The sequence below is a fragment of the Oncorhynchus kisutch genome, linkage group LG20 (genome assembly GCF_002021735.2).
Source record: "Oncorhynchus kisutch isolate 150728-3 linkage group LG20, Okis_V2, whole genome shotgun sequence".
Classification (NCBI taxonomy): domain Eukaryota; kingdom Metazoa; phylum Chordata; class Actinopteri; order Salmoniformes; family Salmonidae; genus Oncorhynchus; species Oncorhynchus kisutch.
This window is the reverse complement of record NC_034193.2, coordinates 38,267,222-38,339,084: the sequence shown is the minus strand read 5'-3', so window position 1 is coordinate 38,339,084 and position 71,863 is coordinate 38,267,222. Positions and strand designations below refer to the sequence as shown.

Genomic DNA, 71,863 nt, shown 5'->3' with positions numbered 1-71,863 from the left:
TCCTCTAGGCGCACCGCTTCCCCTTGGCACGCACACCATTCCACTCAGTCAGCTGCAGGCCCTCCAGGGCCCCTTGGCCCAGACCAGCATCACCACCGCAGGGCACACCCAGCAGGGCCAGCAGACCACCCTGCTCCGCCTACCTGCAACTGTCTCGCTCACAGGTCAGGGGCTTCTTCACCCCGCCACGTTTTGTTTCCTTGCCACGATACTTCCGAGCATCAACTCTCCCTGAATTGCAAATCAACCCCTAGCTCCTAGACTTTTGGCAAGCAATATGGCAACAATTCTGACTTAATGGGGGAAAAAATGGTCTGCACAACAAATAATCTTCAATGATTTAATTTATTCTCTGTATGACCGCAGCTGCCTTTAGTGTACAGCTTAACCAATTTTGTTATATTGCCTTACCTATCAGAGGGCATGATGGAGCTACCACTATTTTGTTACATACATCCAATCTTCTCCGATCAACCATGGGGTTGATTTGGGATTTCTCCCTCTGTCTGCATGCATCTCTCACTCATCTCTCACTGTCTCCAAATTGAGCCCAGTTTGTTTGCATCTAGGATCCCAGTCATTTCTCTGTAGCTACCTCTTGTCGCTGTTCAAAACTGTATCTCCCAATATCTCTATGCCTGTCTGTTAGTGTCCTTTTCGAGGTTTGTCTTTACCTCACTGTCTCTCTATTAGAGGTCAACCGATTAATCGGAATGGCCGATTCCAAGTTTTCATAACAATCTGCATTTTTGGACACCGATAATGGCCGATTACATTGCACTCCACGGGGAGACTGTGTGGTAGCGTGTGCAGCAAGGAGCCAAGGTAAGTTGCTAGCTAGCATTAAACGTATCTTATAAAAAACAATCAATCAATCAATCTTGGGGCCTCCCGGGTGGTGCAGTGGTCTAAGGCAGTGCTAGCTGTGCCACCAGAGATTCTGGGTTCGAGTCCAGGCTCTGTAGCAGCCGGCCGCGACCGGGAGATCCATGGGGCGGTGCAAAATTGGCCCAGCGTCGTCTGGTTTAGGGAGGGTTTGGCCGGCAGGGATATCCTTGTCTCATCGCGCTCTAGCGATTCCTGTGGTGGACCGGGCGCAGGGCACGCTGACCAGGTCGCCAGGTGTACGGTGTTTCCTCCAACACATTTGTGCGGCTGGCTTCCGGGTTGGATGGGCATCGTGTCAAAAAGCAGTGTGGCTTGGTTGGGTTGTGTTTCGAGGACTGGCTCTCGACCTTCGCCTCTCCCGAGTCCGTACGGGAGTTGCAGCTATGAGACAAGACTGTAACAACTGGATACCACGAAATTGGGGAGAAAAAAGGACGTAAAAAAAATAAACAATCAATCTTAACATAACTAGTGATTAACTACACATGATTGATATTACTAGTTTATCTAGCTTGTCCTGCGTTGCATATAATCATATAATATTTAGACTTGGGGATGCCACCCGTTAGATAAAATACGGAACGGTTCCGTATTTCACTGAAAGAATAAACATTTTGTTTTTGAAATGATAGTTTCCGGATTTGACCATATTAATGACCTATTTCTGTGTTTTATTATAGTTATGTCTATTATTTGATAGAGCAGTCTGACTGGGCAGTGGTAGGCAGCAGCAAGCTCATAAGCATTCATTCAAACAGCACTTTCCTGCATTTGCCAGCAGCTCTTCTTGAAGCACAGTGCTGTTTATGACTTCAAGCCTATCAACTCCCGAAATTAGGCTGGCAATACTATAGTGCCTATAAGAACATCCCAATAGTCAAAGGTATATGAAATACAAATGGTATAGAGAGAAATAGTCCTATAATTACTACAACCTAAAACTTCTTACCTGGGAATATTGAAGACTATTAAAAGGAACCACCAGCTTTCATATGTTCTGAGCAAGGAACTTAAACATTAGCTTTTTTACATGGCACATATTGCACTTTTACTTTCTTCTCCAACACTTTGTTTTTGCATTATTTAAACCAAATTGAACATGTTTCATTATTTGAGACTAAATTAATTTTATTGATGTATTATATTAAGTTAAAGTAAGTGTTCATTCAGTATTGTTGTAATTGTCATTATTACAAATGTATATATAAAAATTGGCCGTTTAAAAAAAAAAAAAAATGCCGGTATCGGCATTGAAAAATCATAAAGCCTGGGCTTTAGTCTCGCTTTACATTGCGATAAAGGCAAGAATACTAACATTTACAATGCAGTGAGAAGCATGTTTTTTTATCTCCTTATGATATTTAAATATGGTGCTCTGCTTGCAAGCAGTCACAGCAGAGGGCTCATTTGTTGATGGGACAAAGAGAGGCAATGAGGATGGATAATAAGGACTCATGGAAGGGTAAACCGGAGCTATATTTTAGGGACAAGGAGCGGGAGGAGTATGGTAGCTAAGTCAGTGTGTAGATGGGGACAGGAATATAGGGAAGTGGATATTTTAGTCTGTTCACTGGTCAGTGTTTGTTACTGAATTGGGGGGGGGGGTCGCATTACAGCTGTTACTGATGGTGTGTAGCCCAGCTCTAACCTCTTATCACAAGAAAAAGGCAAGTTGAAGCCCGAAGTTATTTTTGAGCAGTAACCCCTACCCAGAGACAGAAAAAAGAGTGAGTTGAAAGTCCCACACTTGTGTCCAATGTACCCTCACTTTTTTTTTCTGCACTTGAATGTTGTGAAAATTCTGTGCAACTTCCAGCACGCGTTTACTGTGAACACTGAGGCTGTAGCCACTAAGTTAGTTTTTACAGTGGCCAATTAGGCGACTGGCTACTTGATCATAATGTAGGCCTACCAGAGTGACCTAACATCAAAAACAATGGAGATAATGCATCCCATAAAATTAACACTGAAATAGCTGTTCAATCATTCAGCCAACAGTAGCTGCCAATGTACAATGTAGGCCTACATTCCATTAGATTTTTGAGGGAAAAACATGCAGGGTTTGACATTAACCTGCTTATCCACTTGTCCTTCAGATAAGGAGGTGACTGAAAATGTTGTGGTGTGTGATCCAATAAACCACTTTACAAAATTAAAATGCATTATCAATCCCATACCATTATTACAGAGATTCAGGCAAATTACACACATGGCTACATGCAGCTCTCTCTTTGATCTCAAAACAAGCACATCTACTCACGCTGTAAACTCAGTCCAATTCAAAGTAAATGCACAGATCCATATACTGTAAGGCAATGGTCTATTTGCATATAGGCCTACTGCAGCTTTGATAGGTTATGACGCACTGGTCTGTGTAGAGTATGGGTTGAGTCATGCGTGTCAATGGGATAGAATCCTATGATGATGCGTTCTGCCTACAACAAAATCTCTTGCATAGTTTGTTTTGTTTCTGTATATTGCATGAAAAGTGGCTAATATTGCTTTGATTCGATCACAAACGCCACAGTAAAAGGAAACCATTGATAGTGATAACTAACAGGGAAAACTCTAGAAAGTTGAGTGTAGTTTAATCTTGTGCTTCTCTGTGGGCTAATATTTCTTCTGCGCAGCAGTCCCGGGGCTACTGCGCAGACACGCGCAGCTTAGAGGGAACATTGCTTGTGTCAGTTTTCTCACTTGGTCATCATCTTCATGAACTGTAGTGAATGTAGGCTAACAATGGGGAAATTCTTTAAAATTGTCAGTAGTAATAGCCCAAGTACTTCATTTATAAAATCACAACTGCTGTTAAATAGTATATCTGACAGCTGTATAGATGGGGATTCTGTGTTACTTTTCTGTAGGTCTGTTAACCCTTGCTCAGCCACTTAACTGGTACACACCACTTCACTAACCCATTCATATTTACCACCAAAATGTAGTTATGTACCTATCAAAGGTAACATGCAAACTTGGCTTCCTCTAATGAGTGTGCGAAAGTAGTTGAATGGCAAATGTAATATTCTCACTCTACATGTGTGTGCGTCTTTCTCAGGCGGAGGGATGGGCCAGCAGCTGCAGGCCATTCAGGTTCACCCCAGCAGCCAGCAGAGCTCTGTGAGCCACAGTGACCTCTCCCACATCACAAGCAACTCCACAGGTAAACAACAACCACCATACACTCATAGCAGCCTGTCTGCTTATGAGCCCATTTGACTATAATGCCAATATGATTTGAGGGGGGTAAACAGCAATGCGATGATATTATTAGTATTGAGGGCGGGGGGGGTTAATGTTAAGTGTTAAATTGCTATATGATGACTAGTAGGCTTTTTACCCCACTCTCAAACGCGACAAGCAGCAGTCTGTTTACAAGTTGACATAATAATGAAATGGGCTCCTTGATGGACCCAATCCCAAGGATGAGGGTCTGGAATGACTGGTGTAGCAGAGCAGTAGCCCCATCTAGAGGGCAAATGGAGAGACTGACTTGAGTGCTACTTCTCAGTGGCAAGTGAAATTGACCTCTAGGCTCTAGCTCTTCCTCACTAGGCATTCCTATAGATCTGAAAGCACTGGACAGGTATTGACAATATGGTAATTGCTTTTCCTTGCCTTCTCATAGGCTGAGATACTGTATACACTCGCATTATCTGATAACCATGTGTATGTGACCAATAAAATAATATTTGATTTGAGCTGGTCTTGTCTCCGCCCTAACAATGGGAGTCATCCCAATGGCGGGAAGGCAGGCGGTCTGCTTATCCTTGACTGATTTTGATGGAGTAAACCCTCTCGCTATTGGGCCCAGTTTTTCAAAACTTTTCTGATTTCGGCAATGGGATTGGATTAAATGTTCGATACATAATTTTAGAAAAGAGAAAAGCGCTCAGTATAGTGATGCAGGTCTTTAGCTGTTGTACAAATGAAATTGTCATTCCAAACTTTATCCGCAATGTTATATTCCCTTGTGTGTTTCTCAAACATGTGAAATCACAAAGGTGTCTGGATCCCCTTCAATAATAGTCATTTGGTTGTGAAACAGTTTTTCCAAACTCAAAGGTAGTGATTATGATAGTTTTGATGCCATAAATGTGGCTGTTGATCCCACTGGAAGGGTGGATATAGAATGTTGAAAGGCACTACAACTGAGAAATGTCAATGTCACTAAGGTGGGGAGATCAAACAACTGTATTCCATCCGAAAACCAAAGGTAACTAATTTTATGAAATGCTTGATTGCAGTATTGGTATGTGGTCATTTGTTAAATTGAGAAGTGTTAAATTGAGAAGTGTCACATATCATGTACTTGCAGTACAAGTAATATGCAGGCTGTTTTTAATCTTACTTGTCTTTATTAACATCGGTCTTTGTTTCACTATGACTGTCACCATTGTATGAATGAACCATGTAGAATATTGATATGCATCCTTCATTGCCCTTGTTGTCCTGTCTCCCTAATTCAGTGAGCCTCCCCACCACCATCGTCACGTCCTCAGTGCCCTCATCGATGGGTGGTCACATGATGTACCCCGGCGCCCACACTGTTATGTACGCCACACCTACAACCTCGTTGGGCGACGGCAGTCTGACCGTGCTCAACACCTTCCCACAGACAGCCCATACACAGTCCCATGACCCCGGTGAGCCAATCAGAGTCCAGACACCACAACTGGCCTAACAGGGCACTGATATACAGTGAGCTCAAAGTATTGGTACAGTGACAACTTTTTTGTTGTTGTTTTGGCTATGTACTCCAGCATTTGGATTTGAAGGTTAAAATGCAGACTGTCAATAATTTGAGAGTATTTTCATCCATATCGGTTGAACTGTTTAGAAATTACATTACAATGTCATATCATCATGATGTCACTATCGACGGTGGCTGTCAATCATCCTCAATAGACGATACGATCGTAATATCGGCCAACCCTACTGGCTCGTTTATGTGTGCGATTTCATTTATTGGATTCGTTTTTCCCATCCCAACTAGGCGCTGTATCGCAGGTGTTCCTCACAGGACATCCTGGGACAGTTCAGATCCCTGTGTCAGCAGTGCAGCTCCACCCGGTAATGACACCCATGTTCCCTCTGTCACCACAACTCCGTTACCTCAACACTACCCTCACTGCTCAACAATACTGTCACCTAATCCCCTCTCCTTTTGACCTGTAGATGATGATTGGTCAGCAGTCAAGCAGCAACCTCACAGAGCTTCAAGTGGTCAACCTGGATGCCCAGCATCACTCAAAGGATGATTGACCCACCCACATATCAATAGACTGCTTTACCCAGACACACATTTAAATGCACACACACCAGGGGATCACCGACGCCTTGCCAACAGACTGCCACCCCCTATTTATTACTGCCTTTTCACAGCAATTATATATTTTTCTTCTTCTTAAAAAAAAAAAAAAAGACCTTGTAAGAATATGCACACACACTTACAAAGGATTGAGGTGTGGTACTGCCATTTTACTTTGTATATTTGTCTTATTTTCTTTCTCTGCAAGAGTAGCTTGGCTTGACATATCCACACATTGCTGGGGCTACAGCTTCACATTTCAATCAGACAATACCGGTTATACGTATGTGAACTGAAGAGGTTTTAATATTTTGTTCTTCTTACGAATGTATTCTCTTTTAAGCCCCCTGGGTATCCAAATGTTGATTACTTATTTTTCTTATGTTGGCATATGAATGATGGCTCTACACTACCAGTTGCTGTCATTAGGGTAATCCTGTTTTTATTTCATTTCTGGGGGGGAAATGTACCATTGATGCCAGTATCTATTTGCTGATAATGAGAGAGATATATATCATTAACAAAGCATTCCCCTCAAAATCAAGCAAATGTCAAATTGACATATTTGTACCTTATGACTCTGCCATGTAGCTTGACTGCTATGCTTCTATGCTGTGCTAGAGTGGGCTGATACACTGACTTGCCCTTGTACTCGGGCAGGGTACCACCACTGGTTTAGGTCGTGCCCTATCATTCTGTAGGTTAAGGAATTACTTTAGAACATCGCAAGGTTAATCTGGAAGACAGGCGCAGGCATTTTTTTTCTCTTCTCTGTGTGAATCTACAGCACTTACTGTGTTGCTGCATAGATAGTACTGTATTTCCCATCAACTACTGAACTATTACCCCAATTGTAATGGGGTGTTTTCAGGATGCTGGTTATGATTTCAATATTGAAGGACATTGTCTTAGTACCTAATACCCATGTTTTTATATATTTTTTTTTTACACATACAAGTATGCCAGTCTAGACCTATTACAGGATTTTGAAGATTTAACTATCTGGGTTGTGTTCATCTGGGCTCCCAAGTGGTGCATGGGTCGAAGACACTGCATCTCAGTGGAAGAGGTGTCACTACAGTCCCTGGTTCGAATCCAGGTTGTATCACAACCGGCCGTGATTGGGAGTCCCATCGGGCGGTGCACAATTGCCCATCATTGTCGGGTTCTGGCCGGAGTAGGCCGCCATTGTAAATAACAATTTGTTCTTAACTGACTTGCTTGGTTAAATGTAAAAAAAATATATATTAATTTAGGCACCAAATGGAAGAAAACTACCATATCAAAGCCTGTTTAGCCCATATTTTAGAAATCTGCTCTGCAATGTTGGGTGTTAGTATAACTGCACAAGTGTGGTTTTTAAAGAGAAAATCATCAAGCCAGTATTTATCGGTATGGTTCTCTTGAGCTCATCCGTTGCCATCATGAGGGAAAAACAACATCAAAATGTTTAATGGGTAGTAATGTTAATTTACTTTTGTGGGAATCCTTCAAGGGCAAGCACCACTTTCTATCATTTAACTTGCCTGAAAAAAGACACACACATACAGCTTCATGCCAACATTCTCTACAACGTGAACATCTTTTGAGATGGTTTTTGACAGTTAACCATTGTCACCTATGTCAAATATCTATTCTTCAATTTAAATGTATGAATAAAAGTGTTTGTAGACAGTCACCAATATTTCCCCACTTCCTGTATGAAACAAACTGAAAAAGAATGGCTGTAATTGGGCTCCCAAGTGGCACAGCGATCTAAGGAACGGCATCTCAGTGCTAGAGGTGTCACTACAAACCCTGGTTAGATTCCAGGCTGTATCACAACCGGCCGTGATTGGGAGTCCCATAGGGCACGCAAATGGAACGCAGATCATCTGCGTTCCATTTTGCTCAATAATACTGTTGGTGTGATCGAAGCGTTATTGTAATTCTGGTGTACCAAAATGAAAAAACACTAGGTGTGATCGAGGCATAAAGCAGGAAAGTGAAATCCTACAGCCTGTTTCCAAGCCACTAGACAAGTTCTGGGTCTGGTACAGGGTCAGAAGGTACAAAGTACAACTGAGTAAGATCCATGGACCTCCAGTACAGATCTATAACTAAACTCAGCAAAAAAAAGAAATGTCCTTGTCTTTCAAAGATCATTTGTAAAAATCTAAATAACTAAACAGATCTTCATTGTAAAAGGTTTAAACACGGTTTCCCATGCTTGTTCAATGAACCATAAACAATTAATGAACATGCACCTGTGAAACGGTCGCTAAGACACTAGCAGCTTATAGATGGTAGGCAATTTAGTGTCTACGTTTTCATTACTGTGACCTTAAGAGGCCTGACTGAAAAACACCAAAGGAAGATGCCTAGGGTCCCTGCTCATCTGCGTGAACGTGCCTTAGGCATGCTGCAAGGAGGCATGAGTACTGCAGATGTGGCCAAGGCAATAAATTGCCATGTCTGTACTGTGAGATCCCTAAGCCAGCGCTACAGGGAGCTACAGGGCGGCTTGTAGGCCTGTTGTAAAGGCAGGTCCTCACCAGACATCACCGGCAACAACATCGCCTATGGGCACAAACCAACCGTCGCTGGACCAGACAGGACTGGCAAAAAGTGCTCTTCACTGACGAGTTGCGGTTTTGTCTCGCCAGGGGTGATGGTCAGATTTGTGTTTATCGTTGAAGGAATGAGCATTACACCGAGGCCTGTACTCTGGATCGATTTGGAGGTGGAGGGTCCGTCATGGTCTGGGGCGGTGTGTCACAGCATCATCGGACTAAGCTTGTTGTCATTGCAGGCAATCTCAACGCTGTGCATTACAGGGAAGACATCCTCCTCCCTCATGTGGTACCCTTCCTGCAGGCTCATCCTGACATGACCATCCTGCATGACAATGCCACCAGCCATACTGCTCGTTCTGTGTGTGATTTCCTGCAAGACAGGAATGTCAGTGTTCTGCCACGGCCAGCAAAGAGCCCGGATCTCAATCCCATTGAGCACGTCAGGGACCTGTTGGATCGGAGGGTGAGGACTAGGGCCATTACCCCCAGAAATGTCTGGGAACATCTCACAGCAAGAACTGTCAAATCAGGTGCAGTCCATTAGGAGAAGATGCACTGCAGTACTCAATGCAGCTGGTGGCCACACCAGATACTGACTGTTACTTTTGATTTTGAACCCCCCCCCCCCCCCTTTTTCAGGGACACATTATTCAATTTCTGTTAGTCACATGTCTGTGGAACTTGTTTGGTTTATGTCTCAGTTGTTGAATCTTATGTTTATACAAATATTTACACATGTTAAGTTTGCTGAAAATAAACGCAATTGACTGTGAGAGGATGTTTATTTTTTTGCTGAGTTCATCTTGCTGAGTCCCTACAGTGGGAAAATCAGTTATCAAGGTCAGACCCCGCGCTGCTACATCTATCACGGTCTGGGGCCTGTTGCACAAAAGTAGAATTAAGACATCAGCTGACATCAGCTGAGCTCAATGAAGCCAAAACATGTGCGTCCAGGCTTAATTGGTTGCACAAAGACCAAGCCAGGATGAGCAGACACGGATTCATTAAGCCAGGTGAAACCAATCCTGGATAGGTGCGCGCTCACGGCTCACTCAAATAGACCCCGCCACAGATCACAGATTAACTGATTTACCATGGCAACTAGAGCCGCGTACTTTTCCCCGTCGGAAGCACAAATCCTCATGGAGGCATACGAGGAGGTAAAATATATAATTAAGAAGAAAGGCAACACCGCCACAGTGATAAAGCAAAGAGAAAAAGCGTGGCAAAGTATTGCAGACCGCCTGAATGCGTAAGTAGTGCACAATTACACACTCACCGCTCCGCTGAAACATCACAATTACAATTCAAATATTTAATTCACATCTCCAAAAATGCAGTTGTACTGTAATTATGAAACGGTTAAATTTTTTATTGAAATGCACTGCAGATATGAGTGAAATTGTGTAAAGTAACTCCATCACACTGTATAAAGCTATGATACATTTTTTGATATTTTTACTGAAAACAAGACAAAAATACCAAGTAATGTTTTGCAGTGTGACTCCATTAAATGTGTGTGTGTGTGTGTGTGTGTGTGTGTGTAGATTAAACATGAACGGGCCAAAACGGACATGGCAGCAGGTCAAAATCAAATACAAGAACATTCTGCAGAATGGTATGGTCCCTGACTAATATTTAACAAAGCACAAGCATATATTGTACCCAGAAGGTGCCTGCTCACACATTGTCTGTACTGTTTTAGCAGTGAAAAAGAATACCCACAGACAAGGCACGGGTGGTGGGTCACCAAAGGCTGACCTTACCCCAGCAGAGGACATGGCCTTGGAGCTAAATAAAGGCAGGCCCGTCTTAGAGGGGATCCCTGGGGGGAAAGAGACGAGCATAGGTTCCTCCCAAGATGCCACCCGCTTCATTCAAGGTATGTCCTTCCATCTCTACATGGGATACAACCACATTCATATTGAATCAATTTGGACTGTCTGACTTTGGTTTACCTATTGCCTTGCAGTGTCTGGCAGCACTGTGTTCCTGTTAGAGCCACCAGCACAAGCACCAGACGATGCTGATCCAGTGAGTACTCCATCAAAGGCATACTGTAGGCCTGGCATGTCTTGTCTACTAGCTTCAATATGAATCCGATTTAAATATGATAGGGTGAAGGCCCCAGTGCAGCAGCAACAGCACATGATGGAGATGATGATGAGGAGGAGACCATCTCTCTGGATTCCAGAAGGCATGAGGTATCATGTTAAGACTGTGAAAGTACTATTTACTCTACAATGGTGAGGAGTCCTCATCAAAAAATCTAATTTCTTTTACAGGACCCAGATGCTATACAGTGGGAAAACCAGCCTGGCAACAGTGCGTATTAATAAAAGGACACCACATCCTGCCAAATTCCAGCTGCGCTAATTGTATTGTGTTCACAGAGCTCACAAGCTAACAGAAAGTTGTATGGCAACCACCTCCGGCGCCAAATAGAACTGGCAGACATAGACATTCAGTACAAGAAGAAAAAGATGGAAAATCTTGCACTGGAGTTCGAAATAAAAAAGAGGACAATTAGGAAACTGGACCTTGAAATAAAAAAACTTGAGGGAGGTGAGATATGCCTTCAATGTACACTGTATGCTAACTGTAACACAAATGTATTAATCATTATTTTTCTTTCCTCCCCCAGCTCCAAGAAGATGACACAGCTCAAAATAAAAATTTGGTATATTCTCGTAAAGTCAAGTGAGCCATGACATATGAACTCTTATTGTGAGCACACAGGACGGTGGCATCTTTCTAAGGTTTTTTTTATTTTCCCAGCAATCAGTACAACCAAGTCATCGTTATAAGGCATCGCCCTCTTTTGCCCACCCCCCCAGCACCAGGTGTGGCCACTAGCCTATATGAAGGCCCAAAATTGTGTGTTCCTTTCTGCTCTGACAATGGCATGCCCATTCGTGCGAGATGTGGTGGATGAAGAAGCACTTGTGCTGAGGAGAGCCTTCAGGCGAGAAAGGGTCTTCAGGGACCGGTTGGACCCACTGGCCTTCCCTGATGACCATCTATATGAAAGATACAGGTTTTCTGCAGATGGCATCAGGTATCTATGCAGACTACTGGGTCCCAGGATTAAGCACCGCACTGCACGGAGCCATGCACTGAGTGTGGAGCAAATGGTTTGTGTGGCCTTGCGCTTTTTTGCTAGTGGAGCCTTCCTGTACTCAGTGGGGGATGCAGAACAGCTGAACAAGGCCACAATTTGCCACACAATAAGGAGTGTGTCTGGCTATCAAAGCATTAGCAGATGTCTTCATCTCCTTCCCTGGCCACAGAAGACTCTGACATCAAAGAGGAGTTCTATAGGATTGCAGGTAAGAGGATCTACAAATTACAGGACAACTGTTAACACATAGTAGGATACTCATTACTTTGTGTGACAGGTTTCCCCAATGTCATTGGTGCAGTGGACTGCACACACATAAGGATAAAAGCCCCCTCAGGTGCCCATGAGGCCGATTTTGTGAATAGGAAATCCTTTCACAGCATTAATGTTCAGGTGAACATAACTTTTTGATATTGTCCATTGACGAACACTCTGCATTGCCAGTGATGTGCATTGATTGGTGTAATATTCCTCATCTTATGATTTCAGATGGTCTGCAATGCTGACTGTGTGATCAGCAATGTTGTGGCAAAATGGCCTGGCTCAGTCCATGACTCCAGAATCTTTCGGGCCTCTGAAATCTATCAGTGCCTCTGAAATCTATCAGTGCCTATCACAAGGTAAGCCACACAACCCCTATTTATAACCATCATGGCTGTGTCAAGAATATCACTGTGTTTATGAGGTAGTAATGATGAGATTTTGTGTTGACAGGTGAATTCTCTGGTGTGTTGCTGGGAGACAGGGGGTATGGCTGCCAGCCTTTTCTCCTGACACCTTTCACAGACCCCCAGGAAGCACAGCAGGCCTACAACCATGCCCATGCCAGGACCAGGGCCAGAGTTGAAATGACCTTTGGCCTCCTGAAGGCACGCTTTCACTGCCTTCACAAATTAAGGGTCATCCCTGTTAGGGCATGTGATATTACTGTGGCTTGTGCTGTCCTCCACAATGTGGCCTGCCTGAGGAAGGAGAGGGCCCCCAGAGTGCCACCAGCCATGGACTGGGACAATCCGGCAATCTTCCCTGATGACGACAGTGGTCGGCTGCTGAGGGACCAATATGTGTTGAATTATTTTAGTTAGTATGTGTGCTTTCAATTTTGGTTAAATATGTCCTGCGGTGGCAGAGGAATTAGGGTTTTTTTGGGTTCGTTTTTTGACGAATTTGGCCTCTTATGATGTTTGTGCGGTATACTGTGTGTAATACAAGGCTGCAGGGAGGCTACTGCATCCATTCATTTGTCTGTTCAGTTGATGTGTATGGATTTGTCCTGCATTTATTTTAGTGTGCAGACATGCAGGGTGTGTTATATACAGACCTTTGAATGTGTATGTATCATTTTGTATAATATGCTTGGATTCTGTGCTTTCCATCTTGTAGAGTCACTGTGACTTCAGTTTCGAAAGGAGCTGATGGTTTACCTGCTTTGTTTTGTCCTTATTCAATAAAGGAACATAATGTTACACATTGTGTTTTTATATTCATATGGAATGTGTATTTGTTTATATGACAGAGTACTAGGGCCACACTGAAGAAAAAGGATAAAGTCATAAATTTATGAGGCTGGTTCTTTCTGCAGAAAAGCTACATATTGTTTTGATACTTATGACAATGTGATACTTAATATTCTGGCACATCAGCATGTCTTTGTTTATGAAACCATACTGAAGTACAATTTCACGAAATGCCCCACATCTGTCATTTTAACAACTGTCCTCCTTTAAAACAACTGGTTACAATATTATGACTTGTGTTTTTTTCCCCTCTGTGGCCCTAATATTCTATCATTTTATATATAGCCTTATAGTCTATGGGAAACTGTAAATTATCTAATGATAGCAACATCTAAAAATCATTTTTTATCCAAAATCATTGAAATTAATGATCACAAACGTTTAAATAACAGTGGGTCTAGTTATATGTGATAACAATGTATAGTGAGCAGTGAAATAACTATTGGTTTCCATTTGTGGTGACTGCTGACTGACATTAGGGATGAGATTAAATAGATCCTGGAATTTAGCCTGGTCTGGAGCAGGCTAGCTCCACAGAATAAATCTCCATGGTAATTTATACCATAACATATCCTCCTGCCCCCTATCCATCTTTAGTGCAACCGGATTACGGATCAATTGAGCCAGGATCACCAAGATATCCTGGCTTAATCCCTTATCCTAGTTTTGTGCAACAGGCCCCTGGACCATCAGGTCAGAGATTGTCATTAAACAACTGTACCCCCGCCCCCAAAAAAGCTCCATATTACAACCTACGTGTTGTGATAATTGCTTTGCTTGCTTTATAAGCGGTTAGCATTAAAAAGATAGCGTTTTAACCACCTGCTTTAAGACCCAAACGACGTTCCATAGAGAGTTACCGCAAGTTTCCAAGAAAACACGAGCAGTTTCCGCTATTTCAGCACCATTTCAACATTGTCAAATCACTTATGCTTAGTCTAATACAGCTAAATGATACCAAAAACAATTTAGTCCAATCAACGTAAGCTAAATATCATGTGTCCATTGTACTGATGTTTGTGTGCGAGCCTAAGTAGAAAACATGTTGACTCTCCCTACTTGTAGAGAATTGCCAATGCCATCCTCCTCTCTCTCATGTTGCCGAAACGGTCTGTTACTGTCATACAGTACACGCTTTTAGTTTTTGTTGTCCTATGCTACCTGGATAAAATGCTTGCTCGCTAGTCTAATTTTCTTTAATGAGCAACGAAGAGCCAGCTAGTTAACATTAGCCTACTACATCTAGATACATACAGTACTAATCAAAAGTTTGGACACACCTACTCATTCAAGTTTTTTACGTTGTATTACTACATTGTAGAATAATAGTGAAGACATCAACACTATGAACTAACACTTATGGAATCATGTAGTAACCAAAATAGTGTTAAACAAATCAAAATATATTTGAGATTCTTCAAAGTAGCCACCCTTTGCCTTGAAGACAGCTTCAAATAAAATTGTATTTGTCACATACAATGGTTAGCAGATGTTAATGCGAGTGTAGCGAAATGCTTGTGCTTCTAGATCCAACAATGCAGTAATAACCAACGAGTAATCTATCCTAACAATTCCAAAACTACTACCTCATACACACAAGTGTAAAGGGATAAAGAATATGTTCATGAAGATATATGAATGAGTGATGGTACAGAACGGCATAGGCAAGATGCAGTAGATGGTATCGAGTACAGTATATACATATGAGATGAGTAATGTAGGGTATGTAAACAAAGTGGCATAGTTTAAAGTGGCTAGTGATGCATGTATTACATAAAGATGCAGTAGATGATATGGAGTACAGTATATACAGTGCGCAGAACAAGTATTTGATACACTGCCGATTTTGCAGGTTTTCCTACTTACAAAGCATGTAGAGGTCTGTAATTTTTTATCATAGGTACACTTCAACTGTGAGAGAACAAATAATCCAGAAAATCACATTGCATGATTTTTAAGTAATTAATTTGCATTCCTGTGACATCGGGTGGTGTAGGTGTCCTGGAGGGCAGGTAGTTTGCCTCCGGTGATGCGTTGTGCAGACCTCACTACCCTCTGGAGAGCCTTACTGTTGTGGGCGGATCAGTTGCCGTACCAGGCGGTGATACAGCCCGACAGGATGCTCTCGATTGTGCATCTGTAGAAGTTTGTGAGTGCTTTTGATGACAAGCTGAATGTCTGAAGAGGCGCTGCTGCGCCTTCTTCACAATGCTGTCTGTGTAGGTGGACCAATTCAGTTTGTCCGTGATGTTTAAACAACCACCACTAACATTGAGTGGCTGCTGCCAACACACTGACACTGACTCAACTCCAGCCACTTTAATAATGGGAATTGATGGGAAATGATGCAAAATATATCACTAGCCACTTTAAACAATGCTACCTAATATAATGTTACATACCCTACATTATTCATCTCATATGCATACGTATATACTGTACTCTATATCATCTACTGCATCCTTATGTAATACATGTATCACTAGCCACTAACTATGCCACTTTGTTTACATACTCATCTCATATGTATATACTGTACTCGATACCATCTACTGTATCTTGCCTATGCTGCTCTGTACCATCACTCATTCATATATCTTTCTGTACATATTCTTTATCCCCTTACACTGTGTATAAGACAGTAGTTTTGAAATTGTTAGTCAGATTACTTGTTGGTTATTACTGCATTGTCGGAACTAGAAGCACAAGCATTTCGCTACACTCGCATTAACATCTGCTAACCATGTGTATGTGACAAATAAAATTTGATTTGATTTGATTTACGCAGAGGAACTTAACTTATTACCCTCTCCACTACTGTCCCGTCGATGTGGATAGGGGGGTGCTCCCTCTGCTGTTTCCTGAAGTGCACAATCATCTCCTTTGTTTTGTTGACGTTGAGTGTGAGGTTATTTTCCTGACACCACACTCCGAGGGCCCTCACCTCCTCCCTGTCGGCCGTCTCGTCGTTGTTGGTAATCAAGCCTACTACTGTGCTGTCGTCCACAAACTTGATGATTGATTTGGTGGCATGCATGGCCACGCAGTCATGGGTGAACAGGGAGTACAGGAGAGGGCTCAGAACGCACCCTTGTGGGGCCCCAGTGTTGAGGATCAGCGGGGTGGAGATGTTGTTACCTACCCTCACCACCTGGGGGCGGCCCATCAGGAAGTCCAGTACCCAGTTGCACAGGGCGGGGTCGAGACCCCGGGTCTCAAGCTTGATGACGCGTTTGGAGGGTACTATGGTGTTAAATGCTGAGCTGTAGTCGATGAACAGCATTCTCACATAGGTATTCCTCTTGTCCAGATGGGTTAGGGCAGTGTGGTTGCGATTGCGTCGTCTGTGGACCTATTGGGGAGGTAAGCAAATTGGAGTGGGTCTAGGGTGTCAGGTAGGGTGGAGGTGATATGGTCCTTGACTAGTCTCTCAAAGCACTTCATGATGACGGAAGTGAGTGCTACAGGGCGGTAGTCATTTAGCTCAGTTACCTTAGCTTTCTTGGGAACAGGAACAATGGTGGCCCTCTTGAAGCATGTGGGAACAGCAGACTGGGATAAGGATTGATTGAACATGTGCGTAAACACACCAGCCAGCTGGTCTGCGCATGCTCTGAGGACGCGGCTGGGGATGCCGTCTGGGCCTGCAGCCTTGCGAGGGTTAACACGTTTAAATGTTTTACTCACGTCGGCTGCAGTGAAGGAGGGTCCGCAGCTTTATGTATTGGGACGTGTCAGTGGCACTGTATAGTCCTCAAAGCAAGCAAAAAAGTTATTTAGTCAGTCAAGACATCCTGGTCCGCGACGGGGCTGGTTTTCTTTTGTAATCCGTGATTGACTGTAGTCCCTGCCACATACCTCTTCTGTCTGAGCCGTTGAATTGCGACTCTACTTTGTCTCTATACTGACGCTTAGCTTGTTTGATTGCCTTGCAGAGGTAATAGATACACTGTTTGTATTCGGTCATGTTTCCGGTCACCTTGCCCTGGTTAAAAGCAGTGGTTCGCGCTTTCAGTTTCGCGCGAATGCTGCCATCAATCCACGGTTTCTGGTTTGGGAATGTTTTAATCGTTGCTGTGGGTATAACATCGTCAATGCACTTTCTAATGAACTCGCTCACCGAATCAGCGTATTCGTCAATGTTGTTGTTGGATGCAATGCGGAACATATCCCAATCCACGTGATCGAAGCAGTCTTGAAGCGTGGAATCAGATTGGTTGGACCAGCGTTGAACAGACCTGAGCACGGGAGCTTCTTGTTTTAGTCTCTGTCTGTAGGCCGGAAGCAACAAAATGGAGTCGTGGTCAGTTTTTCCGATAGGAGGGTGGAGGAGGTCCTTAAATGCGTCACGGAAGTTAGAATAACAATGATCCAGGGTTGTACCAGCCCTGGTTGCTCAATCGATATGCTGATAGAATTTAGGGAGTCTTGTTTTCAGATTAGCCTTGTTAAAATCCCCAGCTACAATGAATGTAGCCTCAGGATATGTGGTTTCCAGTTTACATAGAGTCAAATAAAGTTTGTTCAGGGCCATCAATGTGTCTGCTTGGGGGGGGGGGGGATATATACGGCTGTGATTATAATCGAAGAGAATTCCCTTGGTAGATAATGCGGTCGACATTTGATTGTGAGGAATTCTAAGTCAGGTGAACAGAAGGACTTGAGTTCCTGTATGTTGTTATGATCATACCACGTCTCGTTAATCATAAGGCATACCCCCCCCCCCCGCCCCTCTTTTTACCAGAAAGATGCTTGTTTCTGTCGGCGCGATGCGTGAAGAAACCAGCTGGCTGCACCGACTCCAATAGAGTCTCTCGTGTGAGCCATGTTTCCGTGAAGCAAAGAACGTTACAGTCTCTGATGTCTCTCTGGAATGCTACTCTTGCTCGGATTTCATTACCCTTGTTGTCAAGAGACTGGACATTGGCGAGTAGTATGCTAGGGAGTGGTGCACGATCTGCCCGTCTCCGGAGCCTGACCAGAAGACCGCTTCGTTTGCTCCTTTTAGGACATCGTTGTTTTGGGTCGCCGGCTGGGATCCGATCCATTGTCCTGAGTGGAAGGCAGAACAGGATCCGCTTCGGGAAAGTCATATTCCTGGTCGTAATGATGGTGAGTTGACGTTTCTCTTATAATTCAGTAGTTCCTCCCGACTGTATGCAATGAAACCTAAGATTACCTGGGGTACCAATGTAAGTTTCTCTTATAATTCAGTAGTTCCTCCCGACTGTATGCAATGAAACCTAAGATTACCTGGGGTACCAATGTAAGAAATAACACGTAAAAAAACTAAATACTGCATAGTTTCCTAGGATCGCGAAGCGAGGCGGCCATTTCTGTCGGCGCCGGAAGACATTACTGGACAATCTGGACCCTTTCTTTCACTCTACTTGGTCAAATAGCCCTTACACAGCCTGGAGGTATGTTTTGGGTCATTGGCCTGTTGAAAAATAATTTCTAGTCCCATAAGCACAAACTAGATGGGATTGCGTAGCGCTGCAGAATGCTGTGGCAGCCATGCTGGTTAAGTGTGCCTTGAATTCTAAATAAATCACTGACAGTGTCACCAGCAAAGCACCCCCACACCATCACAACTCCTCCATATTTCACTGTGGGAACCACACATGCGGAGATCATCTGTTCACCTACTCTGCGCCTCACAAAGATAAAGCGGTTGGAACCAAAAATCTCAAATTTGGACTCATCAGACCAAAGGACAGATTTCTACCGGTCTAATGCCCATTGCTCATGTTTCTTGGCCCAAGCAAATCTCTTCTTATTATTGGTGTTCTTCAGTAGTGGTTGCTTTGCAGCAATTTGACCATGGAGGTCTGATTCTGCCCACTTTTGCTGCCCACTGCACTGAAGATAGGAAACACTGTCACCACTGATAAATCCACTATAATTGAGAATTTCAAGAAGCATTTTTGTACGGCTGGCCATGCTTGCCACCTGGCTACCCCTACCCCGGTCAACAGCACTGCACCCCCCACAGCAACTCGCCCAAGCCTTCCCCATTTCTCCTTCTCCCAAATCCAGTCAGCTGATGTTCTGAAAGAGCTGCAAAATCTGGATCCCTACAAATCAGCCGGGCTAGACAATCTGGACCCTTTGTTTCTAAAATGATCTGCCGAAATTGTTGCCACCCCTATTACTAGCCTGTTCAACCTCCCTGTAACGGATGTCGTCGGGAGAAAGAGAGGACAGCTTTGGCAGCTCCTGGCTGGCTGACGGCTCTGGCGGCTCCTGGCTGGCTGACGGCTCTGGCGGCTCCTGGCTGACTGGCGGCTCAGGACAGACTGGCGGCTCAGGACAGACTGGCGGCTCAGGACAGACTGGCGGCTCAGGACAGACTGGCGGCTCAGGACAGACTGGCGGCTCAGGACAGACTGGCGGCTCTGGCGGCTCAGGACAGACTGGCGGCTCTGGCGGCTCAGCACAGACTGGCGGCTCTGGTGGCTCAGGACAGACGGGAGACTCTGGCCGCTCAGGACAGACGGGAGACTCTGGCCGCTCAGGACAGACGGGAGACTCTGGCCGCTCAGGACAGACGGGAGAAGTTAAGTTCCTCTGCGTAAATCAAATCAAATCAAATTGTATTTGTCACATACAATGGTTAGCAGATGTTAATGCGAGTGTAGCGAAATGCTTGTGCTTCTAGATCCAACAATGCAGTAATAACCAACGAGTAATCTAACCTAACAATTCCAAAACTACTACCTCATACACACAAGTGTAAAGGGATAAAGAATATGTACATAAAGATATATGAATGAGTGATGGTACAGAACGGCATAGGCAAGATGCAGTAGATGGTATCGAGTACAGTATATACATATGAGATGAGTAATGTAGGGTATGTAAACAAAGTGGCATAGTTTAAAGTGGCTAGTGATGCATGTATTACATAAAGATGCAGTAGATGATATGGAGTACAGTATATACAGTGCGCAGAACAAGTATTTGATACACTGCCGATTTTGCAGGTTTTCCTACTTACAAAGCATGTAGAGGTCTGTAATTTTTTTATCATAGGTACACTTCAACTGTGAGAGACGGAATCTAAAACAATAATCCAGAAAATCACATTGCATGATTTTTAAGTAATTAATTTGCATTTTATTGCATGACATAAGTATTTGATACATCAGAAAAGCAGAACTTAATATTTGGTACAGAAACCTTTGCAATTACAGAGATCATACGTTTCCTGTAGTTATTCACCAGGTTTGCACACACTGCAGCAGGGGTTTTGGCCCACTCCTCCATACAGACCTTCTCCAGATCCTTCAGTTTTCGGGGCTGTCGCTGGGGCAATAGGGACTTTCAGCTCCTTCCAAAGATTTTCTATTGGGTTCAGGTCTGGAGACTGGCTAGGCCACTCCAGGACCTTGAGATGCTTCTTACGGAGCCACTCCTTAGTTGCCCTGGCTGTGTGTTTCGGGTCGTTGTCATGCTGGAAGACCCAGCCACGACCCATCTTCAATGCTCTTACTGAGGGAAGGAGGTTGTTGGCCAAGATCTCGCGATACACGGCCCCATCCATCCTCCCCTCAATACGGTGCAGTCGTCCTGTCCCCTTTTCAGAAAAGCATCCCCAAAGAATGATGTTTCCACCTCCATGCTTCACGGTTGGGATGGTGTTCTTGGGGTTGTACTCATCCTTCTTCTTCCTCCAAACACGGCGAGTGGAGTTTAGACCAAAAAGCTCTATTTCTTTCTCATCAGACCACATGACCTTCTCCCATTTCTCCTCTGGATCATCCAGATGGTCATCGGCAAACTTAAGACGGGCCTGGACATGTGCTGGCTTGATCAGGGGGACCTTGTGTGCTCTGCAGGATTTTAATCCATGACGGCGTAGTGTGTTACTAATGGTTTTCTTTGAGACTGTGGTCCCAGCTCTCTTCAGGTAATTTACCAGGTCCTGCTGTGTAGTTCTGGGCTGATCCCTCACCTTCCTCATGATCATTGATGCCCCACGAGGTGAGATCTTGCATGGAGCCCCAGACCGAGGGTGATTGACCTTCATCTTGAACTTCCATTTTCGAATAATTGCGCCAACAGTTGTTGCCTTCTCACCAAGCTGCTTGCCTATTGTCCTGTAGCCCATCCCAGCCTTGTATAGGTCTACAATTTTACCCCTGATGTCCTTACACAACTCTAATGAGTTCAAACAGGTGCAGTTAATACAGGTTATGAGTGGAGAACAGGAGGGATTCTTAAAGAAAAACTAACAGGTCTGCGAGAGCTGGAATTCTTACTGGTTGGTAGGTGATCAAATACTGATGTCATGCAATAAAATGAAAATTAATTACTTAAAAATCATACAATGTGATTTTCTGGATTTTTGTTTTAGATTCCGTCACTCACAGTTGAAGTGTACCTATGATAAAAAATTACAGACCTCTACATGCTCTGTAAGTAGGAAAACCTGCAAAATCGGCAGTGTATCAAATACTTGTTCTCCCCACTGTACATATACATATGAGATGGGTAATGTAGGGTATGTAAACATTATATTAAGTGGCATTGTTTAAAGTACTAGTGATACATTTTTTACATCAATTTCCATTATTTAAGTGGCTGGGGTTGAGTCAGTATGTTGGCAGCAGCCACTCAATGTTAGTGGTGGCTGTTTAACAGTCTGATGGCCTTGAGATAGAAGCTGTTTTTCAGTCTCTCGGCCCCTGCTTTGATGCACCTGTACTGACCTCGCCTTCTGGATGATAGCGAGGTGAACAGGCAGTTGCTCAGGTGGCTGTTGTCCTTGATGATCTTTATGGCCTTCCTGTGACATCGGGTGGTGTAGGTGTCCTGGAGGGCAGGTAGTTTGCCTGCGGTGATGCGTTGTGCAGACCTCACTACCCTCTGGAGAGCCTTACGGTTGTGGGCGGAGCAGTTGCCGTACCAGGCGGTGATACAGCCCGACAGGATGCTCTCGATTGTGCATCTGTAGAAGTTTGTGAGTGCTTTTGATGACAAGCTGAATGTCTGAAGAGGCGCTGCTGCGCCTTCTTCACAATGCTGTCTGTGTAGGTAGACCAATTCAGTTTGTCCGTGATGTTTAAACAACCACCACTAACATTGAGTGGCTGCTGCCAACACACTGACACTGACTCAACTCCAGCCACTTTAATAATGGGAATTGATGGGAAATGATGCAAAATATATCACTAGCCACTTTAAACAATGCTACCTAATATAATGTTACATACCCTACATTATTCATCTCATATGCATACGTATATACTGTACTCTATATCATCTACTGCATCCTTATGTAATACATGTATCACTAGCCACTAACTATGCCACTTTGTTTACATACTCATCTCATATGTATATACTGTACTCGATACCATCTACTGTATCTTGCCTATGCTGCTCTGTACCATCACTCATTCATATATCTTTATGTACATATTCTTTATCCCCTTACACTGTGTATAAGACAGTAGTTTTGAAATTGTTAGTCAGATTACTTGTTGGTTATTACTGCATTGTCGGAACTAGAAGCACAAGCATTTCGCTACACTCGCATTAACATCTGCTAACCATGTGTATGTGACAAATAAAATTTGATTTGATTTGATTTACGCAGAGGAACTTAACTTATTACCCTCTCCACTACTGTCCCGTCGATGTGGATAGGGGGGTGCTCCCTCTGCTGTTTCCTGAAGTGCACAATCATCTCCTTTGTTTTGTTGACGTTGAGTGTGAGGTTATTTTCCTGACACCACACTCCGAGGGCCCTCACCTCCTCCCTGTCGGCCGTCTCGTCGTTGTTGGTAATCAAGCCTACTACTGTGCTGTCGTCCACAAACTTGATGATTGATTTGGTGGCATGCATGGCCACGCAGTCATGGGTGAACAGGGAGTACAGGAGAGGGCTCAGAACGCACCCTTGTGGGGCCCCAGTGTTGAGGATCAGCGGGGTGGAGATGTTGTTACCTACCCTCACCACCTGGGGGCGGCCCATCAGGAAGTCCAGTACCCAGTTGCACAGGGCGGGGTCGAGACCCCGGGTCTCAAGCTTGATGACGAATTTGGAGGGTACTATGGTGTTAAATGCTGAGCTGTAGTCGATGAACAGCATTCTCACATAGGTATTCCTCTTGTCCAGATGGGTTAGGGCAGTGTGCAGTGTGGTTGCGATTGCGTCGTCTGTGGACCTATTGGGGAGGTAAGCAAATTGGAGTGGGTCTAGGGTGTCAGGTAGGGTGGAGGTGATATGGTCCTTAACTAGTCTCTCAAAGCACTTCATGATGACGGAAGTGAGTGCTACAGGGCGGTAGTCATTTAGCTCAGTTACCTTAGCTTTCTTGGGAACAGGAACAATGGTGGCCCTCTTGAAGCATGTGGGAACAGCAGACTGGGATAAGGATTGATTGAACATGTGCGTAAACACACCAGCCAGCTGGTCTGCGCATGCTCTGAGGACGCGGCTGGGGATGCCGTCTGGGCCTGCAGCCTTGCGAGGGTTAACACGTTTAAATGTTTTACTCACGTCGGCTGCAGTGAAGGAGGGTCCGCAGCTTTATGTATTGGGACGTGTCAGTGGCACTGTATAGTCCTCAAAGCAAGCAAAAAAGTTATTTAGTCAGTCAAGACATCCTGGTCCGCGACGGGGCTGGTTTTCTTTTGTAATCCGTGATTGACTGTAGTCCCTGCCACATACCTCTTCTGTCTGAGCCGTTGAATTGCGACTCTACTTTGTCTCTATACTGACGCTTAGCTTGTTTGATTGCCTTGCAGAGGTAATAGATACACTGTTTGTATTCGGTCATGTTTCCGGTCACCTTGCCCTGGTTAAAAGCAGTGGTTCGCGCTTTCAGTTTCGCGCGAATGCTGCCATCAATCCACGGTTTCTGGTTTGGGAATGTTTTAATCGTTGCTGTGGGTATAATATCGTCAATGCACTTTCTAATGAACTCGCTCACCGAATCAGCGTATTCGTCAATGTTGTTGTTGGATGCAATGCGGAACATATCCCAATCCACGTGATCGAAGCAGTCTTGAAGCGTGGAATCAGATTGGTTGGACCAGCGTTGAACAGACCTGAGCACGGGAGCTTCTTGTTTTAGTCTCTGTCTGTAGGCCGGAAGCAACAAAATGGAGTCGTGGTCAGTTTTTCCGATAGGAGGGTGGAGGAGGTCCTTAAATGCGTCACGGAAGTTAGAATAACAATGATCCAGGGTTGTACCAGCCCTGGTTGCTCAATCGATATGCTGATAGAATTTAGGGAGTCTTGTTTTCAGATTAGCCTTGTTAAAATCCCCAGCTACAATGAATGTAGCCTCAGGATATGTGGTTTCCAGTTTACATAGAGTCAAATAAAGTTTGTTCAGGGCCATCAATGTGTCTGCTTGGGGGGGGGGGGGATATATACGGCTGTGATTATAATCGAAGAGAATTCCCTTGGTAGATAATGCGGTCGACATTTGATTGTGAGGAATTCTAAGTCAGGTGAACAGAAGGACTTGAGTTCCTGTATGTTGTTATGATCATACCACGTCTCGTTAATCATAAGGCATACCCCCCCCCCGCCCCTCTTTTTACCAGAAAGATGCTTGTTTCTGTCGGCGCGATGCGTGAAGAAACCAGCTGGCTGCACCGACTCCAATAGAGTCTCTCGTGTGAGCCATGTTTCCGTGAAGCAAAGAACGTTACAGTCTCTGATGTCTCTCTGGAATGCTACTCTTGCTCGGATTTCATTACCCTTGTTGTCAAGAGACTGGACATTGGCGAGTAGTATGCTAGGGAGTGGTGCACGATCTGCCCGTCTCCGGAGCCTGACCAGAAGACCGCTTCGTTTGCTCCTTTTAGGACATCGTTGTTTTGGGTCGCCGGCTGGGATCCGATCCATTGTCCTGAGTGGAAGGCAGAACAGGATCCGCTTCGGGAAAGTCATATTCCTGGTCGTAATGATGGTGAGTTGACGTTTCTCTTATAATTCAGTAGTTCCTCCCGACTGTATGCAATGAAACCTAAGATTACCTGGGGTACCAATGTAAGTTTCTCTTATAATTCAGTAGTTCCTCCCGACTGTATGCAATGAAACCTAAGATTACCTGGGGTACCAATGTAAGAAATAACACGTAAAAAAACTAAATACTGCATAGTTTCCTAGGATCGCGAAGCGAGGCGGCCATTTCTGTCGGCGCCGGAAGACATTACTGGACAATCTGGACCCTTTCTTTGCACACTCTTGACGTTCTCTCAACCAGCTTCATTAGGAATGCTTTTCCAACAGTCTTGGATATTCCCACATATGCTGAGCACTTGTTGGCTGCTTTTCCTTCACTCTGTAATCCAACTCATCCCAAACCATCTCAATTGGTTTGAGGTCAGGGGATTGTGGAGGCCAGGTCCTCTGATGCAGCACTCCATCACTCTACTTGGTCAAATAGCCCTTACACAGCCTGGAGGTATGTTTTGGGTCATTGGCCTGTTGAAAAATAATTTCTAGTCCCATAAGCACAAACTAGATGGGATTGCGTAGCGCTGCAGAATGCTGTGGCAGCCATGCTGGTTAAGTGTGCCTTGAATTCTAAATAAATCACTGACAGTGTCACCAGCAAAGCACCCCCACACCATCACAACTCCTCCATATTTCACGGTGGGAACCACACATGCGGAGATCATCTGTTCACCTACTCTGCGCCTCACAAAGATGAAGCGGTTGGAACCAAAAATCTCAAATTTGGACTCATCAGACCAAAGGACAGATTTCTACCGGTCTAATGCCCATTGCTCATGTTTCTTGGCCCAAGCAAATCTCTTCTTATTATTGGTGTTCTTCAGTAGTGGTTGCTTTGCAGCAATTTGACCATGGAGGTCTGATTCTGCCCACTTTTGCTGCCCACTGCACTGAAGATAGGAAACACTGTCACCACTGATAAATCCACTATAATTGAGAATTTCAAGAAGCATTTTTGTACGGCTGGCCATGCTTGCCACCTGGCTACCCCTACCCCGGTCAACAGCACTGCACCCCCCACAGCAACTCGCCCAAGCCTTCCCCATTTCTCCTTCTCCCAAATCCAGTCAGCTGATGTTCTGAAAGAGCTGCAAAATCTGGATCCCTACAAATCAGCCGGGCTAGACAATCTGGACCCTTTGTTTCTAAAATGATCTGCCGAAATTGTTGCCACCCCTATTACTAGCCTGTTCAACCTCCCTGTAACGGATGTCGTCGGGAGAAAGAGAGGACGGCTTTGGCGACTCCTGGCTGGCTGACGGCTCTGGCGACTCCTGGCTGGCTGACGGCTCTGGCGGCTCCTGGCTGGCTGACGGCTCTGGCGGCTCCTGGCTGACTGGCGGCTCAGGACAGACTGGCGGCTCAGGACAGACTGGCGGCTCAGGACAGACTGGCGGCTCAGGACAGACTGGCGGCTCTGGCGGCTCAGCACAGACTGGCGGCTCTGGCGGCTCAGGACAGACTGGCGGCTCTGGCGGCTCAGGACAGACGGGAGACTCTGGCCGCTCAGGACAGACGGGAGACTCTGGCCGCTCAGGACAGACGGGAGACTCTGGCCGCTCAGGACAGACGGGAGACTCTGGCCGCTCAGGACAGACGGGAGACTCTGGCCGCTCAGGACAGACGGGAGACTCTGGCCGCTCAGGACAGACGGGAGACTCTGGCCGCTCAGGACAGACGGGAGACTCTGGCCGCTCAGGACAGACGGGAGACTCTGGCCGCTCAGGACAGACGGGAGACTCTGGCCGCTCAGGACAGACGGGAGACTCTGGCCGCTCAGGACAGACGGGAGACTCTAGCCGCTCAGGACAGACGGGAGACTCTGGCTGCTCAGGACAGACGGGAGAAGTTAAGTTCCTCTGCGTAAATCAAATCAAATCAAATTGTATTTGTCACATACAATGGTTAGCAGATGTTAATGCGAGTGTAGCGAAATGCTTGTGCTTCTAGATCCAACAATGCAGTAGACCAGATGTGTAGAGCAGGCTTCATGGCACCTGGCCTCCACTCTCCTGGCTGCCTCCACCTGTTCCCATGGGAGGCGTTCCTTTCCAGCCAGGATCTCCTCCCATGTAGAGCAACCCTTGCCGTCCAAAACGTCCTCCCATGTCCAGGAGTTCTGAGATCGCTGCTGCCCGTTACCACGCTGCTTGGTCCTTTTGTGGTGAATGTTTCTGTAACGGATGTCGTCGAGAGAAAGAGACGAGGACCAAAGCACAGCGTTGTAAGTGTTCATGATGATTTTTAATTCAAACTCAGAACACTAAACAATAAATGACAAGGTGAATTTACAAAACCGAGACAGTACCGCGTGGCCCAAACACTCACACGGAAACAAACACCCACAAACCAAAAGTGAAACCCAGGCTACCTAAGTATGATTCTCAATCAGAGGCAACTAACGACACCTGCCTCTGATTGAGAACCACACTAGGCTGAACACAAAAACCAACATAGAAAAACAAACAGACTGCCCACCCCAACTCACACGCTGACCATACTAAAACAAAGAATAAAATAACAGAACTATGGTCAGAACGTGACACTCTCATTCGAGTCGTCTGAGATTCCCAAAGATTGGAAAGCAGCTGCGGTCATCCCCCTCTTCAAAGGGGGGGACACTCTTGACCCAAACTGCTACAGACCTATATCTATCCTACCCTGTCTTTCTAAGGTCTTCAAAAACCAAGTCAACAAACAGATTACCGACCATTTCGAATCCCACCATACCTTCTCCGCTATGCAATCTGGTTGCAGAGCTGGTCATGGGTGCACCTCAGCCACGCTCAACGTCCTAAAGGATATCTTAACCGCCATCGATAAGAAACAATACTGTGCAGCCGTATTCATTGACCTGGCCAAGGCTTTCGACTCTGTCAATCACCACATCCTCATCGGCAGACTCGATAGCGTTGGTTTCTCAAATGATTGCCTCGCCTGGTTCACCAACTACTTCTCTGATAGAGTTCAGTGTGTCAAATCGGAGGGCCTGTTGTCCGGACCTCTGACAGTCTCTATGGGTGTGCCACAGGGTTCAATTCTCGGGCCGACTCTCTTTTCTGTATACATCAATGATGTTGCTCTTGCTGCTGGTGATTCTCTGATCCACCTCTACGCAGACGACACCATTCTGTATACTTCTGGCCTCCGGACGAGCTTCAATGCCATAAAACTCTCCTTCCGTGGCCTCCAACTGCTCTTAAACGCAAGTAAAACTAAATGCATGCTATTCAATCGATCACTGCCCGCACCTGCTCGCCCGTCCAGCATCACTAACTACAAATACCTGGGTGTCTGGTTAGACTGTAAACTCTCCTTCCAGACTCACATTATTAAGCATCTCCAATCCAAAATTAAATCTAGAATCGGCTTCCTATATCGCAACAAAGCATCCTTCGTCATGCTTCCAAACATACCCTCGTAAAACTGACCATCCTACCGATCCTCGACTTCGGTGATGTCATTTACAAAATAGCCTCCAACACTCTACTCAACAAACTGGATGCAGTCTATCACAGTGCCATCCATTTTGTCACATACACTACCCACCATTGCGACCTGTACGCTCCCGTTGGTTGGCCCTCGCTTCATACTCGTCGCCAAACCCACTGGCTACAGGTTATCTACAAGTCTTTGCTAGGTAAAGCCCCGCCTTATCTCAGCTCACTGGTCACCATAGCAGCACCCACTCGTAGCACACGCTCCAGCAGGTATATCTCACTTCTCACCCCTAAAGCCAATTCCTCTTTTGGTCGTCTTTCCTTCCAGTTCTCTGCTGCCCATGACTGGAACGAATTGCAAAAATCTCTGAAGCTGGAGACTCACATCTCCCTCACTAGCTTTAAGCACTGTAAGCTGTAAGAGCAGCTTACAGATCACTGCACCTGTACATAGTCCATCTGTAAACAGCCCATCTATCTACCTACCTCATCCCCATACTGGTATTTATTTATTTTGCTCCTTTGCACCCCAGTATCTCTACCTGCACATTCATCTTCTGCCAACCTACCATTCCAGTGTTTAATTGCTATATTGTAATTACTTCGCCACCATAACCTATTTATTTCCTTAATTAACTTACCTCATTTGCACTCACTGTATGTAGACTTTTTTTCTCTCTTTTTTTTCTACTGTATTATTGACTGTATGTTTTGTTTATTCCATGTGTAACTCTGTGTTGTTGTATGTGTCGAATTGCTACGCTTTATCTTGGCCAGGTCGCAGTTGCAAATGAGAATTTGTTCTCAACTAGCCTACCTAGTTAAATAAAGGTAAAATAAAATAAACTCTTCAGAGACTGCTTGAATTGTATTTATTTATTTTATTTCACCTTTATTTAACCAGGTAGGCAAGTTGAGAACAAGTTCTCATTTACAATTGCGACCTGTCCCAGATAAAACAAAGCAGTTCGACACATACAACGACACAGAGTTACACATGGAGTAAAACAAAAATACAGTCAATAATACAGTAGAAAAAATAAGTCTATATACAATGTGAGCAAATGAGGTGAGATAAGGGCGGTAAAGGCAAAAAAAAGGCCATGGTGGCGCAGTAAATACAATATAGCAAGTAAAACACTGGAATGGTAGATTTGCAGTGGAAGAATGTGCAAGGTAGAGATAGAAATAATGGGGTGCAAAGGAGCAAAATAAATCAATACAGTTGGGGGAGAGGTAGTTGTTTGGGCTAAATTATAGATGGGCTATGTACAGGTGGAGTAATCTGTGAGCTGCTCTGACAGCTGGTGCTTAAAGCTAGTGAGGGAGATAAGTGTTTCCAGTTTCAGAGATTTTTGTTGTTCCAGTCATTGGCAGCAGAGACCTGGAAGGAGAGGCGGCCAAAATAAATTGCATACCACGGGGGCTATTCGATGCTAATGCAGAACGCCACAGGATGTTTTTGTGCTGGTCAAGGGCAGACAGGTCTGGAGTGAACCAAAGACTATATCTATTCCTAGTTCTACATTTTTTGAGAGGGGCATGCTTATTTAAGATGGTGAGGAAGGCACTTAAAAAAAATAGACAGGCATCCTCTCCTGACGGGATGAGGTCAATGTCATTCCAGGATACCCCGGCCAGGTCGATTAGAAAGGCCTGCTCACAGAAGTGTTTCAGGGAGCGTTTGACAGTGATGAGGGGTGGTCGTTTGGTCGCAGACCCATTACGGATGCAGGCAATGAGGCAGTGATCACTGAGATCTTGAAAATCACTGAGATCTTGAAAACAGCAGAGGTGTATTTGGAGGGCGAATTAGTTAGGATGACATCTATGAGGGTGCCCGTGTTTACTGATTTGGGGTTGTACCTGGTAGGTTCATTGATAATTTGTGTGTGATTGAGGGCATCAAGCTTAGTTTGTAGGATGGCCGGGGTGTTAAGCATATCCCAGTTTAGGTCACCTAGTAACACGAGCTCAGAAGATAGATGGGGGGCAATCAATTCACATATGATATCGAGGGCACAGCTGGGGGCAGAAGGAGGTCTATACTAAGCAGCAACAGTGAGAGACTTGTTTCTGGAAAGGTGAATTTTTAGAAGTAGAAGCTCAAATTGTTTGGGTACAGACTTAGCCTGCAGAGTTCTGTATTACTATATTTGCAGTATATTGCAACACCGCCCCCTTTGGCAGTACTATCTTGGAGGAAAATGTTATAGTTAGCAATGGAGATTTCAGGGGTTTTGGTGGTTTTCCTAAGCCAGGATTCAGACACGGCTAAGACATCTGGGTTGGCAGAGTGTGCTAAAGCAGTGAGTAAAACAAACTTAGGGAGTAGGCTTCTAAATGTTATTAACATGCATGAAACCAAGGCTTTTACGTTTACAGAAGTAAACAAATGAGAGCACCTGGGGGGTGGGTGTGGAGCTAGGCACTGCAGGACCTGGATTAACCTCCACATCACCAGAGGAACAGAGGAGAAGTAGGATAAGGGTACGGCTAAAGACTATACGAACTGGCCGTCTAGCACGTTCAGAACAGAGAGTAAAAGTTGATGTTGAGATGTGTGTTACTTGAACTCTGAGAAGCATTTATTTGGGCTGCAATCTGAAGTGCAGTTAACTCTAGTGAACTTATCCTCTGCAGCAAAGGTAACTCTGGGTCTTCCTTTCCTGTGGCTGTCCTCATGAGAGCCAGTTTCATCATAGCCCTTGATGGTTTTTGCGACTGCACTTGAAGAAACGTTCAAGGTTATTGAAATGTTTTGTATTGACTGACCTTCATGTCTTAAAGTAATGATGGACTGTCATTTCTCTTTGCTAATTTGAGTTGTTCTTACCATTATTTCGACTTGGTCTTTTACCAAATAGGGCTATCTTCTGTATACCACCCCTACCTTTTCACAAAACAACTGATTGGCTCAAACGCATTAAGAAGGAATGAAATTGCACAAATGAACTTTTAGTACGGCACCTGTATTCCAGGTGACTACCTCATGAAGCTGGTTGAGAGAATGCCAAGAGTGTCCAAAGCTGTCATTAAGGCAAAGAGTGGCTACTTTGAAGAATCGCAAATATAAAATATATTTTGATTTGTTTAACACTTTTCTGGTTACTACATTGTTTTATTTCATGTTTTGATGTCTTCACTATTATTGTACAATGTTGAAAATAGTAAAAATAAAGAAAAACCCTGGAATTAGTAGGTGTGTCCAAACTTTGAATGGTACTGTCATATTGAACTTCCATCCTCTCAAGGCAGGGTCAACAGTGTATGAATCTGAATCACCATTATAATCGTTGGCCAGTACAGAGAATCAAATAAAATCAAATGTTATTGGTCGCATACACATTTAGCAGATGTTATTGCAGGTGTTATAGCGAAATGCTTGTGTTCCTAGCTACAACATTGCAGTAATATCTAACAATACACAACAATACACACAAAGTAAAAGAATGGAATTAAGTTTTAAAAAATTGCTAGCTAGCTAGTCACTGGAGGACAACAACAAGAGATGCAACAATTCAAGCTTTTTCTTGCAATGATGTTTGGCTTTTGATGTGATGTGATTGGTGTGAAGCCAAATCCAAACTGGCTTCCCTTCACACTTCTTTTCCCATTCACAGTTGAGCTCACTGTTTCGCTCAATGATGCTCACTGGCTTCACTTGCATTTAACGCTATGTGCAGCAACAATGTCATACTCTTTTTGACCAGACAACATCAGATAGATGGGCTACACATACGGAGATAGAAGGGCACTGTTTTGCAAGCTCTGATACTTTCCCTAGTGAGATACATTCAGCCTCTTGCAAAATTATGAAACACAGATGAAAGATACATTGATGTATTTTTTTGGCCCACTTAGCACAGCCTTGTATGTAATAGCTATTAGCCCTCTCCTAAAGCAAATGAAAGAAGATCCAAGTATTCAAGGTACTATCACCAGCTCTAGACAGGCTGTTGTCGCACTTGCTTATACCAATGATGTCATAATCAAAAATCAAGATGAGTTGACAAGATTAAACAATCATTTTTATTTATACAAAGAAGTCACTCGAGCTAAATTGAACCAAGATAAAAATGGAGGGTGTTTGGATTGGAACTCCAATACACATACAAGTAAGGGGTGAAATTAGAATTTGGGGTGTATAAATATGTAACCGTAACAGTATAACTTTAGTCCGCTCCCTCGTCGGACTCGAACCAGGGACCCTCTGCACACACACACACAACAATTACCCACGAAGCATCGTCACCCATCGCGCAATGAAAGCCGTGGCCCTTGCAGAGCAAGGAGAACAACTACTTCAGGTCTCAGAGCGAGTGACGTCACCGATTGAAACGCTATTAGAGCGCTATTAGCGCGTGTTGCTACGGTCCTGTGCTTGTCAGAACTAGGAAACTGGTAGTAGTTATACACGCAATGTGTTCAACCAGTAAGCAAGTCAGAAATGTTCTGAGTTTTCTATTCCCTACTAGTACGTGAACGCGGCATATATTCCTATATTACACTGCTCAAAAAAATAAAGGGAACACTAAAATAACACATCCTAGATCTGAATGAATTAAATATTCTTATTAAATACTTTTTTCTTTACATTGTTGAATGTGCTGACAACAAAATCACACAAAAATGATCAATGAAAATCAAATTTATCAACCCATGGAGGTCTGGATTTGGAGTCGCACTCAAAATTAAAGTGGAAAACCACACTACAGGCTGATCCAACTTTGATGTAATGTCCTTAAAACAAGTCAAAATGAGGCTCAGTAGTGTGTGTGGCCTCCATGTGCCTGTATGACCTCCCTACAACGCCTGGGCGTTGCACCTGATGAGGTGCAACTCCTGGACAGTCTGTGGTGCAACGTCACCCCAAAGTTGGTGGATGGAGCGAGACATGATGTCCCAGATGTGCTCAATTGGATTCAGGTCTGGGGAACGGGCTGGCCAGTCCATAGCATCAATGCCTTCCTCTTGCAGGAACTGCTGACACACTCCAGCCACATGAGGTCTAGCATTGTCTTGCATTAGGAGGAACCCAGGGCCAACCGCACCAGCATATAGTCTCACAAGGGGTCTGAGGATCTCATCTCGGTACCTAATGGCAGTCAGGCTACCTCTGGCGAGCACATGGAGGGCTGTGCGGCCCCCCAAAGAAATGCCACCCCACACCATGACTGACCCACCGCCAAACCGGTCATGCTGGAGGATGTTGCAGGCAGCAGAACTTTCTCCACGGCGTCTCCAGACTCTGTCACGTCTGTCACGTGCTCAGTGTGAACCTGCTTTCATCTGTGAAGAGCACAGGGCGCCAGTGGCGAATTTACCGATCTTGGTGTTCTTTGGCAAATGCCAAACGTCCTGCACGGTGTTGGGCTGTAAGCACAACCCCCACCTGTGGACGTCGGGCCCTCATACCACCCTCATGGAGTCTGTTTCTGACCGTTTGAGCAGACACATGCACATTTGTGGCCTGCTGGAGGTCATTTTGCAGGGCTCTGGCAGTGCTCCTCCTTGCACAAAGGCAGAGGTAGCGGTCCTGCGATTTCTGTAGTGCACCCACATATAAAACAATGAGACATATATTTCAATGAGACAGATATGTAATGGTTGTATAAATGTGAAGCATCCGGTTGACGTTTCCACTTACTACCAAATTTGGTAGTGAGAGGACGCCCACTGGCCGGAAGTGGGATATGTATTTTGGCCGACATTCTGCAAATTTTCTCATCGTTGAAACATTTGATCTTAATACAGTTTTATGTTCGCAAAACCAGAATATTGTAGCGACCCGCACAGACAGCTGTGTGTTATGTGTTAGGCTAGTAGGTGGTTGTGTTGTACTTACCAGTACCCAGTGTTCGCGGGGTCCGACATGCCAATCAACCTGCTATCTGCCAATCACGGGAATGTCTGGAATGTTCTGATGCCGGGCATCCTGGCGGTTGGCGGAGTGGCGTGGAGGGGGGGATGGAGCATTGGAAGGTAAGACCAGGTTTAGCCTTTGTTCTCTCTCTTACGTCTGGCCTTCACAGTTGAAGGTCACGGTTGGCTTGTGGGGTATCTTTCGTTTACTTGGCGTGGGCTACGGCCAAACAGTTGCCTGTGTAAAGTTGGGTTAATAAACCGTCGATTCGTAAACTCAACCCTCTGTCTGGACAATTGTTCCTTTATGATCTAGTCAGGTCATTACAATATGTTATGAACAGAATGGACTAAGTTTTGTAGACTTTATCCTAAATAATAAAGTTGTGCTGTTTAGAATGAGTTATTGGGGCTCCCGAGTGGCAAAGACACTGCATCTCAGCATTGGAGGTGTCACTACAGACACCCTGGTTCGAATCCAGGCTGTATCACAACAGGCCGTGATTGGGAGTCCCATGGGGCACGCACAACTGGCAAAGCGTCGTCGGTCATTTTAAATAATAATTTGTTCTTTAACTGAATTCCCTCGTCACAGAGTAGGCCTTCCTTAATGGAAATATGCAGATACTAGAACGCGCCAATAGAATATCACTAGCGCGTGCTTGGCTCTGCCCACCTCCTTGTTTGTTCTGCCCACTATGACTCATTGTTTCCATTGAAAACAACAAGCTGTGATCTATCGTGGTTTATCCTTGGTACACCTTTAATCGGATCTCTATGGTGACGACACAGAATACGTCATGCAAATTCTCGTCTCTTGCTTTTGGCGTCACTAGAGCGACACATGTGGCTGTCTTTTTTCTACCTACCGCAGCAGAACTCGAGCTGGTGAAGTTGTCGATTTCATTCGTATTTTGTGAAAACACTCACAAAAACCATGGAAGTAGCCACCGTACCGCGCACGAGGCGTCTGTTGAAGGAGGAAGACATGACCAAGATCGAGTTTGAGACCAGCGAGGAGGTCGATGTTACTCCTACTTTCGACACGATGGGCCTACGAGAGGATCTCCTCCGTGGGATATACGCATACGGTAGGGCCGGGGGTTTGTTTGGGACAGTGGGCCCATATAGGCAGCTAACGTTACCCAAGTAAGTTATTTGAACACATTTTCTGTACTTCATGATTCAGTTTTACACTCAGAACCAACACATACTGCGAGTGTTGGATGAAAAAAGCCTGACTGTTGTATTTGTTTTTCATTAGTTAGCGTTAGCCAACTAACGTTACCTAGTTAACAATTCGTTTCATTGAACCTAGCTAACTCGCTACCTAGCTAATGTTAGCTAACTAGCATGCCTCACCTCCTTTAGTATTTAGTACATGTTGCATTTTCCTCACTTGTTGATTAATATTTTTGTGTGAGCATTTTGCTCTGCATGTGCCGCCATCTGTTCTAGCCACTGATAATAACATTTGACACGAACAGTCTGCACAACTGGAAAAGGATTCAGTACTACCAGCTATATTTTCCAGTTGCTCAAAGGATTACATTAATAGTATGTAGTGTTCATGGAACTATTTCACTGGAAAGAGTATCATGGGCCTAAATGTTTTTTAAAGTATTTTTACCTTTATTTAACTAGGCAAGTCAGTTAAGAACAAATTCTTATTTTCAATGACGGCCTAGGAACAGTAGTAACTGCCTGTTCAGGGGCAGAACGACAGATTTGTACATTGTCAGCTCGGGGTTTGAACTTGCAACCTCCTGGTTACTAGTCTAACGCTCTAACCACCAGGCTACCCTGCCGCCCACATAATTAACCACCTTTTATTTCTTATTCTCAGGATTCGAGAAGCCTTCCGCAATCCAACAAAGAGCAATTAAACAGATCATCAAGGGTAGAGATGTCATTGCACAGTAAGTAATGACTGTTTACGCTGGAGAAATACAATGTCCAGAGCCACACAATATACTTAAATGTTTGGAACTTTGGCTATTCACCAGGGGTGTATTCATGAGTCGGATTCTGTTTTTTCTTTTGCAATGTGAACCGTTTGCTTTAGGAATCAAATGGGGGGGGGGGCGGCATGTGGGCTACCTGAATAGTCCAGTAGAAACAAAATGTATACATTTTGGAGTAGGGATGCACAATATATTGGTGAACCTATCGGAATCTGCCAATAGTAGCTAAAAAAAAGTCAACAACGGTATCTGCTGATGTGTAGTTTAACGGCGACGTAAAAAAAACTATCAAAGCTGACGTGCATACCTATAATAACGTAGGTACATGATGTAATGACGCCACGTAAAATGTTGCGATACACCAGCAACACAGCATTCCTAACCTAGCCCACAATGTCTGCTGAGTGGATCGAGCAGTCAACAAGTCGAGCAGTCATTTGAAAAAGTAAGAACGATTCAAAGGCAAAATCCATTAACGCCAAGTTAATTGAATTCATTGCCCTTCACAATCAACCGTTCTCTTGTCGTGGGTGATGTTGGCTTTTGCAGTCGAGCACCTGTACACACTGTTACCAAGTGCGCTATTGTTCAGCTGTTGCCCTACTGGAGTTGCACAGTAATAGCGTAACTGCTATTAGCTTCACGATATACTATGGAATGCCGTTTCGGTCTTTGCGTGTCACATGACACTATTTGACAATCGCACTATTTCATACGTTAAATAAGCTTTTAAGTTGATATGTCAAAACAGTTCTATCATAGAATGTTGTGTGTTCTGAATTTGCACATGCAAGCTTCACACAGCTGTGAAGAGTTTATGCAAATATTAGCATTGTAGCTCTTATCGCGGGACTGTGACTGTGAAGTCACCTCCCCAGTCAGCCTATTGTATGTATTGACATTCATTTTGCACTGTACAGCTTTACCTAAGGATTTGGGATCAATGAAATGGGCTAACGGTCTACTCAATACCTAAGATATTTTTCCCAACGTTCTCCTCAGTTATCAGACTCCAAAACATCATGGCAGTATTGTTTTTCCTCTGGAATAGTGGTCAATACACATAGGTAGACAATAATGTGTCTCAATTCATTTGTTTCAGAGTCCCGCAATAGGAGCTATGATGCTAATGTTCTCTGGGTGTCACTGAGAAGACTGATACCCCATGTCATTGATCCACAATCCATAGATAAGGCTGTACAGTGAAATAAGTATGCCCCAATGCAGTTCTAAAGTATAATACAGCCAGTGTAATTTCAAAGGTTTTTGTCAAACTAACAAATTATTGTATTTTGTTGATTTTATATAACATTCCAACCTCGTTCGTTCAGCATGATCTATTCAATTATGGCATAATTCTACTATTTGTATGCATTTGAATCCCTGTCAATTACACACTTTTATTTTGAAGGCTAACTGCAAAGTCCACCATTGTGGCTAATCCTTATTGTGGCTAGCTTCACATAGATGGGTCAGACCACCATTAATCAAATAAGACCTGTCTCATAAATCAGGGCTATTTTAGATGATGACACCTAGCTATATAGTTAGCTAGCTAACTATAGCTACTGAAACAGATTGCCGTTTTGCTATATTTTAGGGAAGAACATTGTTTGCATCCATGAGCTAGCTAGCTGTTTTTTTATGACCAGCATTGTAGGTGCGCGAGACAACTTTACCAGCATTATAGCATACGTATCGATTAATCGTTGTGACATATTAACTTGTTAAATTATGTAACGTGCAGTCATTCAGGTCCTGATTGGTCAACAAGCTTAATTGACAGGTGTATCTTTTTTGACACGCAAAGACCCAAATGGCGTTCCATAGAAATCCTGGTTGAGAATGAAACGACTAAACAAATGAACATTGGAACAGCAAGTAAGTAAACGAAATAGGTTTTGATTATGTTTTGCAGATAATGGGGGCATAATGTAAATGCCACCAAAATAACTTTTTGGTCAGTGTGGTGTGTGTAACCTTTAATTAACTAGGCAAGTCAGTTAAGAATAAATTCTTATTTACAATGACGGCCTACCCCAGGCGACACTGGGCTAATTGCGAGCTTCCCTATGGGGACTCCCAATCACGGCCGGATGTGATACCGCCTCGATTCGACCCAGGGACTGTAGTGACGCCTCTTGCACTGAGATGCATTGCCTTAGACCGCTGTGTGTCTGTGTTAACTATTTAACTGCACTATAGAATGCTTAAAAGGCTGTTAAATATCGGGTATTGTTAGTTTTTTTGCCATGGAAAAATATCGGTATCGGTCAAAAAATTCATGTCGGTGCGTCACTAATTTGGAGTAAACAGTTTCCAACCTAATGATTATAAATACTCCCCAAGGCCATTGTTCAAATGTTTATCATGGCTGTTGAATACCATCTTTTTCTGTTCTTCAACACCTTTCTTTAGGTCTCAGTCAGGAACAGGAAAGACTGCCACGTTTTGCGTATCAGTGCTGCAGTGTCTTGACATTCAGGTATTTGAGTAAAGTTATGTGCAGACTAGGGCCCGTATCCAGCGTCTCAGAGTAGGAGTGCTGATCTAATACCAGTTTTTCCTTTTAGATCATAGTTAATCATTTTATATCAACGTGTAGGACGAGATCCTAGATCAGCACTCTTACTTTGAGAGGCTATATGAATACAAGCCCTGTTGTAGGTACCGTTATCATCACATAGCAGTTTTGGATCATCTAACATTTTGTGAAATTTTCTCTCACTTTGAATATGTGGAGTTTGGTCAATGTGAGCAAAGTTATTTTTTTGTTGTTGGTTTTGTCACAGGTGCGTGAAACCCAAGCACTGATCCTGGCTCCCACCAGAGAGTTAGCTGGACAGATACAGAAGGTATGTGACTGAATATCAAGTGTCTTCTGATGGACTGGGGAAAACTGCTTTGGGAGATGAGGGTTGTTTGTGTTCAGTAGGACACACAGTAGCAAAATGTAAATTGTTTCTATTGGGCAGGTTCGGGGTCCTGTTCATTCATCAGAACGCTGTGCAACAGAAAATGGGAACAAGTGTTTATTTGATATGTTTAGATTGTACCTTTTTGTTTCAAAACATTTTCTCCTGTTGTATGCCGACTGAACACGGCCCAGATCGGAACATTGGCAATGGTTTGAATTGGTGAAAACCTTGGCTGGAGGGAGTTTCCACCATTGTTAAATCTGTGACGGGGAGTGTGCAAGTGCACATTCCGGTAGAAGAGTAGACAATTTGGATGCAACCATTGTCTCCTATTATTCAGATGTTAAAATCCCTTCACCCCTTTCTAGGTGCTCCTGGCCCTAGGTGACTACATGAACGTCCAGTGTCATTCCTGCATCGGAGGGACAAACGTGGGTGAGGACATCCGCAAACTGGACTATGGCCAGCACGTGGTAGCAGGGACCCCTGGGAGAGTGTTTGGTGAGTTCCCTGGACCCTAACCTTCTAGTATCCAGAGGTATGAATGTCTGTGTCTGCCCAGCTAAGAAGACTAAATATTTATTATCTCTTAGAATTCTGTCACAGGAATCAAAACTGAATTTCGCTGTTTCACTTCGTGGGTTTAGTCTGGATTAGAGGTCGACCGATTCATCGGAATGGCCGATTAATTAGGGCCGATTTCAAGTTTTCATTTTTTTTACACCTTTATTTAACTAGGCAAGTCTGTTAAGAACAAATTCTTATTTTCAATGGCGGCCTAGGAACGGTGGGTTAACTGCCTTATTCAGGGGCAGAATGACAGATTTGTACCTTGTCAGCTCAGGGATTCGTTTTTACAACCTTCCGGTTACTAGTCCTACGCTCTAACCACCTGCCTTACATTGCACGTGGCAGGCTGACTACCTGTTATGCGAGGGCAGCAAGAAGCCAAGGTAAGTTGCTAGCTAGCATTAAACTTATCTAATAAAAAACAATCAATCTTAGCATAATCACGAGTTAACTACACATGGTTGATGACATTACTAGTTTATCTAGCGAGTCCTGCGTTGCATATAATCGATGCAGTGCCTGTTAATTTCTCATCGAATCACAGCCTACTTCGCCAAACAGGTAATGATTTAACAAGCGCATTTGTGAAAAAGGCACTGTCGTTGCACCAATGTGTACCAAACCATAAACATCAATGCCTTTCTTTAAAATCAATACATAAGTATGTATTTTTTAACCTGAAATATTTAGTTAATATTGCCTGCTAACATGAATTTCTAATAACTATGGAAATTGTGTCACTTCTCTTGCGTTCCATGCAAGCAGAGTCGGGGTATTTGCAGCAGTTTGGGCCGCCTGGCTCGTTGCGAACTGTGTGAAGTTCATTTATTCCTAACAAAGACCGTAAATAATTTTGTCAGAATTGTACATAATTATGACATAACATTGAAGGTTGTGCAATGTAACAGCAATATTTAGACTTATGGATGCCACCCATTAGATAAAATACGGAACGGTTCCGTATTTCACTGAAAGAATAAACGTTTTGTTTTCGAAATGATAGTTTCCAGATTTGACCATATTAATGACCAAAAGCTTGTTTCTGTGCGTTATCAGTCTGACTGGGCAGTGGTAGGCAGCAGCAGGCTGTAAGCATTCATTCAAACAGCACTTTCGTGCGTTTTGCCAGCAGCTCTTCGCTGTGCTTCAAGCATTGAGCTGTTTATGACTTCAAGCCTATCAGCTCCCGAGATTAGGTTGGTTTAACCGATGTGAAATTGCTAGCTGGTTAGCGGGGTGCACACTAATAGCGTTTCAAATGTTACTCGCTCTGAGACATGGAGCCACGGCTTTTGTGGAGCGATGGGTAACGATGCTTCAAGGGTGGCTGTTGATGTGTTCCTGTTTCAAGCCCGCGTAGGGCAGAGGAGAGGGACGGAAGCTATACTGTTACACTGGCAATACTAAAGTGCCTATAAGAACATCAACAGTCAAAGGTATATGAAATACAAATTGTATAGAGAGAAATAGTCCTATAATAACCTAAAACTTCTTACCTGGAAATATTGAAGACTCCTGTTAAAAGGAACCACCAGCTTTCATATGTTCTCATGTTCTGAGCAAGGAACTTAAACGTTAGCTTTTTTACATGGCACATATTGCACTTTTACTTCCTTCAACACTTTTTTTTGCATTATTTAAACCAAATTGAACATGTTTCATTATTTGAGGCTAAATTGATTTGATTGATGTATTATATTAACTTAAAATAAGTGTTCATTCAGTATTGTTGTAATTTTCATTATTATAAATACATTTTAAAAATTAATCTGCCTATCACACCTACGGTGTGTACCTTTATGTAATGAGGCATACTTACGACAAAAGTAAAGTCAAGAAAATCAGTGTTTGCACTGTTTGTAACCTGGCTCAGTCCTCCAGTGTGAGCTATGGGTTCCATTCCAGTGCCACAGTAAAGCCCAGAGATTGGCAGAGGTTCAGTACGTCTTGTACCGTTGCTCTGTTCACTCTCTGGGAACATGACCCCCCTCCATGTAACACAGACAGGGGAAAGCAGGATAGTAAATCAATGACTTATGGTACCACTCCAGCCACCCAATCACATTTTTCACATGATTTACCTGAGACCAGAACATTTCAAAGGAAGATAACCAGAAAATATGCACGAGTAGACAATCATGACATGGGCTCCCTGTAGTCACCAAGGGTTGTGTCTTCAAAGTCAGAGTATGAATTGAGAAGATTCCCCTCCATAATGCAGGCACTGCTCTCTCTGTTCTTTAGATATGATCCGCAGGAGGAGTTTGAGGACGCGTGCCATCAAGATGCTGGTGCTGGACGAAGCAGACGAAATGCTCAACAAGGGTAAGCCAGACACGTTGTTGTGCATTACAAAGATGAAACGAAAGACCTCTTCCAGTTGTGTGTTTCTGGTCTCCTGTTGCCCAAAAAACAACAAGAACATGAGGTCAGGTGTTAAAGCAGGATAAGTTTCAGGGCTGCTTTGTCGTTCCCCCTGCACACATCAACTAGTTTCCAACTATCCCTGTCTGCAACCCACGGCAGGCAGGGATGCTTGGTCTCAGACACTTTTGCACAGGAAAGTCGTTTTGACGGTCTGCGCGACTTTTCCCAGAAAGTGTAGTGTAATATGAAGGGAGAACTGAATATCTTTCCCCTCCGGCAGGTTTCAAAGAGCAGATCTACGACGTGTACCGGTACCTGCCCCCCGCCACCCAGGTCTGTCTGATCAGTGCCACGCTGCCCCATGAGATCCTGGAGATGACCAACAAGTTCATGACCGACCCCATCCGCATCCTGGTCAAACGGTGAGTCAAGCGTTAATCGGCTGTATATTAGGAAGTACCACCCTGGTTTCTATTCTAGTGGAACCAACCTGGTCGCTGTGTTAAGACTCGTTCAAGTTGTGAACTCTAGGGGGCAGCATTGTGTAATGTATAAAAGGAGGGAAGTAAATCAGCCGGTCCTAAATCACTCCCTAACCCATGGCCCTAACCCTTTGTTTCTGCAGGTCTGTAAGGTGGAAGCAATATAGTGGATGCTCCACCACTGAACTGCTTATACGTATCCAGACCCTATACATCTGCAATCATCCAGGGGTTAGGGGCGAGGGGTTGGGAGTGATTTGGGACCGGTTTAGTCTGAATACATGTACTTAGTCTGAATATAAACCTCATATAGTCATCAGAGAATCAGCCATGCTTAAATCGAAAAGGCCCCCACCGTTCCTGTGGGACCTTTCAGAAGAGAAAAGAGAAATGCTCCATCTTATCTATACCACTATTTCTGATTTATTATTCAGCCGAGTCAAGGAAATCTTCCCTTTGGCACTGTTCGTAACCTGGCTCAGTCCTCAGTGTGAGCTGTGGGTTCCATTCCAGTGCCACAGTAAAGCCCGGAGAGTGACAGGGGTCCGGTACGTCTTGTACCGCTTCTCTGTTCGCTCTCTGGGAACATGAAACAAAAACCCTTTTTGGGGCCTTTGCGGCCCTGCTTAGAAAAGATTATATGGAAGGAAAGAAAGGAGTTGACTGGAATAGGAAGACCTGCACTCACTGGAAAAAGTATTTAGATGTGTTCCTTTTCTTTAGCAGCAGAAGAGGTCCAATACTGAGTTAACCCCTCTCTTCCTTTTCCCTATCCCAGTGATGAGTTGACTCTAGAGGGCATCAAGCAGTTCTTCGTGGCAGTAGAGAGGGAGGAGTGGAAGTTTGACACCCTGTGTGACCTGTATGACACCCTCACCATCACACAGGCTGTCATCTTTTGCAACACCAAGCGGAAGGTCTGTACACAACTAAAACAAAGTTACATTTATTGCGAGGTTGTCCCTAAACACTGATCTTCGGTCAGTTTTGCATTTTCCCCAATAATAGTTAGTTGGGATTAAGGGAGGGGAAGCTGATCCTAAATCGGTGCCTTAGGTGAAACTTCACTGGAACTACTTGGGTTGTTGGCAGTTGTATGTTTTTCCTCCTAGTGAGTACTGTCTCCCTTAGCCTATATGTACTGGTAAAAAATAGGGATGGGCAGGAGTACTCCATTGAAAGTTTGTATTCGATCGGTAATGTGTACTTGACATTTTTAAATGCAACTATTTAGCAGGTTCAATTTATAAGCACTGTCAAAATGTCCCGACACCAAGATGTTTGCTTGTGGAATATGTCAAGCGCAGTGAAGATATGTTGCGTATCGTTTTCAGTTTTGTATCAGAACCAAATGCATTCTTTGAAATGCCCACCATTGTTAGGAAAAAAATGAAGCGGTCCCAGCTATTTTGTCGTGCTTCCGTCTCCCCAGGGCCAACATAGTTTGACCAATGAATGCCAGTGTTTCCTCAACCTCTCACCGATGAATGTCATGATAATCTTTGTTTGCACTGTTAGTAACCTGGCTCCGTCCTCAGTGAGAGGTGTGGGTTTCATTGCAGTGCCGCGCTAAAGCCCAGAGAGTGGCAGGGATCCAGCACGACTTGTACTGTTTCTCTGTTCACTCTCTAGGAACATAAAGCCCCGTCAAAGGATGTGTCCTAAATGGCGCGCTATTCCCTACATTGTGTATTTCAGGGAGCATGTTTGGCATGATCCCTGAAATGCATTGTCATACGTTTGGCCTGAGCCTCTATCTGTCCTCACTCTGCTTGCGATAGGTTGACTGGCTGACTGAGAAGATGAGGGAGGCCAACTTCACTGTTTCCTCCATGCACGGAGACATGCCCCAGAAGGAGAGGGAGTCCATCATGAAAGAGTTCCGGTCCGGCGCCAGGTAATGATGAAATAGTCTGTTTTAGCATCCCAACCAATCTTTGAAGGCTATTCAATAAGTTAATTAACCTTTTTATTCATTTTTTTATTTTGGGTGTGTGACCACTGGGTCAATATTTATCAATAGTGAATGTGCTCTCGTGTCAGTAGTTACTTTGTCATATTTCTAGGAGAAAGTTGAAGCTGGTCTTACACTTAACTTCTTTAATTTATTTTTTATTCTCCGTGTGCAATCACCAATAATTTGCACATCTAGATGTATATCTGACTCGTTTGATGGCCAGAGACGTTAGCTTAGTTGGTCGAACAGTCTCTTAGCAGGAAGAACATTTAGATCCTATTATATGGCAATGTACTGTATCGCCTAGATTCTTTCTGGTCCACCTGATAGAGAATGTTGTCTTTCATATACAATACCGGACAGTTTCCCACACTAGATAAAGCGTACTAGTGGACTGAACACTTAAATTAACATTCTTCATTGCACTGTTCGTAACCTGGCTCAGTGAGAGCTTTGTTCCATTCCTGTGCCACAGTAAAACCCAGAGAGTGGCAGTGGTCCAGTACGTCTTGTACTGTTTCTCTGTTCACTCCCTGGAAACATGTCTACGCATTGTTCTTTTAAATCTCCCAGGGTTGGACTTGGGTCATATTAATTGGTGCACACCGTAGCAAAACATTTAGCAAAGTTCAGATAGTCCCTCTCTGTTTGAACCCGTTTAGTTTCAAGTGAATACGACCTTGGTCTGGCCTAACGTGGATCTCCTCTTCCCCCCCCCACCCCGTAGCCGAGTGCTTATCTCCACTGATGTGTGGGCCCGAGGTCTGGACGTGCCCCAGGTGTCCCTCATCATCAACTACGACCTGCCCAACAACAGAGAGCTGTACATCCACAGGTATGTCTGGCTGCCCAGCTCAGAGAACTACTATGCATACCTAATATCGCTTAGTTTCTAATGTGGCTATTCGGACAACGGTGAAGTCGACAAAATCACCTGGCTCAGTCCTCAGTTTGAGCTGTGGGTTCCATTCCAGTGCCACAGTAAAACCCAGAGAGTGGCAGAGGTCACGTACATTGTGTACCTTTTTCTCTGTTCAGTCTTTCAGGACACTAAAAGCCTATTTTTATGGTCAATCCGACATCTGTAGTGGTCGTACAGCGTTTACAGCGATGCGGACTCCGCCGAAGTCAGAGCATTCATACTTGCTCTTTGGGGAGCTGTCATACGCATCCAATAAATTGGTCTGCGCCGCACCACTCGTAGTGATACAAAGCTAATCGCTATAGCCATCCAGCTAGTTGTGACCAACTGGCTAAACGAAAAGACAAGACCTTACCTCTTCAGATGTTGGCGTCCGTTTCCCGGTGATTGACATAGGAGCTCAGCCAAGATGGCATTAAAAAGGCTGCACCGTTTTCCCACCTGTATCTGTCCTGAATCTCCACATTGCCCCCAGCGAAATGTGCCTACATTTAGGCTGTTAATGTGTGTTTCGCACTGTTAAGGTAAAAATGAGTCTAATGCTTGTTTGAATGTCAACCCCAATACATGTTTGTGTCATCAATCAACTGCATTACAGTTAAGAATGACTGACTACCACCACCGATTTCTGTATGCTAGCTATGCTACCAGATTATACAAACAGGAGTTGGCATTTAGCAGTCACTTGTTCTAAACTTGGAAAAATTTCTAAATGTTATGCAGCGAAAACAACAGCCAAATATATCCAAATTGGATTTTAGTAACCACATTCGGGTCCTGTTAGAGTACATCAATCATGACGGTTTTGACATATCAACTTGATCAGATTTGTTGAATGTAGGCCAATCCAGTGCCCTTCGCTCCCCCATGGTCTGCATTCCATTGATCTCTTTTACCTCCCTGATCTCTTTCCAGGAGCTTCTGGCCCGCATAGTCGGATCAAGCAAAAATCGGGATGTCAGGGCAAAGATTTACTGGTGTTTATGTCCCTCAACCTCCTCTCTTCATAGGATTGGCCGATCGGGTCGTTACGGCCGCAAGGGTGTGGCCATTAACTTTGTGAAGAATGACGACATCCGTATTCTCCGTGACATTGAGCAGTACTATTCCACACAGATCGATGAAATGCCAATGAACGGTAAATTACCATTTGTAAATCTTCTGTCTGAGTATTTAATTGACAATGTTGATATGTTTAGTATTGCTGTTTTGGTTCAAGCAACTACATGTAAGTGTTCAGTTTTGTTTCAACCATATACTGGGTTTACAGATTTATGGCCATATATACCCGGGGTTCTTTTACAAAAACAGGCATTGACATTAGATGGCTGTCATTAACATTACATTTGTTCTCCTCAGTGGCTGACCTGATCTAAGGCACAGGTGACGGAAGTGGAGAGACCGCTTTGATTACACTTTGGACCCCTTTTTATTTACTGTTAGAATTCTTGTCTCATTTGTTTTGTTTTTAATAGTCGCTTTGGAACAGCCTTCGAATACTATTGTATTCTTAGGGAAATGCCTACTGCAACCATCAGTTGTTTTGTAAATAAAGAACATTTTGTTTCCCATTTGAATGCAGGTTCATTTCTTTTCCCTGTTTTTAAAGGGGCAATCCGGAATTTTGAAAAAAACGACAATGGGCACCCCAACCATTTTGTTTTGATAAACATCAAAGGGATTGGGCTGGAAAAATTTAACAACTCTCAAATTCATAGAAAGGGCAATGGTTGCAAGGACTGACCATACATCCTTGAGATCAAAAGTGTAGTTTTAACCATGTTATGAGGCTATAGTATTTGTTTACAATTACATTCTGTGTGATGTGGTAGATGGATTAACTAAGATCTATTACTTTACAATCACGTCTTCTGTTAGACTTCTATAGGGCTCCAGGTGCAACTCAGTCTTATGGCAGGATTCAATCCAATGTTTGTTATAGTGAATTGGACGGCCAACCAAGGTTTCATGTAAATGCAATTTCCCAGGTGTTTGCAGTGATTCCATTCATGGATCCCTGCTAATTTTGGCCCATGCGTGAATTACCTTTAAAAAAAGACGCTTTGTGTACTGTCTAGTGCGCTGCTCTATAAAGTGTCTTGGATTGAAATACGGCCAAGATTTCTTTCTTTTTTTATTTACCAGATACATTGTTTGATAATGGTGACATGGATGACCGTGATGATGAATGAGGGTGTATGTGATGGCATCTGTGACTGGGATGATGGAGTTGGTAAAGCTGAGTTTACTGTTGTAGGTACTGGAAAATATGCATGATAAATTGAGTAATCCATAGGGCAGTGGTTCTTAAGTGATTTTGGTCTCGGGACCCATATTTCAGTGTGTCACCTCAGTAATGACCAAATACTTGCGCAGGTGGAAAATTAATCAAAAGTTTGTTTCAAAATGCACTGTGGGAAACTATAAAGCTCTATTGATTTAATAAATGTAACAAAAAAAACATGCTTTGCAGAAGGGCACTACTACAGATGTTTTACCTTTGTCAGCTCTGGTATTCAAACCAGCAACTTTTTGGTTACTGGCCTAACACTAACCTTGAGGTCACCTGCCACCATATTAACTGGAAACATTTTTTTCCTTTTCAATAATTCCATACTGCTCAACCTCCCACCACTCAATTTTGGTTGAGAATCGCTGCCCGCACTACAGATGGCTGGCTATATTGGTATAGGACTAGTAAAGGCCCAGTGCAAGACTTTTGTGAAACAATTTTTTTTTTGTATTTCCCGCGGCTATGCTCGTGTCTCGGAGCCCCCATTTGATTCTGTTAGTCACTCTCCCTCAGATATACTAGTCAAGGTAAAATGTGTAGAATTGCAGGAAATTGGCTGCAAAAACGTTCTGTGATCGAATCCCTCTGTACGTATTTTACTTTTTCATTCCGGTGCGGAGTTAGCCACTACACTAATTGTATAGCTAATAGGCTATGTTTGTAGACCGACTGAGGTGGATAAAGCTACAGCAGTCAATGACTGGGTTCTTTTTTTCTTCTCCAAATAGCATCTGAATTTGTCAGTTGTATAAAAATGCCGTAAATGAGCTTCAGTTGGCTTAATTTTTTTAACGTAATGTGAAGACAGGAGGATGGGCAGAGCTTATTGATGTCACATTCCTTTTTACTGATAACATTGTTTCTGAAACCTTTTTCAAAGTTGGATTTCCAAGCGGTAAGGGATGGAAGACCAACACCTTGGTTTAGGCAGTGGTGGAAAAAGTATAACATTTTTGTACTTGAGTAAAAGTAAAGAAACCTTTAATAGAAAATGACAAGTAAAAGTCACCCAGTAAAATAATTACTTGTTTCATTGGTTTAGTTCAATGCCAAAAATGATGTCACAAAAGTTCGACACCAGCAAACGTGCCTGTCAAAATATGCCAAGTATTTCGATTTCGTTAGATGTAAGGCTTATTTTGTCGTATTGTACAGTTCACAAATTGTACGAGACAAATCACCTGGACAGCTCCTCAGCTTTTTGTTCCAGGCAGGGCCGTAACCACATATGAGCACACCGAGGTCCGGACCTCAGCAATTTGTTTTAATAAAAAATGTAGAGGCTCATTTGGCGTTTCAACTTACAGTTGAGTTAGAAAAGTAGAAAACCCAGGGTACAATTTCGAAACTTAGTTGTGCATCAGCAGTTTCCTATTGTTATATGCCACTCAATTAGGGCCAGATCGCAATTTACTGGGGAGGGTTGTTAAACTATATTTTTTGATTTGAGGAGGGTTGTGTTTTTTATTGGGCACAGTGGAGGATAATACTTTTCCCCCCAGGTTTACATTTGCTCTTTTGCAGGTTTCACACTAATTTCTTCCACCCTAGCCAAATGTCCTTGTCTGCTTGCAATCGCCTCCCCAATATCAAGGTCTTTTGGTACTTCCCTTATACCACAGGTCAGTATAGTCTAACGGTCTATCCAACCCTCTATCCACCATTCATTGTGGGGCTTGGGGCTCCAAAGTGGCACAGCAGTCTAAAGCACTGTATCTCAGTGCAAGAGGCATCACTACAGTCCCTGGTTCGATTCCAGGCTGTATCGCATCTGGCTGTGATTGGGAGTCCAATAGGGCGGCGTACAATTGGTCCAGCATCGTCCGGGGTAGGCCGTCATTGTAAATAAGAATTTGTTCTTAACTGACTTGCCTAGTAAAATAAACGTTAAATAAAACAACTAAAAATAGTGCAGTGAAAATTGTATTTGAATAACGTCGCAAAGCCCTGTAATTTGAATGTTTCATTCAATTGGGATAAGCTGTGGGTCTACTCTTGACAGTTTAGAAGGTCTAGAAAGGCACAGTAGCAGGCAATTTGTGCGTGTATGTACATTTCAGAAAATGTTGTGCGTTTTTGTGTGACTTAATTCGTTCGAAAATACCCATTTAACCAGTAGGCTGGTTACGCACAAGCCTTTACAACCATAGATGCGATAGCCTATATTTAATTTGTGTTCTCTCTATGTCTAATTCAACGTTATGAATAGACATTGTCTTTATTTAACTGTTTTAAAATGTCTAGTTGTATGCCTATATGTAGTGTTTTAGACTTGCTGAACAGAATTTGTGAGAAAAGACACATTTACGTGCCACTTAATCCGTGGGAAAAATGGTTTTATTAATGCCAATACTGTTTTCTATGCTTGATTTCACTTAATACTTGGGATACTGGGGCACTTGTAATCAGAAAGGCCCTTGTTACAGATCATTCTCCCATGTTGTCCAAAATACAATGTGGCCACACAGTTGAAGTCGGAAGTTCAATTTGGTAGCATTGCCTTTAAATAGTTTAACTTGGGTCAAACGATTCTGGTAGCCTTCCACAAGCTTCCCGCAATAAGTTGGATGAGTTTTGGCCCATTCCTCCTCCTTTCTGCACAAAAATGACAGGTGTTGTGAAGACACCAACCAATGGCCATATAAACATTGCATATCAGTTGTCACAACCATTGTCAAATGCATTGCTCAGTTGTACAGCCTAAATGTCAGTGTTGTGGAAGCTACTCTGAATATGTAGCTTAACAAGCTACCAATTTCTTCACACTGGGAGAAGTTAAGCTACTATTATGAACAATACATTTCTTGAAAAAGTAGTTCACTACATCCAAACTCCTGCTTGATAAATGATCTAAATCTGACATTTCTACACATTGCAAGAACGAGTCATTCTGGAATTTAGCCTATTAAAACTGTTTCAAATTAGAATTAGGCAGGTCTGATGTCAAAAAAGGTAATCACCTAGGTCACCCATTTGTTTTTTTTTTGCAAAAAGGAAATAAAATGTACTTCTAGTTAACTTACTACATGTCGTTCACTACCCCAACACTGCTGAATGTGTACGGGGGGCCCTCGGTCTGTACAAACGGACCAAGCAAGCATTACTTCATATACTGTGGTATTGTTTTAATCTTGTATTGAAAAATAAATTAACGAAATAACTTTAAACTGCAACAGAAGACAAATTAAGTTAACAAACATTTGTCAGCAGGGGTGGAATTGCAGTGCTCAATGTGGATTACTTTACAAATGTATATAAAAAATAATTTATTGGACATACACAAATCACAAAATCATTCATTTAAATACAGTAAACTGCACAGTGGCCTACCACAACCATTGCTCTTCCAGCTACAAAAAAGGTATAGAAAATGTATTTATATATGTATATTTCGTACACATGCCCCATTTTGGATGAGTAAAAAGAAACTGTACAAAACTGCACATTTGTGGTAATGGTCTGGATGGAATAATTTCAACAGAATAACAATTCTAATACTAGAATAGAAATATACAAAATGATTCATCTTAAGAGCAACTGGTTGAGAGAAGTGAGGGGAGGGTGATGCTGAACTGATAAGCAGGCAGTGGTTGTTCTTACATTGTTATCCATTCACTCAGACAAGTGGGAAGGAAAACAAGAAAGCTCTTACAGAAAAGACGAGTAAATTGTGGTTTAAACAGACCTCTAAACGCTGCCTGTCCCAGACAACCACAAACTACTGAGCTGAAAAATGTCCTGCTTAAATAAATTGCCACAAAATGTCCTGTCACTATAACAATCAGTTTCCATGAGGGGGGGGGATGATCTCACAAGACATCCAATCAGCAGTCTGATCAAGGAAAAAGAGGCAGGCTCATCATTCCCCGCACTGCTAACCGCTCGTAATGCCGCCTTCTCATTGGGTGCCCGAGTTAGGTGACAAGCAGCTATGACCAATTACAGAGGGTAAAGCTGTAAACTTTGGTTCTACGGGCAGGTTGGCAATGTTAGTGTGGGAAGTGGACTGTCGGTCACTCATTTACTCTAACTTGGCGTGTTGCGACACCTGCTCGCTCAGACAAGCAGAGACTGTTGACCACACTCAGCCTAATGTTATCCTCCATATAGTGATCGCCCAGAGGCTTCAACACCTGGGGAGAGAGACAAGAGTGGTGGGAAAGACAAAAGGAGGAGAGGGGGTGACATCAGATGAAAGGAAGTGGGGGAAAAATAGAATAAAACCAACTAGAGGTGGAGTGAAAGGAGCAAGGAAAGCAAGCTTAATTTGTTCGTTAGTACGTTCATCCATACCAAAAATGGAAATGGTGACAGCTAATCATGCACACACACGTGACAAAACTTAAGCACCCAATGTCACCCTACCCACCCTTACCCTCGTAATGAGAAAACAAATCAACCATGAAAGTGCCAACCTGTACTCTACATTTGTGGTGAGAACCAGGTATAAAATTCAGTTTTTAAATTCTAAACCAGCATGGCATGGGGACCATGAGCTATCAAAAAAGAAAACATTTATATATAGTCCTAAAAATGGACACTGGAAACCAAGCGAAGGGGGAAAACCGGCAGGGGCTAGTTTTTCTTCTTGACATTGTTGTTGGAGGCCAGTCTCGTTCTCTGGGTCGTTATCAAGGAATCCAACTGGACTCGACTCCTCGCCACCTCAAAGAGTTTGGAAAATATCTGAAAACAAGGCAAGGGAAGTATTGTGGCCATGTTAATGACATTAGTAGTGACGTATTTTTGCCTCCAAAATGACAAAAGATGGAGCCTTTCTTCCCCTCCGTCCACCTCACCTTTCGTGGAGTCCTCTGTGGCAAGCACAAAGTTAAAAAAAAAGATGGAACACTAATTAGTGGGGATAGTAGTGAGAGGCATCCCAATTCTCTACCCTTCTACCAAAGTGTGCACTTGCACCCTCCCTCAGTGGTTGAAACAACGCTTACACTAATACATTTATTTTAAGTGGCGGGTGCACACTTCTGGGGAAAAGATAAAGAATCAGGGTTCAACCAGAGACAAAGACAGATAAGGAACCACATTTTGGGCTGATAAGGAAATTCTGGTTTGAGAGAGAAAATAGGTTTTGGTAAATCACATTCAGTCACATCCAGATAGGTTAGGAAAAGAACAGGAGGAAGAGTTTGGGAGCAAACACTCTGTGAAAGAGTAAGCAGGAAGGGGGACATGGGGTGAGACAGGAAAAGAAAAGGGAAGAGAGTAGAAAGGAAAAGAGAGAAAGGGAGCGGGGGAAAAATGTATACATTAAAAGGGAGATGAGAGGCGTAGAAATAGAAGTGAGTGAAAGAGCCCAAGCAAAAGAGAAACAGAACATGCATAATAGTATGATCAAGAGACGTGCCGCAGGCATTTCTTCCCCCCTAACCTCCACTCCCGGATCACCCACCTGCTCCCACAGGGTCTCGGCCACCTGGTCGATGACGCTGCCCACCTCGCGGAACTCGCCGGAATACTTCACATAAGCCCATAGGCAGAGTGCAGCCAGTGCCACGCCCATAATGAGATTACAAACCATGGCCACTGTGTTGATACCCAGAAAGCCCGTGACCAGCGACGCCACGTACATGGCGAACATGACGGCGAAGAGCGTGGCTGGCGTGCGCGCCGCGTAGAAGATGTTCTTGCCATCGTTGTGCTTGATGAAGTTCGTGAAGGCCTCGTCCAGCTCTGCTTCAAGCTGCTCCTGGTAGCACCGGCAGAAGTCCTCGCCGCCCATTTTCTTGACCGAGCGAAAGTGTTTGACCGCCACCTGCCGCAGGTTCGCGTGGCCACGCTCCAGTTGATCCGGGGACATGTAGGGCTTGTCGCCTCCGCAAACCTGGGAGAAAGGAGAGTTCGCTATGAGGGACACACATACTGCAACTCATTTACTTATTGAATATTCAGTGTCTTATAAGCCCATATGGGCTGGGCATCTGACAGATGCAAGAACATTTCCGATCGCAAATCAACCCCTAGCCTCTAAGTATAGACATCTCTTTGCCCCTCAGATCTGAGAACTACACTGAACAAAATATAAAACAACGTGTAAAGTCTTGGTTACGGGAGCTGAAATAAAAGATCCAAGAAATGTTCCATACAAAGCTTATTTCACTCAAATTTGTAAACATCCTTGTTAGTGAGCATTTCTCCATTACCAAGATAATCCATCCACCTGACAGGTGTGGCATATCAAGAAGCTGATTAAACAGCATGCTCATTACACACAGGTGCAACTTGTGTTGGGAACAATAAAAGGCTATTAAACTGTGCAGTTTTGTCACAACAGTGCCACAGATGTCTCAAGTTTTAGGGAGCGTGCAATTGGCATGCTGACTGCAGGAATGTCCACCAGAGCTGTTAACAGAGAATGTCATGTTTATTTCTCCACCATAAGCAGGCTCTTGTCGTTTTAGAGAATTTGGCAGTACGGTCAAGCTTCACAATCGCAGGCGATGTATAACCACGCCAGCCCAGGACCTCCACATCCGGCTTCTTCACCCAAACAGCTGATGAAACTGAGGAGTATTTCTGTCTGTAATAAAGCCCTTGTAGGGAAAAACTAATTCTTATTGGCAGTGCCTAGCTCCCTAGTGGGGGGGGGGGGGGGGGGCTTATGCCCTCACAGGCCCACCCATGACTGCGCCCCTGCTCAGTCATGTGATATTCACAGAGTAGGGCTTAATAAATGTATTTAAATTAACCGATTACCTTATATGAACTGTAACACAGTAAAATCATTGAAAATGTTGCATGTTGCGTTTATATTTTTGTTCAGTAAAGAGCAATACAGAAGAAACAATTTAAGTGTGTACATCTTGCACACCAGACTACAAAGGGGTGCTATACACGGGACTAAATCAACAAAATCCTTTCAGATCTACAAGGAGTCATCACATATCTCGATGTAGGCGCTAGGAGAGCACAACTTTGCTGAGAGCAAAAACAGAGCTATTTACAGAGTTTATTTAGAGCCGTCTAATTAAGATGTGGTTAAATGAACAAAAAAAGTTTTACAACTGAATCAATCTCGAGTATAACGTAGCTAGTAACATGCCACAACTCATCTGCACAGGTGTAAACGCTTCGACTGCTTTTATTAGTCAGATGCTAAATTGGATGCTTAAAACTGAAAGTTAATTGTTCAATTACCTGCTCCATGCCTTTGTTGTAAATGTCTTTTGCTCCTGCAACAGCTGCAAGGTTGTTGGCTTCAGCCGTTGCCTAGGTGACAGCGGAAGAAAGCAGAGGGGAAAACGCAGCCGTCCTGAGATTAGGTCCCTTTGGTGCATCAACATTAAACATACGCATGAAATTCTACTCAAGTTTTAAAGAGGCTATATGGAATACGTGTTTAGAGGGCCCTTTGGGCTCGAGCAACCCCAGAGGTAACACGCCTCTGGGGGTGTTCGAGCCCAAAGGGCCCTCTAAATAGACAAATCTTGGTCAGAAAGGGGCAAACCTACCCACGCCCATGAGTAAAAGCATATATTGTTTGCTAATCGCTCATTGACCAGGTGACATAAACGGTATCATAAGGTCTAAAAGGCTTTGGGACGCCACGAATGTTCATGCTACACAATACATTTGGTCAACGACAAGTGAAAGCATGAGCATGCTTCAGGGTTGTATTTACAAGAACATTTTGCAACAGAAAACAAAACAAGATTTTGAATTGGACAAATTCAGGCAGTACCTCCCAGTTTTACCCCAGTATCAAACTATTCTATTCCATTTCGTAACACAATCCAGTTATTTGTTAGGGGAATGTATCATTGACTATCTGGAGAGTTAACTACCTGTAACATTGACTTGGGATGAGGCAGCTCCTCCCCTTGGTATATTTTCATGTATGCCTGTGCCGAAAAAAGAAAAACAAGCAACAACAAAAATTCAGAAGAAGAAAAGGTATTAAAGAGGAAAGGTATAGGAGGAAAAAAAGGTATATAAAAGGAGAGGTATATAGTAAATCATATTTTATTGGTCACATATTTAGCAGATGTTATTGCGGGTGTAGCGAAATGCTTGTGTTACTAGCTCCAGCAGTGCAGTAATATCTAATAATACACATTAATCTCAAATGGAAAGAACAAAATTAAGATATAAATATTAGAACGAGCAACGCCAAAGTGGCATTGACTAGAGTACAGTATATACATATAAAACAAGTAACACAGTTTGTGAACATTAAAGTGACCAGTGATTCCATGTCTATGTACATAGGGCAGCATCCTCGAAGGTGCAGGGTTGAGTAACAAGGTGGTAGCCGGCTAGTGACAGTGACTAAGTTCAGGGCACTGGGTGGAGGCCGGCTAATGATGGCAAGGTATAAGCTCAGAAGGAATGTTTGAAACGATCGACTTACTTTGAAATACTGTACAAGGTCTCGGCACGTCACTTTGGATCCTCCGATTTCTTTCTCCACCAAGTTCTTCGGGGACAACAAGATTGGCACTAGGTTGACGAGCTCAGTCTTGAAATCGTCATCAATATCTAGAGGGAGTAACAAGTGGGAAATGCATTTCTTTATTAAAAAAGGTCTGTTGACATTTCCCTTTTAAACCAGTGAAAAATTTACCAATCGCCATCTGACCTTAAATGCAACTATAAAGGCAAACACGTTATAACTTTGAAAGATGACCTATAACTTTGAAAGATGACCTTTGTATTGTAATTGATCGCATTTATGTAGCACTTTTCTTCTAAAATCCAAGAATACAAGTCTACAGTGAACCATGTTCCCTATGCACACCTGGATATGAGATAATTGGATACATATAGCGTTATGGTAATTGCTTCACCTTACCTTCTGATTGCCTGGTTAGAAATTTGACCATAATGCTTAGACCTATCCAATCGCTTCAGATCTACAGGAGTGCCTTGGGGTAGGTGCTGGTTTATTTGGAATTGACAGAGTTGGCTATGGGGTACTTTGACTAAAGCCTGTTTTAGCATGGCCAGCGCCATGAACTGTCAATACACTGAAGTAAAAGAGGAAATTGGCTATTTTAAAATAGAGATGGCCCTCAATGGCACTGCTCATGCTCTCAGAGATAGGTGTGCAATCTTTCCACAAGAGTAATTTAGCAACCTTTTCCTATAGCGTACCTGTGAGTCTGCCATCAAAGTTGGGGTTGGTGGCCACCTTGAGGCCGGGGTGGGGCAGGAGGAAGCAGCCAATGTTAGAGAAGCAGGAGTGGATGTGCTTCCTGACGTTCTGCAGCTCCTCATGCTGGTTCTGTTTCACCTGCACACAGTGGAGAGACTCTTGCTTATTCAAGTAAATGGTTGGACAAATATGTGTTTGAATTAGCTCCGTCTCAGATCGGTTTGTGCTAAAACCCTGATGAAGGCAGCATAGCTGTCGGAGAGTTGGCTTCCATTACATTTATTCCTTCAGAACCCAAGTGTGCAGCTTTTATTTTCCATGAGCTGTACAGCCTACTACTGGTCGTTGTCATACCATTGTCCATAGGAGTTGGCATGACTGCGCAAACAAACCAGGCTGTTTGAACAGTGGATGCATAATTAGAACGTGTATAAGTGCTTTAGTTCCTGAAATGTCAGAGAAGTTAAAGCTCTGATTTTCTTAAAACAAATGGAGCAAGTGAAAAAATGCGTACTTGTAATCTCTTCTCCAGGAAACTCTTCCCTCCGTCCAAGCCATAGGGATGCTCGTAAGGGTAGCTCCAGTCTCTTATAAGAAACATTAAAGTCTGTTGTGGAAGGCAATTAAGGAATAAATATTAAAGATACTATAGGACTATAGACTTTTCACAAAGTGTCAAGTAATGGCAGCCATATTGAAATAAGACTAGAGATGCCTATTAGCGCCATCACAATTACTTACAAATCTCCTCTTCATTATTATCCAGTGAGAAATGTGTTGCAGGCCATTCATTCAGGAAAGGGAGCAGAAAAATGTGACAATACCTGAAAGGGTTTCTCATAGATTTCCTCCAAGGCCAGCCTTCCATATTCGGTAAAGAGCTAGGTAGGGAAAAACAAAAGTCAGCTATAAATCAGAGTAACACTCCACGTCCTCGTCAAAAAGGTCAACAGTCAGTCAAACAATCTATTAATAACAACGAGAAGTCTTGCAGCTGACTTGCCGTCTAATAGGACAGTGATGTCAATAACATGCCTAATTTCTGTTCTCATTCTGTTGAGAAGGTTTTAGAGAGGCTATATATAACTTTTGCTTCTAGGGGTGCTCGAGCCAAAAGGGGTACCCTGTACAGTCACATTTCAAGTCAATTTGAAGTTCATTTAGCAATTAAAAACATCCATTGTGTATCTTTAACAAGGGAGGAAGCAGCTATACACTTCCATACAAGTGCTCTACTGATGACCCACTAAGTACAATAGTTCCAATTGCATGGATGATAATCAAAGGAATATAATGTAGACATTTCCCCCTGGAGAGCTATGATATAACAAAGTAAAGATCCTTTTCAAGTTACAGCATCTGTTCGTGGAGTTCAATGTCCAAAGCTCATGGCCAAAGCAGTGTTGAAGATTGTAAGTCCACCATCCAAAACAATCCAAACACGCGCGTGCACACACACACACACCTGGAGATGTTGAAGGTCATCTTCTTGCACATTCTGAGACAAGTTGTAAACCTAACGGGTGACAAATCATCAAAACATCAATAACCTGTACTAAAGTCCAGAGTTCACACTTTCAATCAATGTTTTGCATGAATTGAAAAGTTGGTATGGGGAGGAGGAAAGTCTGGTATTCAGTCAGTCTAGAACTAGCACATGACAATACAACTTCATAAACTGTATTTAACATGCACGCAAGTCTCAGGAAAATGTCAAATTTTTCAATTCCTCAAACTTACTGGCAAAAGGGGTATAGCAAGAGTGGCATTCCTCGTCCAAACAGCCTATAGTCACCCAGTTCCCTATTATTTATTTTTTCAATAATGGCAATTAAACATACGCACAGTGTAGAACTCCCCTACTTCGAGTAATGAATACCTTAATATAAACAGTACACAACACTGAGGGGGAGTGTCATACCTGTACAGAGCTGGTCATGGTGCTCAACGCAAACAGTGTCGCACAATCTTTGATGGTTGATTGGCTGTCGAAAGCCCCCTGTGTGTCGATTAGAAGAACCGCAACCTTTCAGAGAAAGGATCAAATCAATTACAAAGTAATATTCTTCACCAATCAAGGGGTATTAAATCAGTTGAAATAACCAATGGACAACTGGACATTTGAAATCGTGTCTTTAAAAGGGACATTGCACTCCAAAAACAAAGTTGGTAAATCTGTTTTATAAATCCAGCTATATGCCGCAATCCAAAGTGAACGGAGACGATACACGGCATATCATTTCCACATTTTGCTTCACAACTGATGCCGTTTAATATGGACTCATCTTGATCGTTTTAGTGGTCTGAAAATATCAGAAACTTTACTTTTGGAGAGCAAGGTCTTAAAAACAATTCAACATTAGTTGGGAGAAAATGTGTGCCCATCCAAGGGAAAAGAAACTTTGTATTTACCCTGCTCCCATCTGGCTTGTCCACCACAAACACGTCGCTCCATGCCAGGATGCCCGTGGTCTCCCTCTCGCAGCCCCCCCGCCAGGTGAAGCCTGTCAGTGGCTCCTCGTGCCCACCCAGCCAGGAGCAGGATGTCTGAAAGGACAAAGAGGACAAAGCAGGAGATTGAAGATCATATGAGCCATGTAGCTACAGTGCCACACCTCTGGTTGACTGAAGCAGTCCTCTCTGGCCTTGCCCAGAAACAACCTCTAGCCATTTCCCCTAGACAAATTCATGTAAACCTGAAAGGTATAAGCGAGCAATATGGTCCAGTCCCTACCAAGACTATTAGAGGGCAAGAAATACCACAGTACCTAATAATACCCATCAGATGTCTTCCAGATATGCATGAAGTGTCTGGGGGATAGGTATTTTTACTTATTGAACTCCCCTAACCCAGACCCTCCTGTTTGTTAGCATACTTGAGTTGCATATTGATGGCGATCCCCGCTCAAACTGAGGGCCACACACAAAAGCAGCCTTTATTCCTGGAATAAAGGGCAGAGTTCTTGCAAAAGCAGGCCACAGTCCCAAGCATTGTGCTGCCCAAAAATCAGCTTTAAGCTCAGCTCAAACGGATTATGGTCATCCCCCTAAACAAGTTATGAACAGCGAAATGTAATTAACTGACAAGGGTTTAGCAAGTTGTGGCAGAAATCCTGATAAGTTTACTCCCTAAGCGTCCAATGTGACGCATGAATGAATTCCTCGCAGCTCTTAACAGTTTCACTTTCAATGAAAAGTATGAGGACAATGTTTTCCAACTCAAGATAAGTATCATTTCTGGTTAGTTGTGTGATTTCATCTAACAAGTTTGTTTGAAGTCCATCCTTGTAAAATGTTCTATCAGGGCCAATAGAGTGTCCTGAAAGTTCTACTTGTTCAAAGGACACTCATGTTAGCAGATGTCCCAAAGCACTGCCAAGTAGCCCAACACAGGCAACATTTTCAATAAGTGCCGCTGGATCATTTCACAGCGCAGCTGCAGCTCTTCAATGCAGCGAAATCCCACAGGTCACAAAGCACTCAGACCCACATTAAGTTCACCAGACATGTGACATGAGCCGTGCTACTGTTCTCACAGGGGTTTGACATCAATTTCTTCGGTCGGGGCAAGTAGACCAGAAGTCTACTGGCCGCCAAGTGAATTTGTACTTGGAAATCGACTGACGTCTATCTACTTAGCCAAAAGCATGAGTTTACGTGGTCTCAAAAAAAAAAAAAAAAGTTAACGTTGAACCCTGCCTCATATTCTACTATGTTCCAGGCTGGCGGGTTGAGAGCCAGTGTTTGCATTGCTTTCCTGTGTATTTCCATACCTGGTGGGTCAGAGCATGTGTGTTGTCCGTATAGGCTGCACACTAACACACATGCGTCCACTTAAGTGTTTTTAAATTGTATAGGCCTTAATGTAGCTGACCCCAGGAAGTGTCCTAAATACAACTAATTCTACATGTAACAATGCATGCCTATGTGGTCTCTCTTATGTAGTATGTAGTACAATGTACATATAGTACATAAGCCTGTGTGTTCCCTCTCCTGGTTGTAAGTCATGTATAAAGTCATGTATAAAAGCCCATTTATAGATAAATGCTGCAGTAGCATATTTCCATTTTCAAAACCGTTTCATAGCTGGTAAATTAATCGCAAAAGTCAGAGCTACGAATCCTATAGCCTATCCCAACTAGTGTTGCAACACTGCCTGGCTGGGGGCTGTGCACACGTGAAGAGCTGAGTGAAAGATACATTTTTAGAAGCACTGGTACAGGCATAAAAGTAGGTCTAATTTACTTGGAATGAAAGTCTACCGAAGTGAGACATTGTCCTTGTGTTATTTACATTGTTTTGTTCACAACATTTTCTGTTTGTTTCAATTGCTAGGGAAGACAAGACAACGCAGCTACTAGTCAGACTCAATCTCACAGGCAGAAACCGTTGCATTACCAAGGTAACCTGTGATAGGGTCACAAACATTAAATCATATACCACATTACTAGTAATACATTTGTTGTTTTAGAAAGATTACAAACGCATGCACATCTATTTTACTGGGTTTTGTTGGTGTAATTTGAGTTAAAAAAAAACATTTTAACAGTGGCTGGTGGAGTTCATTTTAGGCCCTGATTGTACATGTAGGCTGTACAAGGAACACCTGTGTATAGTCTCACCTGGTTGTACATGAAGCGTAGCATGAAATCCAGCAGGAAGGACTTGCCCTTGCGGAAGGCACCGGCCACCGACACCACCACCACGTTGAGGTCGCGCACATGCTCCTGCAGCAGGATGCGCTCCAGCGCCGCCTCGTCGAGCTCAAAGGCGTGGTCGTCCTCATGAGCCACAACGATCTGTACCGGCCTGGCCGACAACGCATCTTCCTCCGACAACAGGGCCTTCTCTTCCTCAGGGCTCATCTTATGAGGCACATCCTCCACCCCATGCTCACCTGGGAGAGATGTTTAGGATCATTACAGGGAAGGTCCTCAATTTATAACTTAAAGAGGTCAACCTCCCAAATCAGAGTTTAACTATTTCAAACCTAAAAGTGGTTACTGGTTAGATATAAAGTGGATATTACACAGAGATACCTGCATATGCCAACTAGTTCATCCACAATATAAATTCAACTGTGTTACTTTAACTTAATTATTGGGGCATATTAACCCATTACGCCATCGTTTTCCACTCAATGATGCTAAGACTAATATGTAGCCATGTTAAACCTATTTAGTCTAAACCTTGGGTTAATGGAACAAGGCCAAATCTTGGAACTATAATATCAATTTAAAATATCAAAAAGGTACTCTGCAGATTGCGGGATGTCAAAGATTCTTTTGTTTTCTAAATGTAGTGTTAGCTAGCAGCAAGTTGGTGTGTCTGGTTGCCTTTCTGCTTCCTGTTTTTCTACGGTGTGGTTTAGACCGGTAGTCTATGTCTGAGAGACTCCCGCTCTGATCACACCAGTAAGGTCCTTGGAAGAGATTAAAATAATTTAATTTGTGGGAACCGTCCCTTCAAACATCAGAAACAGCAGACTGCAGTCATATCAATAATGGGTCCCAGTCATAAGTCACAAGCTTTGATGTCAAAGGTTCTTGACTTCAGACATGTCAGTATGCCACAGTAACATTCAAGTCAAACGATAGGAGAGCAGTAATCATGAGTAGGCATAAATGACTATCATTAACCTTTTATGGATGCAATTCAATGAAGAACTACAATATATGCTGATATTCTCTGAATAGTTGAGCTGCTCTTTGGGTGAAACATCTGAAAGAATACAGTCTGTACCATACGCTCCCTGAAATGCACAACAGGAAACAAAGTGGCAGGAACTGGGCTGCCAAGTTTGCAGTTTGTGAAGGGGTATGAAACAAACAGTGGTTAGAGCAGTTAGAACAAAAACGCGCACACACACCTAGCAGGCAGACTGTGCAGCCCTGCCAGCACTACATCAGTCGGCCTCCCCTGCCAAATTCTTTCATTAATAAAGACTGAGGGCTCATCCCAAGGACAGTCAGCCCATTGGGAGAGGGGGACCATAATGAGGGGCACACGCAGCCACCCTCACCACATTACAGAAGACGACACTGCAGTCATCACTGGCCAGTCAGAACGCAAGACAAATAAAGCCCCGTCATTTCAGACTAGGTCAGCATAACACGAGCGTGACATTTAAGGGGTTTTAAGGGCAAAGCAACCAGTTTTGTGCTAATTGCTATGCTAATTGAATAACTTGATAAACATCTACACAACAAGCAACTGTTCATCATAGCCATGGCCTTGACTGACCACCATGACCGAATGCTTCGTATAAATAATCCTGCCTTGTGCTGCAGTACCGAAACAGCCTTGTGTCTTATAGGAATTAATATGGGCAATAAGGATGCTTAATTGGGCACCTCAATGGGCATCTATTAGAATGTTAAACTAAATTCAAGTTTCAGACTAGGGCACAGCAGGTAACATCTGGACAACTCCTAGACAAACTTAAACCTGTACTAAAAAGCATGTTCAATGTAGAATCCTGTGGCCGGAAAACGTCCGTGTACGCATAGGCCTAAACCTAGTGCAGCACCGGATTGGGCATCCACGGCCTTGGAGAGTTCAAAGTGTGTGCAGGTCTTTCTTCGTGACCAGCACTAGCTAAACGCACCTGGAGTCGCATTGTTACAGCTGGAATGGAACAAAAGCCTACACACACTGCAGCCCTCAAGGAATCCTAATCTAGAGTAACAGCCAGAGGATGACCATTCACAACGTCTTCATTTGGCTAGGCTGCATTACGAACTTGAAAGCGTAATCACTAGCCTCCGTCCCGGTCTACACCACCTTCAGAGTCCTGAAAGGACTGAATGGGTTTAGGCCTACACCATATCTGGCTGGGCAATATGGCTTTCAGATTACAGGGGGAGTTGGACTGAAAAAGGGTTAGCAGAGGGAAGGGAAGATTTAAGATTGATTCGACCCAGTTTTTCATAAAACATGTGAACCCATTGGTTCTAACAGCCTATGAGGATAGAAGCTTATTTGGCCAAATTAGCAGCTGGAAGCCAATGCTGCTGGGAGGAGCAAGTGATGAACGATCTGACTAGGTACGGGATGAGAGCGAGTTCATGGCTCAGGAAGACTTGCTGCAATATTTTGAGCGCTTTGCTCATATACCAACATGTTATCATGCCAAACGTCAGGGGACCAGCCAAAAGGACTCAAATATCTCAAGAGTCTTCCAACTATAAGATGCTTTTTGAGGTCTCCTAGCAGTGCCGTTGAGGAACTACAGCAAGCACACTGGTTTTGTTTGGAACAACACCAGCATCCCCACCATCACACAATTTGTTGTTTATGCAATCCAAAAACAGCTCATAATAAATCACAATTTGGTTCAAGTGGGCATAATTTGATAGCTTGTTCTATTGCCAAGTTATAAAATACGATCTTATTTTTTGGTTTCTCTGAATTGCCCTGTGAAAGCGTATTGCAATTTCAGTGTGCATAGAAAGGAGTCATGCGTGCATTAGGCAGTGACTGGGGCAAGAAAAAGAAAACTAGTTATAGGGACATTAATCTTGACAAACCATCATATTGCTTTGATATTGCAGTATTATTTTTGCGCTATTTGGCTGTACGTGCACCAAAACTCCAGTACTCTTCCTTCATAGCTTGTTCTCCATATTTTTAAAATAGTGAACCAATATGTTTCCAACACTTATTTCCAAGACTGATTTTCTCATGGTTCTCTCGTCCCTCTGCAGCAGACATATAGTGATCAATAGCCTGTTTGGAACATCCATTGCAATAAAATTGCAATACATACTGTATCGGCACCTGTGACACACCACCCCAGACCATGACGGACCCTTCACGTAGATCCCGCTCCAGAGTACAGGCCTCGGTGTAACGCTCAATACGTCGACGAAAAACGCAAATCCGACCATCACACCTGGTGAGACAAACACGCAACTCGTCAGTGATGAGCACTTTTTGCCAGTCCTGTCTGGTCCAGCGACTGTGGGTTTGTACCCATAGGACATTGTTGCCGGTGATGTCTGGTGAGGACCTGCCTTACAACAGGCCTACAAGCCCCCCTCAGCCTACTGTGGACAGTCTGAGCACCGACAGAGGGAATGTGCATTACTGGTGTAACTCGGGCAGTTGTTGTTGCCATCCTGTACCTGTCCCGCAGGTGTGATGTTTGGATGTATCGATCCTGTGCAGGTGTTGTTACACGTGGTCTGCAACTGCGAGGACAATCAGCTGTCTGTCCTGTCTCCCTGTAGCACGGTCTTAAGCATCTCACAGTACGGACATTGCAATTTATTGCCCTGGCCAGATCTGCAGTCCGTATGCCTCCTTGCAGCATGCCTAATGCACGTTCACACAGATGAGCAGGGACCCTGGGCATCTTTCTTTTGGTTGTATTTCAGAGTCAGTAGGAAGGCCTCTTTAGTGGCCTAGGTTTTCATTACTGTGACCTTAATTGCCTACCGTCTGTAAGCTGTTAGTGTCTTAACGACCGTTCCACAGGTGCATGTTCATTCATTGTTTATGGTTCATTGAATAAGCATGGGAAACAGTGTTTAAACCCTTTACAATGAAGATCTGTGACGTTTTGGATTTTTACAAATTATCTTTGAAAGACAGGGCCCTGAAAAAAAAAATTTGTGCTGACTTTAGATACATAGGATCCGATATGATACAAGAACGAGACGTTTAAGTTTGAAATGATTCGGTGCGATTCGGTTTGATTGGAGAGAAAAAGTTAAAAAGGTTGATGCACTAACATGTTGCATAAACAAATTTTCCATTCTTAGAAAAATGTGCTGCTAATGGAGCTCATATGAGCTGAATCTGTGAGCTGACGCGTGTATAAATGATGTAGGTCTATGGCGTGTGTGTGTCGTGAATTATAAACTGGGTGGTTTGAACCCTGAATTTTGTTTGGCTGAAAGCCATGGTATACCACAGGTATGACAAAACATTTTGTTTTACTGATCTAATTAAGATGGTAACCAGTTCATAATAACAGTAAGGCACCTCAGAGGTTTGCAGTATATGGCCAATATACCACAGCGGCGGTGTCCAGTCACTCTGTATTGCGTTGTGCATAAGAACAGCCCTTAGCCGTGGTATATTGACCGTATACCACACCACCTCAGGGTTTATTGCTTAATTATGGAGTATGAACCATGTAGGCACCTGATCTGAGCCATAAAGGAGATTAGGCATCTACCACCCCACTACCACTATCAGATATGGGCAGGGGGGCAATTTAGCTGAAATCACTCCCCCACTAATTAACTTGTCATTGTTGCAGATTAAGTGTTTGAGCTAGTAATGTATGAATATTTAACATTTACAAATTAGCTATGACATAGCCAATGAATATATAGCACAACTTTGGATTTCACCCCATCTCAAAATCAAATGGTTTTGACCGTTTGGAAGTTTAGGGAGCTTCTTTTCTCCTACTTTGGCCATGCAGTTTGCCTCGCAAAATGATTACTGTCTTAGTTATGAAATTGTCAACCTTACCCTGTATATCTAAAAACCTGTATTCCTTACCCTGTATACACTGATTGTCTAATGCAAAACTACCAAAACTATTGCTGATTGTGAACCTGAACAATCAAAAAATTAATTCAAATGTTACGTCCCGTTCAACAGGTAGCCTATAGCAGATTAGAGTTGTCTACAGTAGCTTACTTTTATTCCGGTAAAAAACATTTTCAACACAGCATAGATAACAATAACATAGCAACTTACAAGGGTTGTCACTCTAATAAAGCCTAATATTGCACAAGCCATTTCAGCATTTAAAATGTGAAGATGTGCATGATCAGGCTGCCTACCGCACGTTTGTCAGTGCGCAACACTGGGAACAGTTTGACTAGGCTACTGATATTCCCTGGAAGTTGTTTGGCATGCAAAATGCCTTTTAGATCAATGACTCACAGTTACACACTTAGTTCGATACTGAAGGAGAGGACGCATCAGTTGTCACAAAACACTATTTTTGGAAGGTATACAGATATATAGTAATATGTGCAACAAAAAGTGAATTGTGATTTGTAATGTTTCAAAACGATTTTCTGACCGATGCACGATACATTTGTATCTGTTTGGGACTGATGCAGTCTTAGCTTCAAGATTTGAATCGGGACCGATGCCCATTAGTGAATCATAACATCCTTAGTGTAGAGTGGGGACTGTTTTTTGAGCCTCGGAAGTGTACCTCATCAAGCACTTTACCCAAAGGGCATCAATCAAAAAGCATCAACACCAGAGAGAGTTGTCAAGGTGGGGAGAAATGACAGGAGAGATACAGTGGTGGCAGTAAACTCTAGGCTGCTGCGTGAAGTGAACAGCAGTCGTGACAAATCTGAGAAATCGATACTGAAATGCCATGAATATGAAGCAAGATATTGGGCAAGATGTGATCTATAACCTGCATGACATCAGAAAAATAATAATAATAATAATCGAGGCTAGAGTTCAATGGCATTTCAGACGTGCTGGCATGCCTCCCTGCCTACAGTCTAGACTCTAGAGGAATCAACCATTCTTAATAGGTTAGTGCTATGCGGGATTCTTGGGACATCCCTAAACACTAACCTTACAATTTTTAAATGTAAACGTCAATGGGGTAGGGACGCTAATCTATTAAAATCATGCCATAGGTCAAATAGAGCTAACCTAGGCTTTTTATAACCTAGGCCCTGCAATGTTGTTCACTTAGGCCAATGTTCTCTTGCTCACTTATCAGCACTCTGTTCAGATGCATGCGCAGATATCAGTGTAGGCTGAAGTTGCATAGACATTGCTCTCGAGTCAGTTTGGTATTTCTCCTACTAATCGTTAAGGTCAGGATTGCGAGAGGGGAAGCTGATCCTAGTCACCATCCTATAGCCAGAGATCTCTTCCGTCAGCAGTTGTCCACTGAGACAGTTGTGTCACAGATAATGCCATGTTAGGATGATACCTGGACTCACTGGAACTCAGTGTATTGCTAGTCAGTAGGCAGTCTAAGTATAAATTAAAGCATACTCAGGTCGTCATTACTGCAGGGGATGCATGTTGGTTGAGAGAGCATGCTATGCTAAATGGCTGCTCCAACTAAGCTAGCTAGCTAGCACATAAAATGTTAGCCAAGAGGTGCAAAAGCTTGGCCTAGGTCTTAAGGGTGGAAATGGGGAGAAAATTGGATAAGAAAACATTTAATTGGATAGCCAGACAGTAGCCTCACACTTTAGAAACAGGAGATGGGCTCCTGCCCTATCCCAATAATAGCTTTCCTTTACAAAATGTGCCATCCTCTTAATCTCCCATGCTTGGATGGATGGTCAGACGCAGTTCTCTCCTTGTATGGATTTTTTATTTTTATTCCAAGAAGTTTTAATTCCTACACCTCTGACCTTGCCTCATTTCAAGAAGTCCAAATTATGTCCACATTAGCAGAACCAACTTAAATTAATACTTCAGGATTTCAGCAATGAGGCCCTTTATCTACTTCCCCAGAGTAAGAAACTTGTGGATACCATATATTTTAATGCAATTTTATATTAGTTTGAAGGAAACAACCTCTAACTTCTTCATACTGGACACATAAAAATTGTATCCAGAAGGTCATTGGACTCTTGCGGAAGTAGATAAAGGGCCTCATTGCCAAAATCCCAAAGTATCCATTTAAAACATGAGCTCAAGCTCACATCCCCTTCAACTCAAGCCATTCCTACAACCCCCAATGCTGGCAATGTTCAAAAACACACCATGAGAGATTACCCTAAACTTGTGCATCAATGCAAGAGGGCTAGGTAAGGTTACAGGAACAACTGCTGCAAGTAAACAAACTTGATCTCTAGGGCTTATAGTGGAAGCAGTTAAAGTGCAATGGCCTACTTTCATGCAGTCAGTATTGTAACAGTTAATGATATAGTAAAGCTAAGGTATCAAGTATGCACAGTATTCCAACATTGATGGTCAACTGCCTAGGCAAACTAGCTAGTTAATCCTTTTGAGAGGTTGTGTAAGAGAGTAGATAAGACCAGCTACTACAGCAGCTAACTAACGTCTAGCTGGCCAAATTAATTCCAAGTAGGCAAGGCTACTAGCTAGTTAGCTATTCTGTTTGCAGTAGACTAACGTTAGAGCGTTACCTTCTAACAAACCTCTGTTTAGACAGCTAGCCAGCTGTTTAGACAACTAGCCAACTAAAATAGCTAGCTAGTTACACAAAACACATGTCATTCAGGTCATCATGTACTCATTTAAAACTAGCCAATAATACTACCTAGCTAGCAGTTTACAAGCTCACGCTAGCTAGCTACCAATAGCTATCGAACAATGACATTGACACTTGAAGATTACCATTAGCTTTGACATAAGGTGGTTCATGCCTTCACATACGGTACCAGCGTTGGCTAATGGGGCAAGACATACTGGTAGTTCGCTAGATGGCAAAAAAACGAAGATTATCTGGATTTTCTAAAACTAGCAAGTAAGACGTAAATGTCAGCCAGATAACATAAATTAGCTAGCTAGAATTACAAAAAGGAACAGTCAGTAGCCAGTTTGTGTAGTGCTAACTTATTATTCCCGGCTAGGTAGGCTTTGACTTTGTGGACTGAAACATTTGGGTTGTCATAATATTTAGTTTCAGTCAGACCCAATCAAGACGTTCATTTTAATTCAAAATTTTCTTCCCAAAATTGAAAAGTGAGTAGGAAACGAATAATGGGATGGATGCTCTGCACTGGAACTCGATAGCGTTCCCTCGTCCGTGATAACGTTAGCTCAGAATGAAACAGGGATATTATCGTCAATCCCACAAAACAACCTAATTATATTTATGTTTAGATATAATTTGCAAACTAAGGGTAAATAATACCTTCGTCGAAAGTGCTGTTTTCGCTATTTTGCTGAGAGTGATTCCGATGCTTCAACCCGCTCTTCTCCGCCATCTTGACCCGTTCAAAATAATCAAATTCAGCTGACGTAAAAACCCCAAACCCCTCCCCTTGTCTCTATCGAGTTCAGACGATGTGGATTTTCCGCAGGGTCCTACATGAATTAATGGAAGATGTAGGAGCATTGTTTGTACTTTGATTGAAAGCCTCAACCTTCTGACTGATTTTTGTTTGGATTATTATGGTCTGATACTGGGCATTGTTCTTGCCATGCAGATACACACACACAAATTCCAAAATAATATTTTGTCTGAAAATACGCTGAATTTATTCAACATCTTTAATGAACATCATATTGTATGTTCTATTTGATAGTTAGAGATATAGGGTTGAGTTGTCCATGTGAAGTTTATGCATTTTTCAGTTGATGTTCCAGTTACTGGGTTGGCCCTCGCTACATATTCGTCGCCAGACCCACTGGCTCCAGGTCATCAACAAGTCCATGCTAGGTAAAGCTCAGCCTTATCTCAGTTCACTGGTCACGATGGCAACACCCACCCGTAGCATGCACTCCAGCAGGTGTATCTCACTGATCATCCCTAAAGCCAACACCTCATTTGGCCGCCTTTCGTTCCAGTTCTGTGCTGCCTGTGACTGGAACGAATTGCAAAAATCGCTGAAGTTGGAGACTTTTATCTCCCTCACCAACTTCAAACATCTGCTATCTGAGCAGCTAACCGATCGCTGCAGCTGTACATAGTCTATCGGTAAATAGCCCACCCAATTTACCTACCTCATCCCCATACTGTTTATATTTATTTACTTTTCTGCTCTTTTGCACACCAGTATCTCTACCTGTACATGACCATCTGATCATTTATCACTCCAGTGTTAATCTGCAAATTGTAATTATTCGCCTACCTCCTCATGCCTTTTGCACACAATGTATATAGACTCTTTTTTTTCCTACTTGTGTTATTGACTTGTTAATTGTTTACTCCATGTGTAACTCTGTGTTGTCTGTTCACACTGCTATGCTTTATCTTGGCCAGGTCACAGTTGTAAATGAGAACTTGTTCTCAACTAGCCTACCTGGTTAAATAAAGGAGAAATAAATAAAATAAAATAAAAAACTGAACCATGTAGATTGTATCATTTTTGTAAATGGTTAGAACAAAATGACAATTTTTTTCCCCCACAAAATATATGGGCAGACTACGAACGTAAAATTAAAATATACAGAAATATTTCAACTCCACGTCAGTTATCACCAACTCCACAGTTGCACTGAAAGAGAAATAGGGCCAGCTCAGTATAATCCATTATTAGCCATCAAAACAAGTGAATGCACATGTGAACCAATATAACAACCTAAAGCATCATATTTATATAACTAGGCTACATTCATCTTCACCCCCTTAACTGTGGTACATAAAGCAAAGCATTCAGGGGATTTTAATATTATGTTTCACGCTTCACTGAGTGGACACGTTAAAACAGTCAATGAAGTAAAGATTGACTCAGTGGTCTTCCATATTGATCCAACATGTTCTCTATCCTTTTTTTTGTCATTGATTAAATGATTAAAGCCTACAAACATGTTTTCCAGTCCCAAACAAAGTCAAACGTGCATCTTCCTGGACCCTTGTTAGTTTGTAGTACGAGCTAAGTGGAGCATGCCACGTGATGCAAATAAGTGGTGGTAGGAAAAGTCCTTGCAAATGCACTGGCCAGTTCACTATCA

The 71,863-nt window shown here is 43.3% G+C and overlaps 3 protein-coding genes and 2 non-coding genes across 10 annotated transcripts in view; 4 read left to right on the top strand and 1 right to left on the bottom strand.

Annotated features, from left to right (window-relative positions):
• LOC109875521 (serum response factor-like) overlaps positions 1-7,874 on the top strand; it is a 24,818-nt gene extending 16,944 nt beyond the window's left edge. The window contains exons 4-8 of one of the 2 annotated variants that reach the window (XM_020467847.2): positions 9-164; positions 3,944-4,048; positions 5,355-5,531; positions 5,882-5,958; positions 6,064-7,874. In XM_020467847.2, coding sequence (XP_020323436.1) covers positions 9-164; positions 3,944-4,048; positions 5,355-5,531; positions 5,882-5,958; positions 6,064-6,150 — 602 coding nt within the window. In that variant the 3' untranslated portion in view covers positions 6,151-7,874. The remainder of the gene's footprint in view (positions 1-8; positions 165-3,943; positions 4,049-5,354; positions 5,532-5,881; positions 5,959-6,063) is intronic. The other variant, XM_020467848.2, reaches the window with a different exon arrangement.
• Positions 7,875-35,353: 27,479 nt separating this feature from the next.
• LOC109875529 (eukaryotic initiation factor 4A-III) lies at positions 35,354-47,967 on the top strand. The gene is made up of 12 exons (XM_020467864.2): positions 35,354-35,768; positions 36,524-36,596; positions 39,060-39,126; positions 39,434-39,496; positions 39,928-40,060; positions 42,374-42,454; positions 42,777-42,918; positions 43,757-43,895; positions 44,760-44,875; positions 45,663-45,770; positions 46,868-46,995; positions 47,217-47,967. Exons 1-12 carry the CDS (start codon positions 35,615-35,617, stop codon positions 47,231-47,233), a joined length of 1,221 nt encoding a protein of 406 aa, XP_020323453.1. The 5' UTR covers positions 35,354-35,614; the 3' UTR covers positions 47,234-47,967.
• On the top strand, positions 41,978-42,112 carry LOC116355583 (small nucleolar RNA SNORA54). The gene has a single exon (XR_004204590.1). It is a non-coding gene; the product is annotated as a small nucleolar RNA SNORA54 (small nucleolar RNA).
• LOC116355582 (small nucleolar RNA SNORA54) lies at positions 43,436-43,569 on the top strand. Its single transcript, XR_004204589.1, has one exon. It is a non-coding gene; the product is annotated as a small nucleolar RNA SNORA54 (small nucleolar RNA).
• Positions 47,968-51,254: 3,287 nt separating the features above from the next.
• LOC109875528 (atlastin-2-like) lies at positions 51,255-70,253 on the bottom strand. Of its 5 annotated transcripts, XM_020467861.2 has the most exons (14): positions 70,101-70,231; positions 61,885-62,159; positions 59,675-59,809; positions 59,184-59,288; positions 58,728-58,778; positions 58,087-58,143; positions 57,777-57,869; positions 57,262-57,400; positions 56,519-56,646; positions 55,953-56,009; positions 55,306-55,377; positions 53,561-53,992; positions 52,950-52,964; positions 51,255-52,836 (listed from the first exon to the last, which is right to left on the bottom strand). In XM_020467861.2, the coding sequence occupies exons 1-14, from the start codon at positions 70,171-70,173 to the stop codon at positions 52,726-52,728; spliced, it is 1,743 nt and encodes a 580-aa protein (XP_020323450.1). In that variant the 5' UTR covers positions 70,174-70,231; the 3' UTR covers positions 51,255-52,725. The 5 variants fall into 5 exon arrangements, 4 of the variants coding, with proteins under 4 accessions (XP_020323450.1, XP_020323451.1, XP_031654772.1 ...); XR_004204414.1 differs by having other exon boundaries at positions 52,950-53,992; XM_020467862.2 differs by lacking the exon at positions 52,950-52,964 and having other exon boundaries at positions 70,101-70,253.
• Positions 70,254-71,863: the final 1,610 nt, after the last annotated feature.

Bases quoted from the DNA above. Each gene is read 5' to 3' on its own strand.
- LOC109875528 (XM_031798911.1), bottom strand. From the start codon at position 70,173: ATGGCGGAGAAGAGCGGGTTGAAGCATCGGAATCACTCTCAGCAAAAT. The intron at 58,144-58,727 runs GTGTGTGTGTGT...TTCCCTACCTAG, and splicing joins ATGACCTTCAACATCTCCAG to CTCTTTACCGAATATGGAAG. The intron at 56,647-57,261 runs GTACGCTATAGG...TACTCCCTCTAG, and splicing joins CTTTGATGGCAGACTCACAG to ATATTGATGACGATTTCAAG.
- LOC109875529 (XM_020467864.2), top strand. From the start codon at position 35,615: ATGGAAGTAGCCACCGTACCGCGCACGAGGCGTCTGTTGAAGGAGGAA. The intron at 39,497-39,927 runs GTATGTGACTGA...ACCCCTTTCTAG, and splicing joins TAGCTGGACAGATACAGAAG to GTGCTCCTGGCCCTAGGTGA. The intron at 42,455-42,776 runs GTAAGCCAGACA...CCCCTCCGGCAG, and splicing joins AGACGAAATGCTCAACAAGG to GTTTCAAAGAGCAGATCTAC.